The sequence below is a fragment of the Barbus barbus genome, assembly GCF_936440315.1.
Source record: "Barbus barbus genome assembly, chromosome: 21".
In the NCBI taxonomy this organism is placed as follows: Eukaryota; Metazoa; Chordata; class Actinopteri; order Cypriniformes; family Cyprinidae; genus Barbus; species Barbus barbus.
In genome coordinates, this window is record NC_136749.1 from 781,185 (window position 1) to 853,273 (window position 72,089).

Here is a 72,089-nt window from a genome sequence, read left to right on the forward strand (position 1 = left end):
AGACAAGTCCTGTGCTGTGGTTTCGGCTATATTTGCATGTAAAATTAGAGAAGCAACATAATATCTATTTGAACTGAACGCGCTGCTCCTCTCAGCCGCTCACTGAACAGAGAAAGAGGTGCGTGCGCGCTGACCTCGCGTCGTTGCGGCAGTACCAGCGATCACAGAGACTCGCTAAGATTTGTCAAAGAAGTCGCTAGATTTGTCGCTAGTCACTTTTGGGGAAAAAGGTTGCTAGGGTGGTCTGAAAAGTCGGTAAGTTGGCAACACTGGCTCGAATAGCTTCAGCATCAGCGACTTCTTATAGGACACAATCGCTGTCAATCAAAAGGAGATGCAGTCTTTCGACAAACCCTCCAATCATCACGCAGAAGCCCGGAGTTCAGCCCCGCCCACTCCTCCATTCACCCCCAGAGACGCTGAGCGTCCGGGGGCGGGACATAATCGCAGCATTTATCCAATAACCATCTAGTTTTGAAGCACTGAAAAAAACTATTCAAAGCAGCCCCATTGAAGTCAATGGACGCTGGGCTTCAACAGGCAAATACACTGATGCTACGGGAATATATGAGAAGGAAATCGAGTCACCTGCTATATGTAGCTGATTCTGAACGAACTAGTCTTCGAGGTGAACGTGTTCTAACGCATTTTTAATCCATAAAATGTTAACACAATAGTACATGTTTGACCATTAATTTTTTGACATTATAGGGAAAGCCGAGCTTCCCTTGCAGTCTTAAAGAAATCCCCACTGATATATATATATATATATATATATATATATATAGATGCTCCTGATATAAACATGTTCACAAATGTTTTTTCTTTTTTTTTGGTTGTTTGTATTTTATTGAATCAGACACCTGCACCACAGATGATGAATCCTGCTGACTTTCAATCTCTTAAAACTGTTTTCCTCTGAGAGCGCTGCACCAACATCAGATGGTCAACTACACTGATATTCTATGGTAAAACAAGATCCCTGACTACTGATTATGTTTTTTTTCTTCTTGAATCCATGGAAAGTAGCAGAAACACTTAAATAACACGTAAATATCAGGTATGATTTATTTGTTTCACTTGTTGAACAGAATCTGCTGCAGGAACGAGTCAAAGTCTGTTCACATCTCTGTGGTTAGATCAGTGTGTACAATAATGTGTCTTTGACCTTCATTATGTATGTTTTGATTATACTGTGTTGTAAATAAAATACAAATAATTTAAAAACCCCATTTTTTCAGTCTCCTCACACTCTGTCTTACCTGTCACAGTCACACTGATGGGCCATTAGCAGCTTTAGGGGAGGGCCCTTTGTCTCTCAGGTGAGAACCACTTAATATTCAAGTCCATTACCACTCCCTCGCATATTGGCTTTCAATCACAAAACATGTCTTTAAAAATTTAAATCAATGTATTGTTTTCTGTGAGCAAATAAACAAGATGATTTTCACATAATTTTGAAGCAAAAATTCTAGGCTACAAGATCCGGTTCTCAAAAGTCTTGTGAACAAATGTTCTGTATGTGTCTTATTTCAGTGACTTAAAAATTTTAGTTTTTCACTAACCACTCATAAACGTTTCTTTCTCAAAAACACAATCATGTACATAAATGCTGCTAACATATTAGCAGCATTTGTGCTGTTTGTGCTGTTTACAGTGTTATTAGACTTTAGCCATTTATATTTTTATAAGCAACTGAAAAAAACACAAATGTCAGAGCATGTCGAAAGTTCTCCAGGCCCCCAAAACACCCTCCGACCCCAGGGGGTTAATATGGCTTAACGAGCGTCGGTTAGGAGAAATAAAATAACTGGAATTAACATTCCTATTTCCTATAAATGTTAATCAGAAAAATGATAATAATACAACTGCAACTGTTTATGATCATTGCTTGATTATCAACAGTGGCCTATCTATCTAGTCTGCAACAAAGTACAACCCCCCCCCACCCAAAAAAAAACCTCATGACACTTAATAAAAATTATTTTATGTAGGCCTATACAATTTAATATTGGCTTTTTCTTTGTTTCAAATGGATGAAGAACAGCTAGCCTAGCCTATAATTTACGCAATAGGATAAATTATGTATGGAAACAGCTCAAGGGCAACATGTTTTTGCGATACACCAAAACTTATGCAACAATTCGTTTTTTAGGGATGAAGTCATGACGCACACCATTTTATCGGTAAAAGGCCAGTTGGATGGAAACAGGCTCTAGACAACAAATTTCACAAAGTTTTTTTTAACGTATATCTCTTTGTCGATAACAAAACAGCGCAAAAACTGGATGGAAACTTGATTTTTGATGTCCTTTAATGCCAAAGGCATGTGATCGCCATTTTTCCTTTATTTTGTAAGGCACCATGGAGATGAGAAGCCTCATGCTTGATGGAAGATTGAGTTCATCCATATTCCTTAAAGTACGCATAACTTTACAACATCCACAGATAAAAAGAGCATAACTATGTAAAGCTTCACCATTGTCTACTGGTATGTTATTCCAATTTAAGGCCTTTTCCATATAGGCATTGGTGATTTTGATTTAATCTCCAAAATGATGTTCTAAGAGTCTTTTTGCCTCTGCATCCATGCACATACTTGACCTGTACATACATAGTCGCCTATATTATATATTATATATTATATATTGTGTATTTCTTTTTTTTTTTTTTTTTTTTTTGCTGCTTGTACATTGGTCATTGGCTATTTCCTGTTATTTTGTTTCATTACCTGTGTCCTGTCCTGTTACTGTCCTTCTGTTGCACTGTGGAGCTTCTGTCACTACAACAAATTCCTTGTATGTGTAAACATACTTGGCCAATAAAGCTCATTCTGATTCTGATTCTGATATGAAGGCAACTGCTAACCAACTCTTTAGGTTGACCAGAGGTATACTGTTCAAGGTAATATAATCTATCTCGATTACTGTTGGTCTTATTTTCGATACAGTGTTCAAATGCTTGCATGAATGGTTTAAAGTTCAGTGGTTCTCCATTGAATACAGGCACATGTCTAGTTGGAAGAGAAGACATTTTTTGCTGTTGCACAATAAGATCAGTAATAGCACCCAGATTGACTGCTTAAGCCTGAAGGCGTGAGTGGTAATTTGGCGTCTACACTAGATTGACCAATCTGAGTCAATGGTAGCATTTGACAAGGACCTTGAGACCTATGTGTCAAAGCTCTTTGCAGTGGTGTTTTAGGGATAACAAAGATTTTTGCATATTCCACTAGTGAGGGTTCTGGTTGCAGTTTCCTTAATTCCATTCGTTCCTTGATGGCTCTTCAGATACTTATTAATACCATCTCCTTGTGACTCAGACCCTTCTGATGATATGAGTTTAGATTCCATGCATTCAGTATCAAAGTTTTGTAACACTCGCATTTTAGCATCAACTGCAGCCAACTCTGTTTCAAGTTCAACTCTCTCCATTGCATTTTGTACTTCAATCCTTTCTAATTCTAAAGCATGCTTCATTTTAAGCCCTTCAGTACGCTGCAACAGAGCTGCCTTTTCAGCTTCAGCCCTTAGACGTGCAGAAGATATTGATGTGGTTTTGGAGGAACTGCTAGCAATAGAGCGTGAAGACTAGGGGTGTCGAAATTAATCGTTGCATCGATGCATCGCGATGCAGGCTTGGACGATTCTGCATCGATGCAGTAATAGACCATAATCAATTATAGCCTATGAAGTCATTCACATATACGCTTGTCACGTGAGTATTAAAAATGCACTCTCTATTTTAAAATCTGAGCTTGGCTTTCTCCCGCGTATAGCAAGTGTGTGCAATAGAGACGAACGCGGCGGGCTTCATTGCACAGAATATGCGCGGAGACACGTGCGCATTGCTTGACAGTGCTTCTACTCCCTGTTATTTTAGTCTTTTACTTTAGATATGCTTTAATTTCTGCCAATTGGAATGCAGTACATAATAGATGCACGAAACTCACGTACTGACAGACTTTTTTTTTCGTCAGTAGATGATTTTATATTACAATAGTAGGAATGACTGTAGTTTGCTTAATTATCCAAAACAGTATACCACAAAGCAAAAATACTAATAATTATAAAATAGGCTTATTTATAAAAGTTAAAATTGATTTCATGCTCATTTTGGGATGAATGACGTGTTCTTAACAGGTTCCATAAGATTCATGCTTGTATTATTCTATGCTTTTTCAATGTAATTTGCATATTGGATATCAGTGACAACAGTACTGTAGAATCGATTGTTGTTGCATATGTACAAACGAACCTCTCAACTTTTGTGCCTTTTTAAGGGGTATTTTGTAAAACTCACTGTTTGCAATATATATATATATATATATATATATATATATATATATATATACATATATATATAAATGCTTCAAACCATCAAATGTATTATTTCTTCAAATCACAGTTGTGTAAGGTAAAAAGATGATTGTCTCAGTGTATTTTAATTTTCCTGCTTTGTCAGGTGACCGTTCCTTTTATACGACAGAATGAAACCTCTACTGGATCACAGGCTATGATTTGCATGTAGTGCAGTTGTGGATCAGAGTCAAAGACTGAGCTCACATGCCTCTTGGGGTCTGGAGATGAGAACATGCCATGGCAGGAGAAACCGAACTGCAATTCACAATGAAATGAAATTTAGCCCATTTGTCAACAATGGAGATAACGTGTAGAAACTGAGACAGACACAATCAGTTCTTTAATATGTAGAGAGATGATAAAACATAGTATACAGTATAAAATGGAAATATTCTACATGATCTCCGGAAGGTTGGTGGTTTATTTTGTATTCATTGTGAAGGGTTGCCCATACAAAAAGTCAAGGTATTCTAAAGGTCCCATTTAAAGCTGAGTGGTGATCTGTCAGTAACATATTCTCTAAAATATATCCATCCATCCATCCATCCATTGTCTCTAGGGTCACAGGGATGCTGAAGGGTATTGAAGTGTCTGGACCTATGTTCCAGGGGTACTGTAATGAGGTGCTGAAGTGCCTGCTCAATAAACTATATAAGAAAATAATCTAAGTTCAAAAATAAACAAAGAAAACATTACAAAATAAAAGATTAACCCTTTAAGCCCTGAATGCATTTTTGCCTCCCTGAAGGTGTTGTTTTTTTCTGAGTGATATATGCAAAAATAATGACTCATAATGCCTTTTCTGTGGATGTTCCGCAACATGTTGGCTGTATCTTTTTCAAATTTTGTGGTGATAGCATAAAGTATACAAAATTTGCAGCATTTTGAAACAAAAGAGGCATTTCTGTTCAGCCCTTGACTACCTGGCGACATTTTAAAAACTTTTGTTTTCTGAGTGACATACAGAAAAAAGACTCATAATTCCAAAATTGTAGCAAGGAGAGTCAAATGGTAGGTATCAGTTAAGAATAATAAATAATAATAACAATAAATAATAATATTGTCACAGTGCACACAGCAGGGAGGAACAAGGAACACGTAGACGAGGACATAAACTCAAACACAAGACTTTAATGTCGACATCACAGCAAGACAGGGCAGGACAAGGCAAGGCAAGGCAGACATCAAACACCGGGGAGTAACAAGTAGACCAGACCAAATAACATTGAACAGACAGGACTATAAATACACAGGTAAATTAACGAACACGGCTGGACAAGGATAAACTACTAATGACATGAAACAAACCAAATATGGACACAATAGGCAGGAACACATGACAGAGGTCTGACAAATATATAATAATACAACATTCTCATGCTAAGAAATAGGTGACAAAATATCAGAAAAATTGTGTGAAATGTTTTATATCTTTCTTATTTGACATTCAGTATCTCAGGAAAGAAGTAAGGTAGGATTTTTTTTATGTGCTCCAACATGTGAGCTGTATGTGAATCTTTTTTTTTTTTTTTTTTATCAAAAAAGCAGTCAAAAGTTACAGTATTTGAAACTAAGGCAGCCTTTTTCTTAGCTCTTAGTTCCAGAGCCGGAAAGTAACGGAGTACATTTACTTGAGTACAGTACTTTAGTACAATTTTGAGGGATCTGTACTTTACTGGAGTATCATTTTTGGGGAGTACTCATGACTTTACTCAAGTACATTTGAGAGGCAAATATTGTACTCTTTACTCCGCTACATTTCTATCAATAACTGTGAGTACCCGTTATTCTTCTAAAAAAAAAAAAGGAAAAAAGAAAAATCTCGGAAACCCTCAATTTGTTGTTTCCCTCTCAAACGTGATTGGATTGTGCAGGTGACACTGATTGGGACAGCCTATCAGCAATCACCTTCAGCTTTCCGCCAAAGTCAACTCCATGGTCAGATAATGATTTAGATAAGAGACGAAACCATGGACGAAACAATGGATGAAGACGCAGCAGGTCCATCCCGGGAATGTGCCAACCCGTGGCCGCACCTCGCCAGACTATTTAAATTTTCTGAACAAGTTCATTATAGTTTTCGCTTCAAGTGTTTGCTGTGTTTACCAAAACAGAACTTCATCACCGCCTACAAAAATGCATCCTCCAACTTGCGGAAGCATGTCAAGGTACGTACATTGAAATAAACTTCATTATATTTCTAAGCTAGATTCTAGCTACAGAAAAGTGCACTAAATGATTGGCTAGCTGCGATAATGCAGCTTTTTACATTCTCGGTTACGTTTGAGTAGTCGAAGCCACATGCACCCGCCTATTTGCCAGCTGTAGCTAGCCATTCAGATGGCTAACTTTGGCCTGACAATAGTTAGCATAATCCGAGGCAAGATAATCATGTAACATAGATAATCAACTGAAGTCCTTTCAGATTCATGTTTTAACATGCCCCTGACAAATAGAGAGAGCATACAATGTATCTTTTCTAGTCTGAGCTCGAGTACGAAACGTCTTTTTTACCATACAAAAAATGCAAAAGCCTAATTAGTTCAGTCGTAGGCTATGCTAGTTGCAAGCAGGGCATTTCAGCTCACTTATTTCACCAGAGCGAACTAGAGCTAGCCCTACAGGGGCTATTTGGCTTTTTTTTTTTTAATAACAGTTCAGCTGGCCTAGACAGGATTACAATAGTGTTTGTTGAACTGTAAATCTTAAATGCCTATTCAAGTGGGGGAACGCTCTTGAGTGAACTTATACCTGTCTTGTTATACCATAAAAAATTGTTGTAGCCTACAATTGTATTTAAATACATGAGAAATATGCTACCCAAAGCACCTAAATACTTTGCTGGTCCACACAAATTAAAGTTAGTTGCACCAGTAAAACCAATTTAAAAAGTTAGTCTGGAGCCATTGGAAAATTATGAACAACCAGCACTTCATAATTAATAATACTGCTATGTAGACTACAGGATGGGTATCTTTTCTAATATTTATTAGTTTATTATAGTGTAAACTGGAATATTATACTGTGTTTTACAGAGAAGGCATGAGACACATCTGGAGGAATACTGTCAACTGACTTCAACAGCCTGCAAGAGGCCATCAGAAGGTGGAACAGGCTTCAAGGCGAAGCAACTGAAGCTGCTGGAGACCAAGCAGGTGTCTCAGAAGACGGTTGATCGGGCTATCCTCCGCTTCATCGTTCAAGGTCTCCAGTCCTTCTCCCTGGTTGAGAAACCATCCTTCCAAGACCTTATTGTAGAATTACAACCGAGTAATGCTGTCATGTCCCGCACAACTGTGCGGCGCAAGATTGATTCAGCTACATCTAAAATGAAAGAACGTCTCAAGAACAAAATGAAAAAGGTACCATACATTGCCACCACTACTGATTGTTGGACGGCCAGGAGAAGGAGCTTTATAGGTGTAATAGCCCACTGGCTCGATCCTTGCAGTTTTGAACGCCGTTCAGCTGCCCTTGCACTCTCATTAAAGCTCAACACAGCCCTGCCAGCTTCAGCAGCATATGAAAGGCTTTTTAGCATAGCAGGTTTGCTTTTCACCCCAAGAAGGGGATCAATTCATTCACAGAATTTTGAGAAACAACTTCTCCTCAAGTTGAACAAGGACTTCATGACATTTGATTGAATTGAAGTACAGTACACACACACACACACACACACACATATAGTTGTCACACATAGATTGTGTGTGTGAGAATGGTGTTATTCAGCTAAAAGTATTTTCTCCTGCCTTTGCCTGTATGTCAATGTGAGAGGAAGGGGCTTAATACTGTCACTCAAATGAGCTGAATTTTATTTTTCCTTCTTTGTACGCTGACCTAAACACAGCTGATTAGCTGATTTTTTTAAATAATTATTATTTTCTCCTCTTTGCTCTATGCTGCGTGTATAACATGGTCAGGTTCAGAGGTGTGTCAGAACATTGCTATATTGCCGCCTTTGCTGGTTTAGGTTTATTGATTTGATTGATGAAAAAAGAGAAACTCACATGTACACACAATTGTTAGCTGAATTTTCTTTTCTGATATTATACATTAATGTAAGCTGAGCATTTGCTTTGATGTTCTTGAGTATGCGGTGTGTTTAACACAGTCAGGTTCAAATGTGGGTGCAAAAAATCCATTAAAACTCTAGCAGAGGTTTGTCAGAGCGTTGCCATTGTGCTATTGCCTTGTGGGCAAGTGAGAAATGTTAAATAAAGCAACATGGTAAAAAGATGAAAATGACTTGATTTTACTTTCAATTCCTTTTACATTCTCCAAGGTATTAACATTTTTCATAACTCCATGTAGGACGTTTCTGTACATAAATGTAAGCACTGTGGCAGTAGTAATGCAATATTTAGAAAATGTACTCTTGATACTCAAGTACTTTTAAAAACAAGTACTTCAGTACTTTTACTTAAGTAGACACCTGACTGTAGTACTTTTACTTGTACTTGAGTAAAATTTAGCAAGGGGTATCTGTACTTTTACTCAAGTAATGAAGCTGTGTACTCTGTCCGCCTCTGCTTAGTTCTTTTCTTACCTTTTTTGACAGTTTTGCAATTGTAGTTTTGAATTTGAAGTAATGCCTCACTCAAGCTTAGTCAAAGCTTGTTCCCCTTCAGGAACTCAAGCTGTGTCCGAAAATGCTTCAGTGTGACTGCGCTCTGAATCACATGTGCAATCAGTCCAATGGAAGGGCCGAGGCATCACGGGCGGGGTGATGTCACGACCAGGAAGCTTAAAAGCACGTGCGGCGGAGCCAGTGTCAGCTTTCTGTCATTCAGCAAGCTCTCTGTGTGTCTGTCAGTCTGATACTTGTTTTGTGAGTCTCATTTAGTGTTGTTCGTTATTTCATTCCTCTCAGAAACAATCACTATGTCAAAGGCTACACACAAATCAACACATAAGGGCGATCACGGATCACGTTTCAAGCTGTGTGTTCCTCCCTGCCCTCGCTACATCACGAGTGGGGATACACACAGTTTGTGCATGGTCTGCCTGGGTGCGAAGCATGCGGAGTCGGCTCTTGAGGGCCGCTACGCACGCTTCGCTCCCAGAGGGCTCTCTTTGAGAAGGGAGCCTTTGCGAGTGCTCCTCACAGTGCTGGCCGAGGCAGAGAGGAAGCTGCTCTCGTGGGGCTCGCAGGCTGATCTGGCAGAGGGAATGGAGACGGGCGAGTCCCTATCTTCTTCCTCGCCTGCCAGATCTGGGGCCCTCTCCCTGGGTTCGGAAGCCCGTTCTGTGTGTAGCGGAGCTGAGAAGCTCGCCACCTCTTCGGAGGTCTCTACAGCAGTTAGATCGGTCGTCCCCTGCCGGTGCGCCGCTTCAGGGCACCGATCTAGCCGCTCCTATTACACCAGAGGTCAGTCTCGAGAGACTGATTCCCTTAGTAGATTACTTGGCAGTATGGAAACTACATAGTTCCAAAGAAGGATGGAGGGTTGCGTCCCGCAGCTCGAGTTCCTGAAGGGGAATGTCTCAGGTTATGTATGTAACCATGGTTCCCCAAAGGGAACGAGATGCTGCATCTCGAGGCCACACTTCCGGCATCCCTGCCAGCACTTGCTTCATTCCTAGAAGCTGACGCCGGCTCCGCCGCACGTAATAGAAACCCCGCAGACATCAGGCAGGGTGAAGTTTAAAAGCCTTCCTGTTCGTGACATCGCCCCGCCTGTGACGCCTCGCCCTTCCATTGGACTGATTGCACATGTGATTCAGAGTGCGGTCATGCTGAAAGCGTTCCCAAAGCGTTTCCGGATGCAGCGTCTCGTTCCCTTCGGGGAACCATGGTTATATACATAACCTGAGACATTTTATTGTGCTCTGTGTTACCTTTAAAATGACATAAGACACATGACTATCTGAGCTGTATGATGTTTTTTGACATATCAACATGGCACAAAAACATATTTCATAAATTATGATTTTTTCCCCCTTCTATTTATCAGCAAATAACTTAGCACTAATTAGGAGTTAATCAAAGTGGCCACATGCATTTTAAAGTTCAGACTTTAATCTTTCAAATGACACCAGGCTCACTCTCAGACTCTGAATTCATAATTTGTGTGATAAGGAATAAATGTGGTGCTATTTTACTGCCACTGGTGTTCATTTCAGCTGGAAACTGCAGTGAAATGTATAGGTTTGTTTTGTGCACTTTCACATAGACAGAGTCACATATTTCCAATGATCCTGGACTGGATTAAACAGTGCATCAGTCACTCATTCATCTAAAGATCCCTGACCTCAGCATTTAAGAAGGACAAGATATTCCTATTGAAGAAATGATAGAAAAAGACAGTCCAGATTATAGGCTACTTCCAATCTGATGCCTTTTATTTAGTAGTTTAATTAGTGATACACCGATCAGGATTTTTCATGGGCAATTCAGGTTCTATTTGTTTGTTTATTTATTTATTTATTTATTTATAGTTAATTGGCTGATTCTGATACTGGTTGCTTTTTAATTATTATTATTATTATATTTAATAAATAACAATGTACGCATTGCAGTGTAGAGATCATCACTAATACAAATTGGTTTTGTCGGGCAAATAAAGAAAATATGATGAGGTGTCATGAACCGGAAAGACTCCGACCTTGTCTCCTAGTATTTAATGCTACGACACACAGTAAGCGAAAGTGAAAGCAACAACGAGGGACTACTTATGATCACTGAGTTTACGGTAAGTTGTTATCTGTTGAATCATATAGTCTATTACGAAAACTATTATACCGAATAATATTGTGGTGTTAACCTACACATCAATTGAAGAGCACAGACCAGAAAAACGATTCCTGTCGCTAATAGATTGGAAGGCAATAAATAGTACAACAGCTGCCATAAACTTTAGATCTCTCGACTGAGGTTTGTTTAACAAGCTTTTAATAAGTAGGATACACACAGGTTAAATCTGCTGTAAATGACACAATACATAAGGGTCACCTGTGCCCTCCTGCATACATTTTTTTTTTTTCAATAATTTAACCGAATTATTCCGATACGCAGAGGCGGACTAGGCGCCTAGGGCGGAAGCACAGTCAGGGCGGCAAAGAGGACAGATATTTTCGTCTTTTGGGCATTCGTTTGGAATTATTGCACTCAGATCAACAAGTTACCACCTCTTAGTTATTCTAAATCTAAATGAACTTTGCTTCATAGTAATGAAGCAAAGTTCCCCCACCTGAGCGGGCTCAATAGGCTGAGAGCCGATCCTCCCTATACGCAGATTACGCAAGCTAAAACCAGGAGGGGCCTTTGCTCTCAAATATATTTTAGTTTCCTTTTTGAATTTGGCCAGCTGTTATGAAAACATTAATAATTATTTATTTTAATGCGGTGCGCTGTCACCCTCTCTACGTAAAAATCAGTCAAATCATGTAATGTGAATGTCCAACCCGTTCTCATCAAACTGCGTATAAATAACACGGCTTTGGTGACGTCACTGCCGCTGCAAATGAGCGTGGTATTTGTACGCATCTGCTGTCCACTGAAGATAATGGGAAGGATTGGCGTATCATATGCACGCAAAATTGGCTTTTGGCGTATGCATGATATGCTATTGGAAAGTGTAAAGCCGTGTTATTTATACGCATTTTGATGAGAACGGGTTGGAATGTCATACAGTCTCTTGCTGGAGACTAAAAAAAAAAAAGGGTTGAAAGCGTACCAAGCCGCGCGATTCGAGACGGAGAGAAACACGGACAAATGCGTTTCATCCATTCTTTCAGAGGATGGAGAGTAAGGGATCATTCGCGCAATCACTTTGTTGACCCACTTAGTGATTACCAGCTTGCATCAGTTGCTTTCATAGTGTGCACATATAGGCTACTCTAAAAATCACGGTTGTTTTATTGCAACATTTTTTAGTGTTTGTAACCCAGCTCCTATAGGACATTCGCAACAACCCAGCATTTGCGTTTGCAAAGCGTGCAATTTTGCAATCTCTTCGGGTGCAGCTGACTTATTTATTTGGTCAAATATAGGTTTGTTTCATTTAATCCATAAAACAACAAACCATTTTATATTATGCAAAGCAAACCAAGTCACCTAAACGAGCCGCATCGGTCTTTTTGCGACTATATGACATGTTTTCGTTTTACCTCTAAGATGCTTGTTAAACTAGCTTGTTAAATGTAAGAAATGCCCTATAGCCTACATGTGTATACGGTAAAATGTTGTATTAAGAACTGTATTTGACGAAAATAAAGACATTTATGCAAGAGAAAGAAACTAAAAAAAAAAAGAATAAATAAATGAAAAAAAAAAAAAAGAAACCAACAGCAACTAAATATAATAATCAAAAATAAATAATCGTTTTCTAATCAATCTCAGCATGCTTTAATTTTGTGTTGCTAGAGGTTTGCGCCAACAAACTTAAATTAAAATGTCTTTGGTGTTTGGTGATGAGTTTTTGGCTCAAGGTCTGCATATAAAGTCACAGAGGTGTTCAGCTGGGATCAGGACTTGGCTTTCTGCAGACCAGTCCAGTTCTTCCACACTGACTCAATCAATCATGTCTTTTTGAACCGTGTCTTATACACAGAGGCACTGTCATGTTAGAATAGAAAAGGGTTCTGTACAAACTGTTGCTATAAAATTAGAAGCACACAATTCTCTATATATATTATATGCTTAAACATTAAGATTTGTACTCATAGAAATTACTAAAGTAGTCAAACCTGTTCATTAGAAGGGGGTGCCAATACTTTTGGCAATATAGTGTATGTTTGTTTCAAACAGGAGGATTCTGAATTGCGAACACACAAAATAGTCATAGTTCCCATATGCAAAATGGGAACAGAAAATACTTTTTTGGAATTAAACTACATTGGTAAAATCTTGTGTCTTGACAGGAATACATTAGTTGATCATGAGTGCTGGAGAGAATGATGATGGCTCTGCCAATATGAGCGGTTCAAAAGAAGACCTTCATTCTGAACGGTGAGGACAATGACAAAGTCACATACATTTCAAGATTAATTAAGCATTACACTTATTTAGTGACATTTGTTATAGAGATAGCAATTCAGCAGAATTGGGTTTGGCAGTTTGGGAGTAAAGCTGACTTCATTCATCCATGAAAAATCACATACAAATGGTTGATCATGCTACATTTGAGACACACATAGAGATGCCTGCTTTGAGATTTTTTATATGTACAGCAACAGATATAGCACTATTCAATCGTATTTTACTTAAATGCAGACACCAGGTCTATTACATGACCTTTGGCATATACAGGACATGTTATTTTTGAAAGGGCGCAATAACTATATATATATATATATATATATATATATATATATATTCCCCATTTCCCCATTAGAACTGAAAACGAGAGATCAGACTCACCATCATCATCACATCAGTCTCTGAGGAGTGAGAGATCAATTCCTCTTCCACTGGACTTCAGAGATGAAGCACAGAAAAATGCAGAAAGGTTGGATACAATTAAACATTTACAGTTAAGTTAAAGTGAAAAAGGAAAAATATAAACTGTCTTTCATTTGTAAAAGTGAAAATACTCATTTATGTGTGACAAATGTTCTGTGTTTTACTCAGAACTAAACAGGAGACATCAGACGTCCCTTCATCATCATCATCACATCAGTCTCTGAGGAGTGAGAGATCAATTCCTCTTCCACTGGACTTCAGTGGTGAAGCACAGAAAAATGCAGAAAGGTTTGGTATAATTAAACAGTTATCATGAAAGAGAAAATATATATATACATTACCTTTCATGTGCAAACATATACATTTGCATGTGATAAATGTTATGTTTTGCTCATAGAACTAAACAGGAGAGACAAGACTCACCAACATCAACAGATCTGTCTTTGAGAAGTGAGAGATCAATTCCTCTTCCACTGGACTTCAGTTATGAAACACAGAGAAACACAGAAAGGTTTGGTATAATTAAACATTTGCAAAAAAAAAAAATGTAGGGCTAGACATTATGGCAGAAAATTAAATATATATATTTTTTTTCAGAACATTTGAGCAATTCAAGATAATGATTTCAAATTTGAAACATTTACATATTTTGTAGCATCTCATGTATAAAACAGCATTCTAAAAATGTTGTGCACAAGTTTTAAAAAAGTTCAGGTAGCGTCTCATAACCTAGTATAGTCTGTGTGAATAGCTGGTCAGGACTAGTGATATGTCCTACATCACGATCCTTCATAGAGAGCATCACATGTGAGAGCTTCATCAGCTGTGCTGTCATGCACTCACATGACCTCTTATTATTATAATTGTAATGCTTGGTAATATTTTATTTATTCAAAACAGTGATTCCTTGATTAAAAAAAACAAAAAACAAAATACAAACATGGCATTACATTACATCGGAATGAATTTATAAAATCTGAAAAATCACCTAGCCCTACAAAGCAGTTCACATTAATAGTCTCATCATTTATTTAAGTTAAAGTTAACAGATTAATATTGAATATTCTTGCAGTAAATTGTCTGTAGAAGAATCCCTACAGCATGCGGAGTCCACACCAGCTAAAGGAGTCTGTCCGCAGCACCACAGAGATCTGGAAGTGTTCTGTAAGACTGATAACAAGTACATCTGTAACATCTGTGTGGAGCAAGACCACCAAGGACACAGTAAAATCTACACTGCGGTTAGTATACCTCTCAACTGGAGGTATTTATGTTATATAATTCATGGCTGATAAACGTTGTTCAGTTGGATATTCTTTTATTTTACCACAGAAACCTGATGTGCCAGACAGTCAATCCCTGCTCCTTCATAATATGAAGAAAATGGTGACAGAAAACTTCCAAGCTTTTAAAAGAGAACTATCAGAGGATTACCCAGAATGCTTAGGGAGTGAGCCGGATGAGCTCAGTGTCTCTGACGCTGCTAAGAAAATAGTGGAGAGCTTTGGAGAAGAGGGAGCTTGGAGAATCACTTTTCACTTCCTGACAAATGGTAAGGCTATTATTACATGTAATTGTTTATGTATTTAAGAATATTTCATTTAATGTTAACATCCCTTACTTTAACCTAGCTAATCCTCTTCAAAAAAACATGGAAGCCAATAAAGCAAAACTTCAGAACAAATGCCAGCATATAAATGAAGGAAATTCATCTCAAGGTAAACAGAGTTTATTGAAGGAGATCTACACAGATCTGTACATGACAGAGGGTGGAAGTGGACAGATAAATAATGAACATGAGGTGTTGAGGAATGAAATGATTTCACAAAACAGAACCACATCAGAAAGAACATTCACATGTAATGACATCTTCAAGACGCTGCCGGGACAAAGCAAACAAATCAGGACAGTCCTGACGATGGGTATAGTTGGCATTGGAAAGCACGTGTCGGTGCAGAAGTTCATTCTAGACTGGGCGGATGGGAAAGCAAACCAAGATATCAACGTCATCATCCATCTACCATTTTGTGACCTCAACCAGAAAAAGGAGAATTGCAGTCTTCTACAGCTGATTCAACAATGTGCTCCTGAACTAAAAGAAGCTGATCTTCAAAAAATGAAAGTGCTTTTTATTTTAGATGGTTTAGAGGTCTGTCAGTATCCTCTTGATTTCCATAAGAACGACAACTGCTTTGATATTAATGAGGAAGTACCTGTGGATGTGCTGCTCACAAACCTCATCAGGGGGAATCTGCTCCCCTCTGCTCTCCTCTGGATAACCACACGACCATCAACAGCCAGTCGGATCCCTCCTGAGTGGGTCCAACGGGTCACAGAGATTCGAGGGTTCAATGACCATCAAAAAGAAATATACTTCAGGAAGAAAATAACTGATCAGAACCTGGCGAATGAAATCATCACACACATCAAATCATGTCGGAGCCTCTACATCATGTGCCACATGCCCATCTTCTGCTGGATTTCTGCCACTGTGCTAGAAAATATGATGAGTAATGGGAATTCTGATAAAATACCCAGAACTCTGACTGAGATGTTCACTCGTTTCCTGCTCATTCAGATCAGCCTAAAGCATAAGAAGTTCAATGGAGCTGATGTTGATAACCCAGAGAAACTCTCTGACTTTGACAGAACATTGATTCTGAATCTTGGAAAACTGGCTTTCCAGCAACTGGAGAAAGGCAATATAATTTTCCATGAAGAGGATCTGATAAATGGTGGAATTGATGTGAGTAAGGTCTCAGAGTACTCAGTGTGCACAGAGATGTTCAGAGAAGAGTTGGGACTGTACAGGGAGAAGGTCTACAGCTTTGTGCATGTGAGCTACCAGGAGTATCTGGCAGCGGTATATGCTCACTTTGCATGTGTTAATGATGGGCAAAATGTTCTTGTCAAAGATAAATCAAAAAATCTTTCTGATGTACATCAGAGTGCTGTGGATAAAGCTTTGAGGAGTGAAAATGGAAATCTTGACCTCTTCCTTCGTTTCCTTTTGGGTCTTTCTGTTGATCCCAACTGCACTCTCCTGCAAGACCTTCTCACCAAAAGCAGTTCAAGTAAACCCTGTGTAGACAAAAACATGACAGTGCATTTCATCCAAGAGACGATCAAACAGGAACAATCACCAGAGAGAATCATCAATCTGTTCCACTGTTTAAATGAGCTAAATGACAACACTCTGGTTAAAGAAATCCAGACTGCTATGAAATCAGGAACGCTCTTGGGTAGCGAGCTGGAGCCTGAGCAATGGTCAGCACTAGCTTATGTCTTGCTGAAATCTGGGGAGGAATTAGATGAATTTGACATGAAGAAGTTCCACACATCAGCAGCAAACCAGCTAAGACTGCTGCCGGTGCTCAGGATCTGCAAAAGGGCCAGGTCAGTTTTCACTGATTATTCATACCTAGTGTTGTCAAAAATATCGATATTTCGATAAATATCGATACTGAAATATCTGAACGGTACCAATATTAATTTCCCGAAGTATGGATACACCGATACTAGCCGAGCTGTCACTTTCACTTCTCTCCAAAGGCGCGTGGACAAGCACCACACGTGACCGCACTCGTCTCCTTCGCTCTGGTTAAATAGCACAAGTGAAGTGAATAGAAAGATGACTGCTCTGGTTGTTAAAGAACACAGCAGGAGCGCTATCTGTAGGGATCTATGATCTCCGCGATGCATAGAACGCCACGGAATCCAGTCATAAACACGGAATTTACAGTTTAACGCGGAATGTCACGGAATTGGTCAAAGTTTGGATGAATTAATCAAAAGTAGGTCATTACACTTAAATCAAATCGCGATATGGACTAGTATCTGTAAATATTAAGCTGCAAAAGTGGATTTAAATATGAATCCTGCATGTTCTGCGCGTCTCTGTGTGAATGTGCTGCACGTGCAGTTGTGTTTACTAATGTGGCGCTCGCGGTGATTTCAGCGTCTGCCGTCTCAATGAGGACATAAAATACATCAACAATATCTCCAGAACTGATCTGAAAGCACTTTACCAGCAGTTTACCATTTAATTTGAGTAAAACTAGCTTCATATCATACACACAGAACTTTAGAAGTATTCACGGCAACCCGTCAAAATAAAAGTTCGGTTTAACTTTTCTTAAAAGCCTATTAAAGACCTTGTACCAGAAATAGGCTATATTACTATTATTTAGTAGAATGTACATAATACTACTACTTACTACTGTTCATTTTTTTAAAGAAATAATCACAAAATATTTTAATTTTAATAGTAAATCCCCTTCATTTGCCAAAAATGTAAATGTTTAATTTTCATTAATTCAAATATAAATTAATTAAAATTGTTTTATGCCTTCATCTGATATCCAGTAAAATTTAAATACACAACACAGAATTTCTGAGGGGGAAAACACATTTCATAAGGCTACTGTAAGAATAAATAAAAATAGTTTGTATGCATTCAAATAGCCTAATTGTTACGGGGCTGACGAGACGTGAGACGTGCGGATCCATATGCAAGGCTTTATTATAAAACATGGTCAGAAACAGGCAGGGTCAGACATCGGCAAACAGGTATGGTGGAGGCAAGACAGAGCAATCCGTGGAGCAAGCGTGGGTCAACGATCAGCGAACAATATCCAAAGGGGCAAGGCAGAGAGATAATCCAGAGACGAGAGCAATAATCCAAACGGGGAGCAAACAGAGTCCAAACGGCAAGGCGAAGGGTTAATCCAGGAAACACGGGCAGGGTCAGACACGGCAGGAAAACAAGGCAAGACTAGGACTAGGATAATGGCTCTGTAGAGTTGCTATCGCTATGCGAGTGATATACGCTAACAATACTCGGCCGTGAGCAAGAGCAATCCCAGGCTTAAATAGAGTGATGGTGATTGTGAAATGGTGATCAGGTGTGTGTGATGAGTGAATGGTGACAGCTGATCTGTGCAATGCATAGTGGGAAATGGAGTCCAATGTGTTGTGTAGTGTGAAAAGTCCATGTGGTGAATGAGTGGAAGTGCATGGCCAGGATTCGTGACATAGCCCCCCCCCAAGGAGCGGCTTCCAGACGCTCCTAAACAATCCAGGAGGGCGGTGGCGCGGAGGCGGAGCAGGGGGAGGGACGGAGGGCCAGGTCCTTGAGGAAGAACCGGCAGAGCAGGAAACCAGGGCGGAGCCAGAGGCCAGGTCAGGACCGACAGAGCAGAGGCCCACCAGGGCGGAGCAGACGGCACGGGAGCCCACCAGGGCGAAGTAGACGGGACCGGAGCCCACCATGGCGGAGCAGACGGGACCGGAGCCCACCAGGGCGGAGCAGACGGGACCGGAGCCCACCAGGGCGGAGCAGACGGGACCGGAGCCCACCAGGGCGGAGCAGACGACCACCAGCCCCGAGCAGAAGACCACCACGGCGGGGCAGACGACCACCAGACCCGGGCAGAAGACCCCCATGACGGAGCAGACGACCACCAGACCCGAGCAGAAGACCATCACGGCGGAGCAGACGACCACCAGACCCGAGCAGAAGACCACCACGGCGGAGCAGATGACCACCAGACCCGAGCAGAAGACCACCATGGCGGGGCAGACGACCACCAGACCCAGGCAGAAGACCCTAGCCAGGAAGCAGACTGGGCAGGAAACCATGGCAGAGTCTGAGATCTGGGGGAAACAGAGACAGACAACACCGGGAGAGCAGAGACAGACAACACTGGGAGAGTCTTCGTTACAGGGCAGGACGGGACCAGAGCCCACCAGTGTGGCGTAGACAGGGCAGAGTATCTCCACGGCAGAGCGGACTGGTCAGGAAGCCATGACAGGATCAGGGATCTGGGGAGAACAGAGACAGACACCACAGAGAGAGTCCCCATGGTCACAGGAGCCGTGACCGAGCAGGTCGAGAGTTCATGGACGGTCTCTATGGCTGTGGCAGGACAGGGCGAGAGCTCACGGACGGCCTCTTTAGCCGTGACAGGACAGGGCGAGAGCTCACAGACGGCCTCTTTAGCCGTGACAGGACAGGGCGAGAGCTCACAGACGGCCTCTTTAGCCGTGACAGGACAGGGCGAGAGCTCACAGACGGCCTCTTTAGCCGTGACAGGACAGGGCGAGAGCTCACAGACGGCCTCTTTAGCCGTGACAGGACAGGGCGAGAGCTCACAGACGGCCTCTTTAGCCGTGACAGGACAGGGCGAGAGCTCGCAGACGGCCTCTTTAGCCGTGACAGGACAGGGCGAGAGCTCACAGACGGCCTCTTTAGCCGTGACAGGACAGGGCGAGGGCTCACAGACGGCCTCTTTAGCCGTGACAGGACAGGGTGTGAGCTCACAGACGGCCTCTTTAGCCGTGACAGGACAGGGCGAGAGCTCACAGACGGCCTCTTTGGCCGTGACAGGACAGACAGTGAGTTCAGGGGCGGCCTTCATGACCGTGACAGGGCAGACAGTGAGTTCAGAAACGGTCTCCATGGCCGTGACAGGGCAGACAGTGAGTTCAGGAACGGCCTCCATGGCCGTGACAGTGCAGACAGTGAGTTCAGGAACGGCCTCCATGGCCGTGACGGGGCAGACAGTGAGTTCAAGAACGGCCTCCGTGGCCGTGACAGGGCAGACCGTAAGTTCAGGAATGGCCTCCATGGCCATGACAGGGCAGACCATGAGGTCAGGAACGGCCTCCGTGGCCGTGACAGGGTAGACAGTGACGTCAGGAACGGCCTCCATGGCCGTGACAGGGCAGACCATGAGGTCAGGAACGGCCTCCGTGGCCGTGACAGGGCAGACAGCGAGTTCAGGGACGGGTGCCACCACTTCGGGAGGTTCTGCAGCGGAAGCCGCCACCTCTGGAGGCACTGGAGCAGACTCGTGGACAGGAGAGGCCTCAGGAGCACAGTGTGCAGCCCACACACTCAAAATGGCAACCGCCATAACGGGAAGTACTGAGGTCAGGGGAACAGTCTCTGTAACAGACAGGGTTGAGGCCCTGGGAATGCCAGCTACTCGCACTGACATCAGTGGTGGGTCCATCACACTGGATATCAGACAGGGAACTTGAAGGACTGACCTTAAATCCTTGGGTGCGACAGACTCTGGCTGGAGCACTGTGACGTGGTGTGACTCTGGCTTGACAGCGACGACGTGAGCAGACTCTGGCTTGACAGCGACGACGTGAGCAGACTCTGGCTTGGCAGGCAAGACGTGAGCAGACTCTGGCTTGGCAGGCATGACGTGAGCAGACTCTGGCTTGGCAGGCATGACGTGAAGGGGTGCTGTTGCTGCCGCCATTTTGTGAGTGAGTGAGGTGTCGCGTTCCTCCGCGACACCCACAGTAAAAGAGGAGCCCACACACAGTAAAGCATAGTCCATAAATTGACTGAGAGATGAACGGGGACCCTCGCGGATTAACCTTGACCGGAGCGGCTGATTAATGCCTTCACAAAAAAAGTCAATAAGTACGTAGTCCGGCAGATCAGAAAAATAGGCGAGGTCTAAGTACTCCTGAATATAATCCTCGAGCGGTCGCGAGCCCTGCTCGAGGGTTAATAACAGTCGTGCACAGTCCATACCTGGCCAATGTCCTCTTGAAAAGCCGCTGGATCCTTGTGTGGCCGAGTATTCTGTTACGGGGCTGACGAGACGTGAGACGTGCGGATCCATATGCAAGGCTTTATTATAAAACATGGTCAGAAACAGGCAGGGTCAGACATCGGCAAACAGGTATGGTGGAGGCAAGACAGAGCAATCCGTGGAGCAAGCGTGGGTCAACGATCAGCGAACAATATCCAAAGGGGCAAGGCAGAGAGATAATCCAGAGACGAGAGCAATAATCCAAACGGGGAGCAAACAGAGTCCAAACGGCAAGGCGAAGGGTTAATCCAGGAAACACGGGCAGGGTCAGACACGGCAGGAAAACAAGGCAAGACTAGGACTAGGATAATGGCTCTGTAGAGTTGCTATCGCTATGCGAGTGATATACGCTAACAATACTCGGCCGTGAGCAAGAGCAATCCCAGGCTTAAATAGAGTGATGGTGATTGTGAAATGGTGATCAGGTGTGTGTGATGAGTGAATGGTGACAGCTGATCTGTGCAATGCATAGTGGGAAATGGAGTCCAATGTGTTGTGTAGTGTGAAAAGTCCATGTGGTGAATGAGTGGAAGTGCATGGCCAGGATTCGTGACACTAATAGACATGCTAAAACACAGAATTTGGTAACAATAAAACATAAGGTGAGAAAAAAATAAAACAATTCATACGGCCCTAAACGTGTCATTTTTTGTTACACTTTTAATAAATTAAATGTTAAATTGTATAATTTTCATGATTTTAATGAATTTTAATGAAATTTAGATTAATAGCATTTAATTTGACCATTAAAAAAAAAAGAGTCCAGAAAAATTCAAACGGAAAAAAACGGAATCCAGAAAAATGAAAATGGAAAAAATTGAATGTAGAAAAAAATAAAACTGAATTTGGGGAAAAATAAAACGGATTTCATAGGGCCCTATATCTGGAAATATTTTGGTTATGAAGCAAATGAGAATATCAACAAATAGAACTTTGGATTTTAATTAGTACATGTATTAGTAAACCTTAGTTTCAATTAACATTTAACTAGATTAATAAAAGATTAATAAATAAATCAACAAAGGCAGTACCTCAAGACATTTTTTTGTTCATGTAAAATATACCGCATGTTCTCGACTTGTTATATTTATCTTTAAATAAAAAAAAATACCCCCTTAATATTGTGGCAGTTTTTTTCTCCGTGGTATCGAAAATGGTATCGAGTATCGATATTTTTCAAGGTATCGTATCGAAGTTAGAAATTCCAGTATCGTGACAACACTATTCATACCGTACTTGGGGAAGTCGTGCCCTAATGGTTAGAGAGTTGGACTCGTAATCCAAAGGTTGTGGGTTTGAGCCCCCGGCCGGCAGGGATTGTAGGTGGGGGGAGTGAATGTCCAGCGCTCTCTCCACCCTCAATACCACGACTGAGGTGCCCTTGAGCAAGACACCGAACCCCCAACTGCTCCCCGGGCGCCGCAGCATAAATGCTGCCCACTGCTCCGGGTGTGTGTTCACAGTGTGTGTGTGTTCACTGCTGTGTGTGTGCATGTTGGATGGGTTAAATGCAGAGCACAAATTCCGAGTATCATACTTGGCAGTATGTCACTTCACTTCACATTAATTGTTTTTATACTACTGGGGCTGTTGAATGCTTGAATCTGATTGGCTGATGAATGTTCTAAGGTGTGCAATTATTTTCAGGGAAATGCATGGCAAACATAGTTCCAAGCAGCTCTTGACCGCATTACATGTCTGTATCATTTTGCCAAATGATTTGAGTTATTTCAAAGGTCATTACAGCCTAAAACAGCAAAAGAACCAAAACCTATAACTATACTGGCCAAACAAATAAATATAGGATAAATATAGGTTAAAAAAAAGGATAAATACAACAGTTCATATCCATGTTTTTGCCACAAAATTACGCATTATTATATACTGAAAGCACATACTCTATTTCTCCTTCTCTCTCTCCCTCACAGGCGCACGCACATAACGTACAGTTTGCACACACATTAACATACACGCTAATATTGTTAGCGCTACTCTTGACAATTTTATCAGTAACTTAGTTTAACAACTTAAAAACTACATGACTTCTTAAAAGAGAGGTAACAGCAACGATGCTGTTCGTGAAGAAATTGAACTAAGTTGCACTATAACTAGAGACACTGCTGCCAAACACTCTTGAGAGATGCACAGACTCACAGAGGTAATCTCTCTCTCTCTCTCATAACTTAGTTATTAACTGTATTAACTGCATTAGTCTACTATCAACAGCTCAAGCCTCCTTTACTATGTTTAAAATTAGGTTTTGGAATTAGCAACGGAGGCTTCAGATGAGCTGCAGAAAAAAATCATCCTACTCACAATAGCAATTTAAGTAGAACAACTGGACAAATGCCTAGAAATATATCATCTGATCAATGTCTTGAGGTGTGGTAACCATATTATAAGTGGAATAATTGACTTCAGGCTGTTAAATTCTTAGAAAATAAAGCACATCCGAGGTGCACTCCGCTTCGCGTCGTGGCCGCATTAACACCTCGGTGTGCATTATTTTCTAAGAATTCTACAGCCCGTCGTCAACTATTCCTTACATAGTATATAGACTGCTATACCTCTAGATATTTCTGAAGCTTTGTTTTATCTACAGGTCCATTAAATATTATTTAAACAAAATTTAGCTAAGTGAACTGAGACTTTTTTTCCACATTTAAATGCACACAGTAACAATATGAATGAATTTGTCTGAATAACCTTAGTCACTGAGCATTAAATCAAACAGACAAAAATTAATAACACATAAAATGTATTCTTGTTTACAGATTGGATTGTTGTAATCTCTTATCTGAGTCCTGTGGAATAGTGGCCTCGGCTTTTCAGTCAGTCAACTCACCCTTGAGAGAGCTGGATCTGAGTAACAATAAACTAGACAAGTCTGGAGTCAAGGTCCTCTTGACTGGTCTAACAAGTCCATTTTGTCAATTGCAAATACTCAAGTAAGTAGTTATTTCTTGCACAGAATAATTTTTGCCTCATTATGTTTTATAAAGAAGGACTACTTTGATCAAGCATATGCAAAATTATGTACTACAAGGAAAGGGTGTTTCCTCTTAGTAGAAAAAGAAGGCAGTGCAAATATTACAAAACTGCATTTTTGTCACCTGAAAGACCTTCTCACCAGCCATAGATACCGTGAATAACTTGTAAAAATTAAATGTGATAAATTTTTCTTGTGCCTTCACAGTAGTATCATAGAGGTGAACTACATTTGTAAAAAAACAAACAAAAAAACAACATTATTATTAGACCATATAAAACCGTGAGTAGATTGTTACTGTTCATTGATTATTTGCTGTTTCTGCTTTTTGCTTCTGCATCTCAGGCTGGCTGGCTGTAATTACTCACCATTATCCTGTGCAAATTTGGCCTCAGCTCTCAAATCAAGAAACTCACCACTGAGGAAACTGGATCTGAGCTACAATAAGATAAGTGATGATGGAGTGAATACGCTCTGTGATGGACTAATTAGTCCACACTGCAGGATTCAGAAACTCCAGTAAGTATTGTCTTTGTGAGAGTGTTTGGATTTGTCAGTAGCTAAATCGGTATGTGATGTAATTGGCCTCTTTCAACAGGTTAAAGCGGTGTGGTCTCACAGATGCTTGCTGTGTGAATTTAGCATCAGTTCTGAAATCTAATTCACACTTGAGAGAGCTGGAGTTGAAAAGTAATGATCTTCAGAATTCAGGAGTGAAGCAGCTCTCAATAGGACTGCAGGATCCACAGTGTAGTTTAGAGATACTGGGGTAAGCACAAATATGATGACAAAATCACTGTATCATAACATTAGCAGTCAAAAAGGAATTGTGTATGCTCAAAAAGAGCAATGAGTTTTCAAAGAAAGCTTTCTTTAAGCATTGGCTGAAACGTCTGCTCTTTGATCTGTTTTTTAATACACTTTACTCTCCTGTCACTTTTTTACTTTTACATATGAAAAATAAAGATTATATTTTTGATAGACCTTTTTTGGACTGATTTGATTTTTCCAGTGTGTGGACAAATTCAGCTACCTGTTGGACTAAAACTTCCTTCTTTTTTGTTGTAGACTGTCGGGGTGTATGATCACAGAGGAGGGCTGCAGTTCACTGGCCTCAGCTCTCAGCTCAAACACTGGTCAACTGAGAGAACTGGATCTGAGCTACAATCACCCTGGAGACTTAGGGGTGAAACTGCTCTCAAAGTGCAAACTGGAGAAACTAAAGTATGTGCATATTTTGATATTGCCTGATATACAACATATGGATTTTGGCATCATAGATTGACACTATGATCATAGTTGTTCTGCTCATTATCTTTATGGATAAAATTCTACAATACTACAAGCTTTAATTAGTGCTGCTCTTTTAGTAGTTGCTTGTATTTTAAATCTCAGCGTGTTTATTTTTCCTCAGTGTTGAGAAAGGAGGAGAATGTCGGATGCAACCAGATCTGAGAAAATGTAGGTATCATATGCAAAAGCATAAAATATAACTATTTTGAAACATATAATCAACTTTTATATGGGAGAAGAAACTCTTTTGTTTTTTATATCAACGGTTGTTACTCAGGTGATGCCTATGACATGTAAGGCCACACTGCATTTAAGTCTCCATTTCAGTATACAGTGCTCACATGCTTCTTCTTTTTTTTTTTTTGTTGTTGTTGTTATTATATACAAATGTCCTGTTTTCTGCAGATGTCTGTCAGATCTCAGTGGATCTAAACACAGTACATCCACGCCTGAAACTGTCTAAGGGAAACCAGACAATATCGGAAACTACAGAGGGGCAGCCATATCCTGATCATCCGGACAGATTCACACTGTATCCCCAGGTCATGTGCAGAGAGTCTCTGACTGGTCGCTGTTACTTTGAGGTGGAGTGTGTTGGGGGAGTTGGAGTGGCAGTGGCTTATAAGACCTCAGATAGAAGAGAGTGTATATTGGGAGTTAAAAACCCATTCCCTGCTCTGCTGTGTCAAGACGGAAAACTGAAATTGTGGCAGAATAATGAGATAACTCGTGAGTTCTATGTGTCTGCTCACCCTACAAGAGTAGGAGTTTATGTGGACTTGGAACATGGAAGTCTGTCATATTACTGCATTTGTAATGACCGACTCATTCACCTGCACACACACCACTCTACATTCACTGGCCCCTTATATACAGGGTTTTCTCTTCTGCCTTGCTCCTCAGTGACTCTGTGTGAGATGACATAGACCCTTGGAGTGAGCAGATAGTTTCAAAAGGAAGTTAGACAGTTTGTAATATAAACTCAGCAAAAAAAGAAACATCCCTTTTTCAGGACTGTGTATTTCAACAATAATGTTGTAAAAATCCAAATAACTTTACAGATCTTCATTGTAAAGGGTTTAAACAATGTTTTCCATGCATGTTCAATTAACCATAATCAATTAATTAACATGCACCTGTGGAATGGTCGTTAAGACCTTAACAGCTTACAGAGAGTAGGCATTTAAGGTCACAGTTCTAAAAACGCAGGACACTAAAGAGACTTGTCTACCGACTGTGAAAAACACCCAAAGAAAGATGCCCAGGGTCCCTGCTCATCTGCGTGAACGTGCATTAGGCATGCTGCAGGGAGGCATGAGGACTGCTGATGTGGCTAGGGCAATAAATTGCCATGTCCGCACTGTGAGACGCCTAAGACAGCGCTACAGGGAGACAGGAAGGACAGCTGATCATCCTCGCAGTGGAAGACCACGTGTAACAACACCTGCACAGGATCGGTACATCCGAACATCACAGCTGCGTGACAGGTACAGGATGGCCACAACAACTGCCCGAGTCACACCAGGAACACACAATCCCTCCATCAGTGCTCAGACTGTCCGCAATAGGCTGAGAGAGGCTGGACTGAGGGCTTGTAGGCCTGTTGTAAGGCAGGTCCTTACCAGACATCACCAGCAACAATGCCGCCTATGGGCACAAACCCACCTTCGCTGGACCAGACAGGAGTGGCAAAAAGTGCTCTTCACTGATGAGTCACGGTTTTGTCTCACCAGGGGTGATGGACGGATTCGTGTTTATCGTCGAAGGAATGAGCGTTACACCGAGGCCTGTACCCTGGAGCGGGATCGATTTGGAGGTGGGGGGTCCGTCATGGTCTGGGGCGGTATATCACATCACCATCGGACTGAGCTTGTTGTCATTTAAGGGAATCTCAATGCCTTGCGGTACAGGGAAGACATCCTCCTCCCTCATGTGATACCCTTTATGCATGCTCATCCAGACATGATCCTCCAGCAGGACAATGCCACCAGCCATACTGCTCGTTCTGTGCGTGAGTTTCTGCATGACAGCAATGTCAGTGTTCTGCCATGGCCAGCGAAGAGCCCGGATCTCAATCCCATTGAGCACGTCTGGGACCTGTTGGATCGCAGGGTGAGGGCTAGGGCCATTCCCCCAGAAGTTTCCAGGAACTTGCAAGTGCCTTGGTGGATGAGTGGGGTAACATCTCACAGCAAGAACTGACAAATCTGGTCCAGTCCATGAGGAGGAGATGCACTGCAGTACTTCAAGCAGCTGGTGGCCACACCAGATACTGACTGGTACTTTTGATTTTGAGCCTCCCTTCATTCAGGGACACATTATTCTATTTCTGTTAGTCACTTGTCTGTGAAACATTTTTAGTTTATGTTTTATGGTGTTGACTCTTTTAGTGTTCATACAAATATTTACACATTAAGTTTACTGAAAGTAAAAACAGTTGAAAGTCAGAGGACGTTTCTTTTTTTGCTGAGTTTATGTATATATATTCTTTGTTTAGCCTGTTAACCCGCACCAGGACGCCAGTGCACTGAACGCTCTTTGTTTGCATGTGTCATTGTCAGTGGAGCAAAGAAGGGGTATGCAGTGTATGCAGTGCATAGGGGCGCCACACATAGGGGGGCCATATAACTTGCCAAATAACTTTGAAATAACTCGCCATTTTGCCACTTAAGACGTGGAATGGCCATGTCTCTTTGCGACCACAACAAACAGGAGACTTTTCAGACGCGCACTTTAGCTTTCCCTCAGCACCAGGCGCGAGTCAAAGCACGGAAAAGGTAGGCTACAGGTGCCAAATGAGCTTCAGTAGAAAAACAGGGAACTGCGGTCTGATGAGATATTGTTATATGTCGGTAAAACAAACTTTCCTGTCATGTCAGCCATTTACTGTGCTCACGGCGCACGCTGTTCAACTTCGTACGTGAATATTCAGCCGCACGCTCACTTCATAAATACACCGCACTAGAAGCATACATCGTCAGTTTAGTCATGAAATGACCAAAATGGCGATTAAAACGGCAAAACTGTGCATTCATGTATGTGTATTACATTTAAGAACGTCTCTCCAATGCATGAAGCCTACTGAAATATTCTAGAATTCGAGATCACAATAGGGCACAAGATTATATGCTATGCGTTTTTTTTTTTTTTTATAATTTAATGCACAAGTAGGCCAAATGTGAGCACAGTGCAGTTACGTGTACTAGAAAATGTGCATTAATTTAATTAGAATAATTTCATTAATTTGTAAAGTACAAAAATGAAAAGAAAATGAAACCATATTTGAATGCATGAAATAACTCATTTTACATTCTTACATTATTTTCCTTTGTACAGAGCTCGATTTAAGTATAACAAAAAAGCTGCAATTAATTCATTTCGACAACTAATAGAATGTTAAACATTGACTGAAAACTTGTTCAGAGTTCATTGATTATATAAAATTCAGTGAAGGTTGACTATAGTTATCTGCATGTCTCATCCATGAGTGGGCCTATGCAATGATGGAGAACGAGCTTTTGGGGGTGTTAAGACCCAGAACCAAGCTTACCGAGCAATAAAGCTATAGGCTAGTGAGCCCTTTTATTAAAATACCTGGAGCCTAGGTAATACAAAAATAAAACAAAAATTGTCATTCACTCATTATTACTTGATGTAATTCACAATCTCAATTACAATAAAGTACACATTAATTGTATTCAGTTGTGTTACACGTTTGTGAATGGGCATTTGATTTACATTTGAGAGAAACTGAGAAGATTGTAAACAAGGAGACAAACTAGCCACCTTTCACTGAAAATTGGCGTTGTAAATTCAAAATAGGCCATCTGTGTAATTCAAGTAGATTCAATGATTTGAAAACTCTTGCTACTTCATACTTCGCTACAAAACAATGCAGACTTTGACAAAAAATAGATTTTTAAATGTTATAATAGTGATTTTATAATGTTTAAATTAGGGCTGTCAAAATTAATCAAAAAATTATAACGCGTTAATATTTTTTTAACGAAAATAATCGTTTGATAAGGTTTGACCCCAACTTCTTGCAGTCATCGCAGCTCGTAAGGTAATCATTGCCTGCGTCCCAATGTGCACACTATCCATCCTAAATTCTATGTGATATTAGTCATTTTCAATACTATTTAGGGCAGATAGGGTGAATAGTATGCACATTGGGATGCAGGGATTGTGTGATTATGAGGCGCTGGGCTAAACAAAAGTGAAGCGAATGTGGAGAGAGAGAGCGAGTGTGTCCGAGAGAGAGAGAGACAGAGAGACCTTTCAACATCTCTTTAATTACAATCCATCAACACAAAATATGTACATTAAACACAAACCATTCCTTCAAAAAAAAAAAAAAAACACAGCTTCTCTTACATCAATATATCACAACCTCCTTCTTCATTGGGTTGACATAAAAGATTTCCAACTCCCCACAACAAAAAAAGGATTCAGTATCATTCACCAATTCATAATACTTATACTCCATAACCAGTCTACTTTTTACCATCGCTCTAAACATATTCAAAGGATCGGTATCATTGTTGAACAGCATTTTTCTCTTTCTTGTCAATCAAATTGCCATTTTTGCCTTACCAAATTAAAAATTAATTAAAACAATTTTACTCTTATTTAAAACGCTATATTTTGGTTCAAAAATAAAAAAAAAAATATTTGGGTAACACTTTATAATAACGTCCAGTTATAAGTCATTTATAAGTGATTAGTTAATGATTAACTAATCATTTACAAAACATTCATAAGCGATTAATAAGTGATATGCTAACAATTTGTGTATGTTTTGTTAATTCATTTAAAAGTCATTTACAAGTAATTAGCTAATGATGAACTAATCATTTACAAAACAGAACTATACATTCACAAATGATTAAGTAATATGCTAACGATTTATAAATCTGTCATAAGTTATCTTTATAAATAGCATCATGAAATAATCAAACAGATCCTTAATGGTTAATAGTTACTAGTTAATATATTATTAATCACTTATAGATCATTGAAATGTCAACATTGTACTATTATCTCAATAAACATTATAAATCATTTACAAAGCTTTCTGCATCCCCTAATCTAAAGTGTAAACTACTCATCAGTTGTAAATGTTTTACAAACTTTATGGTTTCCAGTCGTGTGTGCGTAAATATATATATAGAAATCATTATAAATCATTTACAAAGCTTTCTGCATCCCCTAATCTAAAGTGTAAACTAATCATCAGTTGTAAATGTTTTACAAACCTTCCAGGTTACAGGTTGTTTGTGAATATATATATATATATATATATATATATATATATATATATATATATATATATTTACGCACACACGACTGGAAACCATAAAGTTTGTAAAACATTTACAACTGATGATTAGTTTACACTTTAGATTAGGGGATGCAGAAAGCTTTGTAAATGATTTATAATGATTATTGAGATAATAGTACAATGTTGACATTTCAATGATCTATAAGTGATTAATAATATATTAACTAGTAACTATTAACCATTAAGGATCTGTTTGATTATTTCATGATGCTATTTATAAAGATAACTTATGACAGATTTATAAATCGTTAGCATATTACTTAATCATTTGTGAATGTATAGTTCTGTTTTGTAAATGATTAGTTCATCATTAGCTAATTACTTGTAAATGACTTTTAAATGAATTAACAAAACATACACAAATTGTTAGCATATCACTTATTAATCGCTTATGAATGTTTTGTAAATGATTAGTTAATCATTAACTAATCACTTATAAATGACTTATAACTGGACGTTATTATAAAGTGTTACCAATATTTGTAAAGATAAAACCAAAATTATTGCTCAAATCTCTTAACACACCAAGAATTCCTAATACCCTTGAACATCCGATGAATATATGAAAAACTGTTTCTGAAAGACCACAAAACAAACACTCTTCTCCTTGCAAAGGATTTAGATTAACTTTGTAATGGTTTTTTGCCAAAATCCAATGTGAGATCCGCCATTGCAAATCCCCACTTCTCTTTTCAATTGGTTTCTTATACAATGACCTCCAACATCCTTTTGGAGAAGTACCTAATTCAACTAAATTAGTCCATTTGGTCTCTGAAAGGTCTTTCAATGTTCTTAAATTTAAATATTTGACAAACAAGACAAAATGCCTTCTTAGATATAGTGGAGAAGAGGCCAAGTTCAGGTGTTTTAAAGGAAAGTAATCTTCCGTCAACCTCCTGCCAATCTCCTACATTTACATCCACAGTGATATTAGGGAAAACATTCTTAACTATCTCCTCCTGCAATGATATAACAGGAAATGACCAAGCTTGTGCAGACACCCTTAGATTTTAAGATCACACTAGATAAGAGAGGATTAAAAATGATAGGTTCTTCAAGAACCCACTCATGGGTTATCCCAGACTGCTCTCTTTTAACAATAAATATTTGCCATGCATTTAATACTGATGTGTAAAAAGAAGGAAGTCCATTAAAATCCACTTCCTTCAAATTTATTAAAAAGAGGTGTCTATCCAAATTCATCCGCCCCACTCTCTTTAATAAAGCACAAGCTATTTCTGCCCAATTCTGAGACTGGTGATAGAGAACTCTTTGTGCTGTCTGTAATTTAAAAGCAGCTACTTTGGACTTAATGTCTATAAGGCCTTGGCCTCCTTCACTTAACTGCAAAAACAATACTGACTCTCTTAACCAGTGTTGTCCATTCCAAAAAAATTCAACAAGCACTTTTTGAATTTCCCTAAGGAATTCATCCGGTGGGTTCAACACAATTAGTTTATGCCATAGGACAGAGGCGGCAAGGTTGTTTATAACCAACACTCTTGCTCTCTAAGACAGTTGAGGTAAAATCCAGTTCCATTTTGAGAATCTATTACACATTTTATCTTTTACACCTTCCCAATTTTTCCTTTGATATACTTCTGAACCAATTCAAATTTCTCATGAAAATCTTTCTCTTTCAACAAAGCAACATTACATTTCCAATAAAAACTTTTAAATTTAGATTGTGTCAAAACAATATTGACCGTAATAAAATGATGATCTGATAGACAACATGGAAAAATATTACACCCCATTATCCTATTATTTTCAGCCTGCTTGACATAAAACCTATCAAGTCTTGCTAAACTTATCATTCCCTGATAAGTTTTTTATTCCTTTTTATTCCTATCTCTCCATACATCTACCAGATTATTCTGAAATATAATACTTTTTAAGAAAGAAGCCGATACAGAATGTGGTTCCTCATTATTTCTGTCTAAAAGAAAATTAAGAGTGCAATTCCAATCCCCACCAACAATTAAAACACCATCCAAAATATAACTTTTTAAAAATTCTCCTAACTTTCTAAACATTAAAATTCTATCTGATCCTATATTTGGAGCATAAATATTTATGAAAACAAAAACATGATTATCAATCTTAGCTTTCACTAATAAAAGAAGTCCTTTCTCTATTTCCATTTCTGATAAAATATTGACATTAAGGTGAGCTGAAAATAAAATCCCTACACCTGCACTGACATTTGTGCCATGGCTTAAAACCATTTTTCCTTCCCACCACAAATTTATCTCAGGTTCATTTTTAATATCGCTATGAGTTTTGTAAAAAAAGTTACTTGAGTATCTTTAAGCCTAAGAAATTGAGATAGTAAAGCTCTTTTCCCCCCATCCCTCAACCCATTTACATTTAAAAGATTCAAAGATTCAGATTGCGCATTTAAAAACATGAAAACTTGTCTTCGAAAAGACAGCACATGTTTTAAAGAAGCATTCTTACACCCGAGCGGAACCATTTTAATGGATCCAGCAAACTTTCCAAAGCGACTCAGTTCTTTTAGAATGTGCTCATTAGGAATGAATGGAGGCGCGTTTGAAATGGTGACCTTAGTAGCAGGTGCACGCAAAGGCATTACTTGCAGCAAGGTGTCGCAAACTACAATTCCTTTTTCAACAAGGCTGTTTACAAGCTTATCATCTTTAAAAAACACCACCACAGCCTTGTTCATTCTGGAGGCAGATACTATATTTTCGTGCCCTACAATCTCGCCCATCGCTAGAAGCACGTTTTCTACCATAAACGCTTGATCCGAAAAAACTTTACATCCATTCTTGATAGAGGCCCGGCGTTCCCTCACCAGAGAGAGACGCCATGGCTTTCTTATCAATGAAGGAAACACACCAGTGTTTTTTCTTGAAAAATAATATACCAAAAACATGATAAAAAAAAAAAAAACAGAAGAAGAAAAAAAGGTTCAACCTTGAAAAAAATCAAGCGTACCGCTCTCACACACCACACTTCCACTCCCAGCATGCAAACCACACAGAGAGAGAGAGAGAGAGAGTGTGCGCCAGAGATATGTGATACTCATATGTGATAAAGGTACAGCAAACCATTGTTGCCAGCGTCGCGGTTTTCCTGCACAATTGGGCTATTTTGAAAATACAGTCACAGGAAAAATGACAGCGCCGTGGGTTGCGGTTTTTTAGGACACTTTTATAATGTACTGTGGCTGCCCAAAGTGTATGTGTACACATGTGATCGCAAAAGGAAGTTAATACTTTGGGTGGTGATGGCGCAGTGGATAAGACACATGCCTTTGGTGTGAGAGACCCGGGTTCGAATCCACTGTGAGACACCAATGTGTCCCTGAGCAAGACACTTAACCCCTAGTTGCTCCAGAGGCGTGCAACCTCTGACATATATAGCAATTGTAAGTCGCTTTGGATAAAAGCGTCAGCTAAATAAAAAAAATAAAATACTTTTTACACTCCTGATGAGTTTGTATCCTTCCGTTCACAAACTAGAAATGAGTTTTTGGTCATTGACTTGCAGAAAGTTTTTTGCATGAGTTAGTGTTAGAGGCTACTAGAATACACGGGGCGCCGACACTGATCTTGCATACCCCTCGGGAAATGTGCAGTTGCGGCCCTGGTCATTGTTTACGAATATATTAAATGAAACGGGACAAAGTTCATCTTGACAAACTATATATCATTCTGAAGGTCTAAGCCTAAGCATCGCTGTTTTTCGATTGAAAGCTTATAAGGAATGTATTTGCTAAATTTGTGTAAGCAGTACACATCAAAACATGCAGAATAAAAAAGCATTACGTACCAGATTCATTGTAATAAGGAGTCACAAACGCGTCCACTGCTGAAATCCTGGTTTATTTAGAAAGGCAAGGGTCCACAGAACAACATCCCATAGAGCACTTTTAGTCCAACAAAACAATAACGTTGTAATTTGGATGATTATTTCTTTGTTTACATTTCATTTCTTCAGGAGAGTTATTGCTTGTGCCCATTATGGAATAAATTACACTCAAAAATAGCGTCTTGGTGGTAAAAAAAAACAAAAAACAAATAAAACAACAACACGGTGTTGTAGCATACAGTGTTACAAACAGAATGAGACCATCCACTGAAAACAAATACTCACAGATCCGCGGAATATTGTTTATTTGAATTTACCGCTCTCTTTTGACAGCTGTCATCTGACGGGGGCAAAACTTAGCGATCGCCTTTTTCCACAAATAATTAGTTTTCTTTTTTTTTTCTTCAACATTTTTCATATATGTGTGTGTGTGTTGTGTGGGGAATGTGGCTGTATCTGTATGATTATCATCTGTATGAACGCACATCAGCGTATGATTACCGACTGTATTACCATGTGTGGCAATATCAGTTTATGTCTGGCAATCACAGTATATACACTTGAGTATGTACTACATACAAAGTTTTTTTTTTTTTTTTCTTTTTTGTTAATCAAATAATTATATTTGTATTTTTTAGTGCTCAAATAAATCACTTATATGATGTCTAAAATTCTGTCTATTATTTTATAGTTGAACAACTATGCAGGAATATGTATAATGACTAAAATAGTTTGTATAATTCTGCAATACATTTGGTTGTTGTTTTTCCTCAAACAGGAGGGGGAGGGGGGGGGGGTGTGGGGGCTAGAAATATTTTCAGAAAAAATATTGCAGGAATCTTATTTTTCATGGTATCTTCTTCAAATTTTAAATATAAACTCATGCGACACGTGGCTTTTAATCCATTACTTTTCTGAATTGCTCCAGGACTTATGTGTATATGAAAAAAAAAAAACATTCAGTGTGGAAAAAACATTTTTAAAGGCACGTCAGTGTCTATAACTTTTTGTCTTTTTGAGCATTACCAACTCTGGATGATGGATAGTAAAGCCTAGAGTGTCTTCTTTGCAAAGATACCTAAATTGTGTGTGTAGCATACTTTGTCAGGAACTGTTACCATTTTACATTTACATTTACAGTTAGTCATTTGGCAGACGCTTTTATCCAAAGCGACTTACAATTGGGGAATACAAGAAGCGATTCATCTTGAAGAGGCAATCAGACAGAGGAAGTGCTCGTAACACCAAGTCTCAGCAGCGACCGAGCACCAATTTTAATTTAGGTAGGTCATTTTCACCTGTGAGGCCCAAAATGGGGGGTGCTAACAGGAAAACAATCAATCACTTCTGTGTTTCCTGGAAATGAACCCTACAATCTTGCCATTCTTAGATCTGCCAGTTGAACTATGGGCATAAAAAAAATAAATAAAAGAAATCATGAATCACACATTTTGTAGTCATTTTCCAATGTTTCTCTCCAGTGTGTGCCAATATGAAATTTTTTTTTAATTAAAATTAAAAAAAAAAAGCAGTTGATTATCAAAAAATGTATTTGCATAGAGGTAACTAAGAAATATGCAATAGAAAACCCATTTAAAAAAACTCTGCCTATATTAAAAAATAAAAATAGAATTTGTTTACAGAAAATGTTATAAGATGCCAAATAATATTCAAGGCTCCATTTGAAAAGTACACATTTTCTTCTTTAACAAAAAAAAGTAAATAAAAAGTAAAAATTTATTCAAAACAATATTCCAATCTTTTACGATTATTACCTTTAAAAATATATCTCCTGTAATCATTGTTTGCTACTATTGTGAATAAATGCAAGACAAGTTAATGGTTAATAATAATTATAATTTGAAAATGATAAAAGTCAACCATTTTGAGTAAGATATATATATATATATATATATATATATATATACACACATACAGTGTAAATACGTATATAGGGAACGATATATATATATATATAAATGCTCTGCAAATGTAACTGCAGTACAGTTCAGTCAAGGTTCTCAGGCCAACACAGATGTACCATTGGAAATGTTTGCCTTTCCAGCTTTTGGTCTTCTCTGTAAACACCCAAGATGGCCAGAATCAAATCCCATGACAGGCCTTCCTTTGGTCTTCCCTTTCAGCTGAAATTAAGAGAGATATGTACATGTTGAAACAGTGTGTTAAAAATGACCAAAGTGACCAAAATATTTGAGAGGAAGAACTGTAAGGAAAGTTATTATTAACAAGTAAAATAAGGATGCGTTCGTTAAAGCAAATCAGCTATAGCTAAATGTGTTCAACAAAACCTGTGAAGGGTTGAACTTGTTCAGACTCCTTGGCAGCTACTTCAAGATCAGCATTGTGAACTTCAAGTTCAAGTTCCCAGTTAATTCCAGCAGCTTTCTGTCAGAATTGGTCAGAATTTGATTCTGAGATTTAAAATAAATATGCCATGATGAACCACAGAAAGAGAGAGCAAAATATGTGTAAATGAATTATGGATTACAGTTAGGAAAAATAGGAACAGAAAAGCTGAGAGAGAGAGAGAGAGAGAGAGAGAGAGAGAGAGATGGCTTCTTAAAAGAGCTGCTGGAGTATGTGATCTGGCTTAAATGCAAGACAGAAAAAAATATTGAATTACTTCACAAAAACATATTAAAGGCGTGGCAAGCATTTTGGTTACTGCTTTACAAATAGTATACAGTACAGTTACTGTGGTAAAAGCATGGTGTTGTGGTTATTGAGCTTTAACTACAAATACCCCAGTAAAACTATGGTTCCCTTCCAGGAACTCGAGCTGCGTCGAAAGCGCTAGGGGAACGCCTCCAGCGTGACCGCGCTCTGACCAGAGTGTAATCTGTCCAATGGATGGGCGAGACGTCATAGGCGGGTGACGTCACCGACCGGGAAGCATAAAAGCAGTCCTGCGTGCTGTAGGGAAAGGCCGTGGCGCTCCGCCACCGCCTTTCAACGGGGTGATTCCCACGTGCGTGGGCCCCCAGCAGGCTCTGATCATGGAACAGGAAGTAGACACTCTCTTGAGGAAGGAGGCCATCGAGGTGGTCCCTCCTCACGGAAGAGAGTTCAAGTTCAAGTTAATTTTATTTGTATAGCACATATACAACAGCCAAACAGGCTGACCAAAGTGCTTTACAGAAGAAACCACATACACAGAAAAACAGACCAGACAAAATTTTATATAACCCGAGTTAAAAAAAATAAAATAAAATAAGCCATATCACAACTGTCCGCAACTGAGTCACGGATGTCCAAGAGTGCTCGGCGGTCGTAGATTAAAAGCGAGCAGCAGTTTAGAGACAGAGCAGACAACCAGACAAACAAACAGGAGAGCAGTAGACGGCACACCAAATACACAGGCGCCATCTTGAATGTTCTACAGCCAGTACTTCATTGTTCCAAAGAAGGATGGTAGATCTGCGTCAGTTGAATCGCTCAGTCATGTGACTGAAGTTCAGGGTGCTTACACTCTTCAGTCGTGTCTCAGGCCAAGTCCTAGGACTGGTTTGTCACGATAGATCTTAGGACGCATATTTCACATCACCATCCTCCCCTCTCACGGGAAGTCCCTGAGGTTTGCTTTTGGGGGCAAAGCTTACCAATATCGGGTTCTTCCCGTTGGCCTTGCACTCTCACCCCGCACTTTTACATCAACGATTGGTTGATTCTAGCTCGATCAGAGCAGGTGGCGATTCGGCATCGAGATGTTGTTCTCGCGCACATGAAGGTGTTGAGACTGAACGCCAAGAAAGTGTGCTTTCTCCAGTATAGAGAACCACTTATCTTTGCGTGGTGTGGGATTCGACCACGATGCAGGCACGTATGTCTCCTGCTCGGATCGAGTCGATCCTCACCTCAGTCAAGAGAGTGAAAGAGGGCCAGTCACTCACTGTCAAGCAGTTTCAGAAACTGCTGGGGCTCATGGCAGCTGTGTCCAACGTGATGGCCTGCTGTACATGAGACCCCCACAGTGGTGACTCAAGACCAAGGGGTTCTCCCCGAGGGGAAACCCGCTTCACATGATCAAGGTCACGCGGCGATGCCTACGTGCCTTAGACATGTGGAGCCAAGCTTGGTTCTTGTCTCAGGCCCGCTGCTGGGAGCTTCTTGTCGCCACGTAATGCTAGCGACGGACGCATCCCTCACCGGTTGGGGAGCGGTCATGAGTGGCCACCCTGCCCGCGGTCTGTGGAGCGGTCGCTATCTAACGTGGCATATCAATTGTTTGGAAATATTGGCCGTGTTTCGTGCACTCAAGCACTTTCTCCCAGACCTAAGAGATCACCATGTGTTGGTGCGCACTGACAACACAGCGGTGGTCTCTTACATCAACCACCAGGGAGGTCTGCGCACCAGATCCTCGTGTGGTCCCAGGCTAATTTCGCTCGCTGAGAGCCGTACGATATCCCTGGGTATTTCAGCGAGACGGGGGCTGAGGCCCGGGGAATGGATGCTTCACCCGTGGTGGTGAAGCAGATGTGGAAAGTTTTTGGCTTTGCGACTCAAGAGTCAGCGCTTGCCCCTCTAGTTCCTCCAGCTCCTTTGGACTGGACACTATGGTACAACCTGGCCGAGGCTTCGTCTGTACGTTTTCCCCGATCGCTCTGCTCCCGGGAGTTCTGGTGAGAGTGCACCAGGACGAGGTCAGCCTACGTTTGGTAGCACCGTCCTGGCCGGGCCGAGTATGGTTCTCGGACCCGATTTCTCTCCTCGATGGCTCTCCGTGGGAGATTCCCGTCAGAAGAGATCTCCTCTCACAGGCGGGGGCACCATCCTATCACCCCCGCCCGGAGTTGTGGAAGCTGTGGCCTCTGAGGGGGCGCAGCTCATAGCTTCCAGTCTCTCAACCGAGGTTGCTGAGACCATCCTCCAATCCAGAGCTCCCTCTACGAGGAAACTGTATGCCCTGAAGTGAAAATATTTCACTTCTTGGTGCGGAGACCGCCACCTTGACCCAGTTAACTGCCCGTTTGGTACAGTGCTGGAGGTCCTGCAGGCCCGTTTCTCCGCAGGGGTAACTCACTCCACCCTGAAGGTTTATATGGTGGCTTTATCGGCCTACAATGCCATTCTCGGTGGCCTTACAGTGGGTCGACACCCCCTGGTTACATGTTTCGTCCACAGTGCGCTGAGGCCTCCTGTTACGACGTGTCCCTACGGGGACCTGGCTGTGGTTTTAGAAGCTCTCTGTAACCTCCATTCGAGCCTATTGAAGAGATTTTTGATTGCATTCTCACTTTGAGACTTCCTTCCTTTTGGCGATATCTTCTCTTAAGAGAGTGGGGGTTTGCAGGCCCTTCTTGGCCCCTTCTTATCTCGTCTTTGCCCCTGGTCTGGCCAAAGCGTTTATCTACCCTCGAGCGGGTTATTTCCTAGGTCCCCTCTTCTATACCACGGCCTGTTGTGCTGCAGGCCTTCAGTCCTCCTCCCTTTGGGGAGCCCGACCAGAAGCTTAATTGTATGTGCCAAGCGGGGTCTGCCTGCTTCTAAGCAGACCCTTAGTCGGTGGATTGTGGATACTATTTCTCTGCTTATGAATCCTCAGGGGTATGGCAGCCTCCAAGGCCCTTCTGGCAGGGGTTTCGATGCAGGATATCTGCAATGCTACGGGTTGGTCCACGCCCCTCACCTTTGTTCGGTTCTATGACCTTGATCTTAGGGCCACTCCGGGCTCTTCTGTTCTTTCGCCCTCGCTGTGCTCCTAGTGATACACACAGGGCAGGTACTTGGAAGTCTGGTGGCATGGGCATCTCGTTCCCCTAGCGCTTTCGACGCAGCTCGAGTTCCTGGAAGGGAACGTCTCGGGTTACATATGTAACCCTGGTTCCCTGAAGGGAACGATACGCTGTGTCTCGAGGCCATACTTCCTGTATCCCTGCGAGCGGCCCGCCTATCACGTCTCACCCATCCATTGGACAGATTACACTCTGGTCAGAGCGCGGTCACGCTGGACTGTATGTTGTCACTTTCTATCGCCCCTATCGCTTTCGACGCAGCGTCTCGTTCCCTTCAGGGAACCAGGGTTACATACGTAACCCGAGACGTTACTGTGGTAAACCCATACAAAGAGTAGACAGTAAACACAGTTACTTTACTATGGTAAAATCATGAAAAGGTGTTGTGGTTACCATACCTACAATAAACACCACAGTAAAACTACGGTTACTGTGGTAAACTCATAGTACGTGTTGACATTATTGTGCTTTATCTACAAATACCACAGTAAAACAACGGTTACTGTGGTAAACCCATACAAAGAGTAGACAGTAAACACAGTTACTTTACTATGGTAAAATCATAGTGGTCAAGGTGTTGTGGTTACCATACCTACAAAAATACCACAGTAAAACTACAGTTACGGTGATGAGAGGCATGTGTATTGACTACACATGACATGGTTGAGCAACAGTTTCTATTGTAAAAATATGGTAAATGTATGGACTTTTTACATGATCACAATTATCACGCAATACTGGGTTGGTTGATTTGTTGTGCTGTCATCAGTCATGTCTAAAAGCTGAAGACCCATGCCACAACATGATTAAAAACGGTTTTATTTATTTCAAACAGCAGCAGGTCAACATACAGTAGAAGTTAGCCTTAGGTTAATGTCAATCGCAGGCTACAAGCTGTGTTAACTAAGCAGCCCACTGTTCCACTCACAACTCATTTGAACGCATATGTTGCCATTTGATGCTCTAATGATCTAATGTGATGCAGCACTGAAATAATTAAAATAATACCGTTAAAGCCGTGATCTCGTAACATAAACAGATTGTTGCCCTTACTTACCTGTTTGAAGGTGTACGCGCATCAGGTGAACCGGGCGAACTGAGCCTCGCTGGTGACGTCACTGCTGCTGAAGATGTCGCGTGGTATTCTTTAGAATATATACCTAGAAACACTGGGTCTCATTCACTAATAAGTGCGTACGTTTTTCGTATTTATACGCACATTTGAACTTCTCACGAAAACTTTCCGCCTAATTCACAACACATGCGTACGCACATGAGCTTGTTCTTAAACTCGTTCTTCTGTTAGTGAATCTGGAGTCTTCTAAAAGAGCGCCCGCGTGCACGAGGTTAGTGATTAGCATAATACACGCCCAAACCAGCTCCATATAAGGGCTTTCCGCAAAGCGGCACTCGCCTAGAGAAAGACAATTATGGCACCGAAACAAAAGACAAAGAAAAATAACTTTAACGATAATGAACGTGAGGTTTTGCTGTCGGAGGTGGAAGCCAGAAAAAATGTGTTATTTGAAAGCAACTGAACAGCCATTCGTCACTCTCAGCAAACATATCTGTGCGCCAGAGCTGGCACCAGGGCACCTCCATCGGGGGGCATTTAAATTTCTGGGGGGGGGGGGGCACAAATCACGTTGTGTGTGGGGGGGGGGGGTGTATTCGTGAAGAGCGTGCAATCTGTGATCGCGTGCAGTTGCTGACGCTCCCTAAAGCGTTCAATTGCTTTCTTATGTGCGCTGTTTTATCGGTACTTTCGCTTTCAAAATCGATCGCGTTCAGCAAGGAGGAGAGAGGATGGAAAGTGGAGAGGCACAGTAACTCGTTGTGGGGGGGGGGCACGGCCCACGAGTGCCCCCCTTGGCGCCTGCCCTGCTGTGCGCTCTCTAAAGACGCGCTCTCTGCTTAGAGAACGCGCCGCAATGTCAAGCAGTACCAAGTGTGCCATGCCTCCAAACACAAGGTGAGAAACAATAATCACCGTTTATATAAGCATAGATCAGGTGATTTGTTGTTTGGACCTCTAATTTTATATATATATATATATATATATATATATATATATATATATTTATATAATTGGACCTCTAATTATACTTTATTATCAATTTTAACGTCTAGTTTCTTTTCACCCACCCTGTACATAACATATCTAATTATATGTGGGGTTCTTTATACATGCTTATAAGGCCCCGGGCGTACATGATTATTGCGTACGTGTGGTATAAGTTGTTCTTGAATTTTTTCGTACATTTAGAATAAATTTTAGTAGGAAAGTTTTTGATGAATCATGATTTATTCGTGAAAATGTCTGTACGCACATTTCACGCAAAAATCTGTGTGTACGCATGTTTAGTGAATGAGACCCATTGTTCTTTCTTATATTACCTGCAGGCTGTCGGGGTGTATGATCACAGAGGAGGGCTGCCGTTCACTGGCCTCAGCTCTCAGCTCAAACAATGGTCATCTGAAAGCACTGGATCTGAGATACAACAACCCTGGAGGACTGGGAGTGAAACTGCTCTCCGCTAAAGCAGAGGATCCAAACTGTGAACTGGAGAAACTACAGTATGTGCTTAGTTTGAAATTAACTCATATACAACATGTAGGAATTTTGACATCATAGATTGACACCATGATCATATATCTTCTGGTCATTATCTTTCTGGATAAGATTCTACTATACTACAAGCTTTATTTTAAGTGATTCCTTTTAGCAGTTGCTTGTATATTTTAAATCTCAGTGTCTTTATTTTCCCTCAGTGTTGAGAAAGGAGGAGGATGTCGGATGAAACCAGGTCTGAGAAAATGTAGGTATCGTATGCAAAAGAACAAAATAGAACTTTATATTCTATTATGAAACGTATAACCAACCTTGGGACAAGAAACTCATGAAATGATGAAAACTGATGAAATGTTGATTCCAACTGCCTATGAAATGTAAGGCCACACTGCAGTTAAGCCAAACACATTCAGATCTGCCTCCATTTCAGAATTCAGTATTCAGTGTCTACATTCACTATACAGTAAATACAAAGTTGATAAAATCAAGTCCCTACCTATGTTTTTTTTTTTTCTTGTTTGACAATTATTTAAATTATTATCATATCACAATATGTTAGCAAATTAAAATAACCAAATGTCCTGTTTTCTACAGATACCTGTCAGCTCTCAGTGGATCAGAGCACTGTACATCGACGCCTGAAACTGTCTGAAGGGAACCGGAAAATATCGGAAACTAGAGTGGAGCAGAAATATCCTGATCATCTGGACAGATTCAGGCTGTATCCCCAGGCCATGTGCAGAGAGCCTCTGACTGACCGCTGTTATTTTGAGGTGGAGTATGATGTGGAGTTGGAGTGGCAGTGGCCTACAAGACCCCAGACAGGACACAGAATATAATGGGAGTTAAAAACCCATTCCCTGCTCTTCTCTGTCTGAATGGAAGACTGACACTGTGGCACAATAATGAGGCGACTCGTCAGTTCCCTGTGTTTTCTCAGTCTAAAAGAGTAGGAGTTTATGTGGACTTGGAACATGGAAGTCTGTCATATTACAGCATTTGTAATGGCAAACTCATTCACCTGCACACACACCACACAACATTCACTGGCCCCTTATATACAGGGTTCATGTTTCTGCCCTACTCCTCGGTGACTCTGTGTGAGATAACATAGACCCTGAGAGGAAGCAGAAATTTCAAAAGGAAGTTAGACATTTTGTAAAATTTTTTTTTTTTTACTCACAATCACTCAGAAAATAATATGCTGAATGATGCATCACTCTAAAAATGGCTTACTTATAGTTAGCTGAAACATGATCTTCACCAAAGACAAAAGGAAAGAGAAAAATGACCTTCGTTCATCTTTGGAACATAAAATAAGACTTTTTTTGTTGTTGCAATCTGAGAGCTTTCTGTCCCTCTACAGTCAGTCATGCAACTTACACATTCAATGAATGGTAGGAAATACATCAAGTAATCCATGTCATTAAGTATACTATAAAGTAATTCAATTTTATGAAGTGACATGAGTGCTTTGTTTGCACACAAAAAAACCCAAAAACATATTTACCACTTTATTTACGAAAATATTATCCAAACACATGCGTTGTGGTACTCTCGTGAATACTCACTCATGTGTTGAGTTGACGTCTCAAATGTGTTGTGATGCTCTCGTGAACGCACAATGCAGATCAATATTTGTAGAGTTGTCAATTATGTGTTTTGTGCAACAAAGCACAACAAATTTGATTAAGTACTTAAGGAGTTTCATAATTTTGAGGTTAAGTTACATGGAGTACTTTAACAATGTATTTGCTATCGTTCTTGGCTTTGACTGTGTAAGTTGCGTTGCTGCATGCAGGGTCAGAAAGCCCTTAGATTTCATCAAAAAGATCCTCATTTGCATTCAGAAAACGAGTGAAGGTCTTGAGGATATGAAACCATACGAGTAAGTAATTGTTGACCAAATTTCCACTCTGGGTGAACTATCTCTCTAATTCGTCCATGGTTCCAAAAAAACCAACAACTATTAAATAAGCTCTTTTCCTGTTTTAGTGCTCAGTGCAAACTGGCTAAGTATGTAAATATATACTATCAGATAGTGCTCACTGAATTTTATTACAGGACAGAAGAAAAAGCTGTTCTAGAACTCTGCTTGCTAGCTGACAAGTGATATTAGCCTACTAGCTAAAGCTAGCTAATTATTTCTATAGACAAAATTACATTTTTAAAGGGGCTTTGCTAAATAATTTTCAAGTATTAATTTGTATTATTGCCACTGTGTGAACAGCAAGTAACGGAATTAAAAAATAAAAAATAAAAAATGAAATGAAATGAAACCTGTAGACTAATTATAATGTGAAGGCCTCAGGGCGGATTTGCTGGGAAACTCCAAGGGAAACTATCTTAACAGTGTTATTTTAATAAACCTCATCTGTCGATATGATGTCGGTGAATCACTCGCTCTCATTACTATGAGCATGAGCAATAAGTTGCTAGCCACAGCTCACTCAACGGCCAAAGGTGTTGCTAATAACAAGGTTTCTGAAGTCTACGTAGAGTCTTTTAACAGCTAAATATCAACATTTCTAGGAGTTAATTTTTACTGTTGACAGTGAAATAGCTTGAACCATCCTCTCGAGTAGGAGATATGACAATACAGTTTTGCAGGACTGCTTAATTTCTGACACGCTGATAAATAAATGATAAAGGAGCAATAAAGAAATATGAAAAAATAAAGTGTAGACATGCTTAATGGCATTCAAGTAAACACAGTCAGTTGTGTCTTAAGTGAACATAAGAAATTAGGAGAAATATGGATCAATATATTGAATATATTGTGTATTGTTAGGGTTAAAGAATATGTTGTTTATAAGTTGTTCAAGTAGAGGAAAGCACTTTTTTCTCTTACATGTGTAACTAACTCCATTATTACTAAATGTAGCTATGCTGTATCTTGCACTTCAAATTATTGCTTGAAAATATTGTATTTTTGCATTTTCAAATTACAAATTACTCTCTCACACCAGTATGTTTGTATTTTAATTAAATGCATTTGAAACAAAATACTTTTCTGATGTATTTGTGTCCATCTCTGTACACATGCACATACTCTGTGTGCACATTTAGTCATATCCTCTAATAACAACATGGCAGATAAATGCAATGTTTGTAGGAGTCCAAAGTTCACTAAATATGCTGTCAACAAATGTATTATTAACGTTCTGATGACAGAGTATAATTATTAAGAGGTATGAAAGTCCCTAATTCTTTAAATGTTCCTCTAGTTTGACTTTATTAATTCATCTTAATTCATCTTTAAGTATTATATATATTTTGGTTACACTTTATTTCCATAGTCCACTTTAGACATTCTGCTAACTATAAGTAACTTTGTAACTATATGGCATATACTTTGTTTTTTTTTAAACGGATGTAACATTTTTAGAATTTGTGTAATTTTATATGTATTTTGAAGTATGTATTGTTTTGTTTTGTTTAATTGTTTTATATATTTTTAGGGTGACAATTTTACCATCAGTCCAGGGACTGCAGATGCAAAGTAGCCTTCGGGCTAATTCTGGCACATTGTACATTTATGTATTATTGATGTGCATTGTTCTTGTCAAATAAACCTGAATAAAAAATATTTAATAAAAACAAATTCTCATTAATTTGCAACAACATGTCTACTAACTCTCAGAGTACACTGTTAGGTTTAGGGTTAGTAGAATAAGTTGACATATACTTACAAAGTTTCTAATAGTCAGTATGTTGTATGTTGTGGACCCATCAAAATAAAGTGTTAGCAGATATGAAGCAGACAGTCTACTAATACTCTAATGACTGCTAGATGACATGGAGTTGCAAAGTTACTTACTGTTAGTAGAATGTCTAAAGTGGACTATCAAAATAAAGTGATACCTGTATTTATTTTAATTAATCCTGGATCAAATACACTGGCTAGGAACTGTTTTGTTTTTCTCTGTAAGCTTTGTGTTTTTTTTTTTGTTGTGTTATAAGCAGGATAAATGTACCTTTGTTATCACAAAATAAACCCCTTCAGGGTGATACAAGACTAATTGTTCTGTACATTACCCCTTACTTACACATGTTTGGAGAGCTCCATTCCATCTAACATCTCCTCACCTATGTGAAGATAATCTGTGTTCTCCACTTCAAAAATATCATGGATAGATCCAATCATGACATACAGTAATGCTTTATCAGGTTGGGCTACCAACACTGAGCTTATGGTTATGGTTAATGCTTAGTGGTTAGTATTTGTTTCAGATGTGTAGGCAGTAAGCATTGTGACTGACATGACCAATAAAATCCTGGCTGTGGGACGGTGCTTGTGTTTAACTGGTTCAGAAACCACTACTTTGTATTTCATTGATATTTTGACTAAATGTGGACGTTTGTTTACCTCATCTGTTGTTAAGCAGGCTTAATGATGCACCAAAGTGATACATTAGATGATTAGAGTCAAAGGTTTTTTCTCCTAATGATTGGTTATATATGCAGAAAGCAGCACATTTTATGCTGCCTCCTTCATGCTTCATTCTTTGTCATGTTCATTTTGAATACATTTTTGAAGAGACACTCAGATAAAAGTACAGTTTCTTTATTCAAGCCAAATTTGCACATTGTCTCCATTCGCTTGAACACTGAAAATCAGCACACATTATAAATACCATCTTGAAGTGTTGCATCAGCTAGTTTGATGTGAAATGCCATTGGCACTGTGTGTCTCATGACCGATTGCTTTATTGCTACATGGTCAGAAAGCTCTCAGATTTAATCAAATATCTGAATTTGTGCCAAAGATGAATGGTCTCACAGGTTTGGAATGACGTGAGGTGAGTCATTAATGACAGAATTTTCATTTTCGGGTGAACTAACCCTTTATGTATCTGTGAACTATGATCATAAAATATGTTTCCCTTCACTTAGTAGCCGGTCACATTACTTGTGGCATCTGTATAGGGACGTGTTTCCCATGGACATGCGGCAGTGTTAAACACTTTGGAAGTGAGAGTTGGTTTGGGTGGGGATGGTATATCCTTTTATAAATGCAACCAAGTCACATTAAAAAACGAGCAAATAAAAAAATAATAATAATAAAACACTGCAATTCACCATACATAGCTGGATGGTAGATGTACTTATTTATGAAACCTACCACCTGCAAAATAATGGCCCGCAGCGAGCAACACCTGAAGCGAGACACAGCTAGAGCGTGACACCTGCTGAGCTGCATAATGCATAATCCATACAAATACATCATAAATTTGAAATAACCTGATTTCTCCCAATGAATGGCTGTTGTACACCTCAAACACAGGGCTGGAAGAGCTTCCTCAGTATGGGGCAGAGCAGATGTATTAAACCAACCCAGCATTCAGCCTGCAGAAAAACAGAGTATTTCCCCTGTGAATTAAGTACGTTTGGTTTCATTACGACACACCTACCTTCACGCTGTCAGCACAGGGTGAGACACAGACCCACAATACAGAGCCGAGCAGGCTGCAGTCTTGTAAGGGTTCAGCTTGGGCAGCAGCCTGGTGTGTGTGAAATGTCAACAGAAACACAATTACTTACACCAGGAAACCCCATTTCCTCATGGATGCTGGACTTTGGACAGGGGCATTCAGGCTGGACTTTACCTTTATCTGTAGGGATGAGGCTTTGGCATGCCACTTACTGGCTCTACAGATATCCTCTGGAGTAAGACTACAGACCAGAGCTTGCTTTGTTGCAGTGTTATTGGCTGCTAAATGCTCCAGTTATCATTGGTCACTTCTGTGTACTCCTGCCTTACTGGCATTGATGGTTCCATGAAGAAACTTTAACATCCATGAAAGTTTCCCATTGCCAAAACGGTGCATTATAGTGGAGAAGGGTTCTTTAGATTATTAAAATGTTCTATAAGGAAAAAAAAAAAAAAAAAAGGCTCAAAGTTTCAGAAATTACATCCATGTAATAGTCTAGGAATCACTCTCAAAATTGCAATGATTAATATAGTGATAAACATAGTAATGGACGGGACAAAGATCTGTACCTTGAAATGTTCTTTGGGGAATGAAAAATGGTTCTTCTGTGGCGTCCCTGCTAAAACTCCCTTTTGGAAGATTGTACAATGTCTCAATTCATAATAGATTTGTATTTTGTGAAGTCCTCGTAAGGCAGCAGAATAATAGTTTTTAATACGGAGTAAACAAAATGCCACATCAGTTCTGCCTCTCTGTGCATGGGAACATTAACACAGATGTAAGAAAGAAAAGACAGACATTGACAATATAGGAATGTATGCATGGGAAAAGATTAGTGATAATGATAATACTGACAAGTTAACGTCAACAGCATTACTAGATTCTGTGGTTAGATTTTGAATAGTGAACACACAGTTTGAGTCAATCAATGCAATTTGTTTTTTACTTTACCCCTTTTCTAATCCGAACCCACTCCATTGTAGAGTGTTTATTAAAGACAAAAAATGGATGACATACCTAAAAAAATCAAGTTTTGAATAAAGTCAATCTATCTGTCCATCCATCCATCTCTCTCTCTCTCTCTCTCTCTCTCTCTCTCTCTCTCACTCAATATATATATATATACTGTATATATATAGTGTAACGGATCCGACGAGACGCGAGGCAAGCGGATCCAAGTGCAAGCTTTTATTAATAAACAGTCAAATCACAGGCAGGGTCAAACAACAGCAAACAGGTATGGCACAGGCAAGACAAAGAGTAATCCTAGGGCAAGCATAGGTCGGCGATCGGCGAACAATATCCAACAGGGCAAGACAGAGAGATAACCCAGGTACACGAGCAATAATCCAAACGAGGAGCAAACAGAGTCCGAACGGCAAGGCAAAGGGTTAATCCAGGAAACACGGGCAGATATCAAAACATGAGAAAACAGGCAAGGCAAGACTATAACAACTGATTGGGCTCTGTAGAGTAAATATCGCTAGGATATACGCTATACGATACTCGGCAGCGAGGAAGAGGAAGTCCATGGTTTATGTAGGGTGTGTGATCAGTGCAATCAGCTGTGTGTGTGTGTCGTCAGTGCAATGGATGATGGGAATTGTAGTCTAAGGTGACGTGCAACAGTTAGTGTGGTGCAAGAGTCCATGTGATGAGCGAGTGACCTCTGGTGGTGAGTTAACGGAAGTTCATAGACCAGATTCATGACATATATATATATATATATATATATATATATATATATATATATATATATATATATATATATATATATATATAAAATGTTTTATGCATTTTTAATATATTAAATTGAATTAAATAATAGCATCAGAGGTTTGGAGAAAACTCATCAGACATGCTGTTATTCTTCACTAGGTTACAGTCTCCCCTCATAGAAAGTCCAAGGTCATCCCAAAACCTTTTCTCCACAGTCCCTCATATGTTTCGTCATGCACCCCAGTGGTTTATGGCTGATGTAAACTAGTCAAACTGACAACACGATTAATAAATAACAGCTCTGACACTAAATGACTGATTCTGAAGGAGGCTGTATCTCACACGCTTCAGACACCGTCAGGAGGTCAGCGATGGCAGCCCTCGGTGGGAGTCACAGGAGAACCTTCATTGCTGTACTTTAATCTGCATCCAGAGGTGGAAGATCTTGTACTTTAAGCAATGAGAATCATTAATCTGGCCTCTTTCGGCTCCTCCTGGAGATATTCCTCATGACAGTGAGTTATGGCCTGCTCCAGAGTCGAGGAGGGAAGCCTGCTGTCTTACCAGTGGAGACGTCCCCTTCAGACTATTGATCAGCACAGAGGATACCGAGAGTGCAGGGCTCATGGGAACCGACGATCAAAACAAAGCACCACATAAATTATTGCATTCTTTAACAATCTCTCTCCACGAAAGCCTGTCTTAATATTAAAGATACAGTCACACACAGATTATAACCTGATATAATGCTTAACAAGTGCATTGATTGGTTGCATGAAACCTGATATGTTTATACAGGTATTTATATTTTATTCCACATTAATTACTTTTAAGCACTGGTGTGTCAGGGAGACTGGGGCTAGCTGTCACACAGGGCTGTAACTCAGTGTTTGTGTGTGTGTGTGTGCGTGTGTGTGTGTGTGTGTGTGTGTTGATTTCAAGTTTCTAGATATTAACATTTGTGAATTTATCTCTCCAAATTAAGATTCCAATATTATCACGTTTCTGTAATAGCTGTTGGGAAACAATTGAACACAAGAAAACACTGGCTTGCATTCTCACGAGTCACTTTAATCAAATACTTTTTATATATCGATACATTTCACTATAAATGGGAGAAACTGCAAAGTGCAATACCATGTTTCTCGTAAATAAAGTCCCGCCTACTAAATAAAAGAACCAACCACAATTGTTAAAGTCAGCAGGTCACAGACGCTCTGTTTCCCATGAAACCAATCAGTCTCTTGAATGCAATTTCATCATGATGACGCTAACTGCAATTCCCATACATCTCCAGCCTCCATACTGTATACCTGGGATTGCCTGCATTCAAAACAGTTCTGGAGCATTGTGAAAATGCACTTTAACAGCCAGCTGTGGGTGAAGAACTTTCCTCTGAAGCCAAGTGGTTTGAATAAGTCAGTGTACTGGCAGCCAAATGGTAAAAACGTCATATATTATGCGAATAAACCGATTTCATGTGCATACAATATTAACTAATGCAAAACTCCACATCTGCCTTGCACATTAAAGGTTTATGTGAGTTTATTCACGTTTAAAGTATTTCTATTCAATATTTATTATTCACACTGTTAAAATGTGCATCAAAATAGTTGGATGGAAATCGACTTTATATTGCTTTGTAAAAAGTTGACACAAAACATCAATGTATAACCAAAAGAAGAAGAACATGGTCCCTATATTAAAGTGTTACAATTCTGACTATTAACTAGTTGCTTATTAGCATGCCTACTATTAACAAATTGGCTGTTTATTGGTACTTATAAAGCACATATTCTGCAAGACCATATTCTACATCCCTAATCCAACACAAAACATAAACTTAACAACTACCTTACTAACTATTAATAAGCAGACAATTAGGAGTTTATTGAGACAAAAGTTGTAGTTAATGATTTGTAAATGCCAACAATTTATTTATTTTATTTATTTTGATTGACCTGCTCCTGCATATGAGGAATGATTTTTTTCGTGCCAGAGCTGAGTTTGAGCTGAAAAAGCAAAGTGTTCGTAGATTAAGATTCAAACAAAAACACATCAGTAGTGAATTGTGACGCTCAAGTGAAGCATTATACATCATGCTAAAACTACATCTAGATTTCCATAGCCTCCATGCTCACATTCAACCAGGAAGAGAGAAAAATAGAGCAGGAACATGATTCTTATGTTGTATCCTCGATTATTCCAGCTCTGGGCGATATGTTTTAATAATGAGCCGCTTCTCTCGCAGAAGTCTGCAGCTTGCCAGTAATGCCTGTTTCACATGTCAGCTTGGGCTGCTTTAATCTCAAGCTCATTACAGAGGAGCGGGGCGAGCAGAACTCAACACAAGCCCGTGGCGTTGAATTACTTTTCCACAGACCCACACACTCGTCAGGACCCCTGAGATGCAGCAGCCACACACACGGCCCGCTTCAAGCTTACTGGGCTTCTTTATTGAGTTTGTTTCCCATGCCGAGGGAGAAAATTTACCGGCAGGTCAAAACAGGGTTGAAGAGAAGAACTGCATCTTTTTCCCTTCCTTCATCCGTGCAATTTATAGCATGAACTATGGGGTTTTAGTGCTTGTAAATTGCGAGGGTCTCCTGTAGCGTAAACCTGAGTGCGAGACCTACAGTTCACAGTAGAGCTTCACAATGGTTATCTGAGAGCGGATGCATGAGCAGCTGAACAGATTATTGCAGAAATCCCATGATTTTACTGACGTTTTATCTCCTGCCATCTTCACTGCTTAATAAATAAGGACTGAGAGACCGCTGTCATCATGTATCGTACACAGTCAGCGCTCTTGGAGGCCTTTGGCTGCTCATTTGCATGAATCGCTCAGGCAGATAATGACACGGGACGTTTCCTCTGGCCCGAGCAATAACTGTGGCAGATGATTCCATTACATTTGCCCAACCTGGATTCATTCCATCACAACACGAGAATCCCCCATCTACAGATTTACTTAAACCGGGATTAAATTAGGCACAGTTTCTCTGGTTGACGGTGGATATATTGGATTAGGCTTGAAATGCATCTCATGCAGACTCACGCATGAACTAGATATTCTTTAGCATTGACTGCTACAGGAGATGATGCACAAGAGGTTTCAAAATCAGCATGACATCTGAGTTGATCATTTTTATTTTCTTCATGAAGATTCCTGTCTTAAAACCTGTTAATGTTCACCAGAGCGACCTCGCACTGAACGCTCTTTGTTTGCATGTGTCATTGTTTTCTAATAGAATAAATGAAACGGGACAAAGTTAATCTTGACAAACTATATATCATTCTGAGGGTCTAAGCCTCAAGCATCGACGACAGATCGCTGTTTTTCGATGGAAAGCTTATAAGGAATTAGTGGCACAAATTTGCTACATTTGTGTAAGCAGTACACATCCAAACACGCAGAGTAAAAAAGCCGTACGTACCTTTATCATTGTAATAACGAGCCACAAACGCGTCCACTGCTGAAATCCCAGTTTAGTTAGAGAGGTAAGGGTCCACAGAACAACATCCCAGCGAGCACTTTTAGTCCAGCGAAACAATAACGTTGTAATAAGGATGAATATTCCTTTGTTTACGTTTCATTTCTTCAGAGAGTTATTGTTCGCGTCCGTTATGGAATAAATTACGCTCAAAAACAGCGTCTTGGTGGTAAAAAAACAAAACGATGTTGCAGCATACGGTTTTACAAACATAATGAGACCGTCTACGGAAAAAAAAGTCTCAGAAAAGCGGAATATAGATTATTTGAATTTGGCGCTCCCTCCTGCCGGCAGTGACGCACACTGTGACACGCACGCTGTCATCTGAGCGGGGCGTAACTTAGCGATCTGCTTTATCCATAAAAAACTGTTTTTTTTTTTCTTCTACATTTTTTATATGTGTGTGTGTGTATTGTGTGGGGAATGTGGCCGTGTCTGCATGATTATAATATGTATGGACGCACATCAGCGTGTTTATTAGCGACTCTATGACGGCTATCATTGTGATTCATTGATCAGCTATTATTGATTATATGGCCCATCTGTTTGATTATAATCTGAATGGAAGCACATGATTCATAGGTGCATTCATAAAATTATTATAATAATGTTTGGGTCCTATGAAATCAAAGTGTATGTATGTTTGTTCCTGTTTTTTTTTTTTTCATTTTGATTTTATTATTATTATTATTTTAATTGTTTAATTAAATTTTTATAATAGAAAGGAATTCCAATGAAATGTATCCACATTTATCATCAAAAACAGTGGTAATCATATAAATGTGTAAAACTTTACCAATTTAATTTTAAATTTAATGAAAAGAAAATTTGAACAGTTCCTTTCCTTTTTTGGCAAACAAAGTGCTGCCCAACAGATTTGAAAATTAAACACATGTTGGAAAACGTGTGATATTAAAATATTGTATTATATTGTTTCAGGAATTCAAATGTTTCATTTATCCTTATTAAACTTTATCATGTGTTCAGACGAGTGTCAGGTGTGTTTCAGTGTGTGAAGTAGAGCAAACTGAGACAAGCACAACATGCAGATTTACATTCACACGTTGTCACCATTTTGCACAGCCCCACGTTTGATTCATTCATATAACATTTTCCAAATTCCATGACATTCAGGTTAAAGTTAATTCCATGTAATGACTGGATTCTGAAATTCTGGCCCACATTTTCTGCATCATGGAAATCAAAGGACCTTAGTTTGCCTTCATAATCTTTCATTAAAATAAAACAAATTATTACTTGCTGCAGCTCTGAAATAACTTGAAACTAACATCACAAATCTCTCTGGTTGCTCCATCTGTCCCGTCCAGACACCTGCTTCTTTTCACAGTGCAATCGATTTCCAGTGGATAAAATCAAGTCTTGCCTGTTTCTCTCAGAAATGTATTTTTAAAAATCCTGTTCATCTTGAAATCTGACTGATCTATAATAAATCCTCAATAGCTAATCAGTATGGTAGCTCATAGATGACACCTCATCACGACATCCGTCTCATGCTTACAGATGTTTTCGCTGCTCTGGATGAGAGTAACTGTGGATGGGTGAAGCTCTTAAGTGCTGACCACATCCCTTCCTTCTCTGCGAGTCAAACAGCTCCTCACACGACACAGCCAGCGCTCACGGCCCTCTTCCAGCTGTTACACAGCCACTGAATGGAAACTCTGTTGAGAACATCATCATTTCCCTGATGAGGCTCCACCACATCCTACAATCTCACAATCTGCCAGCCGGCTCCAAGCTGAGTTCAAAAGACTCAAGGATCCTTGAAGAGGTCTTATGGTCTTATGGTCTATAGGGTTTCAATGATACTGCTCATTTTCCAGTGTGCTAACCATACACATACTAGCTATATTTAAAGATTTCTTGCTTTGAATAGGCCATCTGTTTGCCGTTTTATACTAGTAATCTGTACATTTTATATTTATATTTACATATTTGGGAGACACTTTTATGCAAAGCAAAGTACACTGATTTTTTAAGGTATATATTTGATCAGTTCATGCATTCAATGGAAATCCCATGACCTTGGTGCGGCTAATGCCATGCTCTACAGGAACGACAAGCATTCTGTAAAATATATTGTTCTGTCACTAATAGCATAAGACATATATATATATATAATATAAAATAATTGTTATTTATAAAAACAGAAGTAATGTAGCTGGAACCCTGATAATGCATGACATCATGTCTTCATGTGTGCTCAGTTCTGAAAATGTTTATTTTTTAAGCCAATCACCTGCACTGTAAAGACCATGTGACTGATGATTCTATACACAATCATTTTCTCCATAGAGGAACAGATTAACTCATAAACCTTTAAAGACAGACCTACTGTGAGCTACAAGGCTGTTCATAGATGGAGTATGCTTGTGTTAAAGCCGTCCGTTTGCATCATTTCAGCTTGGATTATAAATAATCATGTTGTGCAGCATAGTCATGTTATAATTAGCAAACTGTGCCAAAACAACACTTTAGCTCCGCCCACTCTCATTTTATATTAAGAGCTGCATCGCAATTTGCAATTTGCTATTTTGCTGGACATTTCATGCAGCTGTCACAGCTGGAGGGGAGGGGCTCAGACTCCAATTATGAATGACCAAATAACCTTATATAATTCATACACTTCACGGTTGAGTACAGAGTTGTCACGAATCTGGAACACGACCTTCCGTCCGACTGCCACAAGAGATCGCCTCTCCATCATATTGACTCACACCACACATCACACTGGACTGCAATTCCCATCATTCATTGCACTGATTGCACATACACAGCTGAATGCACTGATCACACAGCTGTCACTAATTACACACACTACATATATGCTGTTCTAGTTGCAGGGTATTGTCTAGTGCAGGGGTGTCCAAACTTCGGCCCGCGGGCCATCTGCGGCCCGCTATCACTCCTGTGGGGCCCGCGAGGAATTAAAAAACAAATGATAAGAATCTGCAGAGGTGGGCAAACTACGGGCATTTTCATCCAGTCCGTGATGCAGTTGTTCCAATATGCAGTATCAGTACAATCCAATAGATGGCGCTGTAGCGTAGTTCTGTGTCTTTTGTCTTCTTGTCTGATTTTCAAATACTTTTCTGCTTCAAATCAAAATGAATAATGTTTAGAATAGTTCTCCTCGTAAGATTTAAAAAAAAAAAAAAATCATGATGGGAAAAATCTGGAACCAACAGAGGGGGAAAAAAAACAGTCTATTCCACCCCGTCAGCAGACACTAGTTCAACACTGACTATAATATTTGAATTTTTTATGATTTATACTTGCAGTTATTCATGCTTTGCTTAACTTTAATTTAGCTTGATTTAATTTTATTTTCCATCAAATCATTCGGTCACGTGTTTGTGTTGATGGTGAGCTCCAGTAGTGCACTAAGGCCGTGGAAAGGTCTCGGCTGTATCTTGTTAAAGTGAGAGCTCTCCGTGTCTGTCCCTGTGGGCTCAGAATCTCATTGCTCCAGCCCAGAATCCCCTTCTCCACGTCAGGCCAGTGATGGGCAGGGGCTCGCGGGTCAACAGCGAGGAGCTTTAGTGGAGATATGAAGGCAGGATCCCCTGGTACTGCCATAACAGACTTCTGCTCCATCAGCGTCCTTCACCGCCAAACACTCTCAGAGCCGTGAGAGTGTGTGTGAACGTGGAAAAGCAGCTCACGCTCCCTATAAGGATTAAACAATCAGAAGTGAACAGCAAACCTGTCTTACACATTAGCCGCCCGCCTTCAAGTTTCATGGGATTTGAGCAGAGCAAACAGAACGCGTGGTCTTTGTTTTCGGTCTAGGTAATAAGGAGGAAGCAAGGAAGAAGTGTTTGGAAAGACTCGGTGAAGAACAAACAAGCCAGGGTGTTTGCAGAGGCTAGCTAATGGGATGTTTCCCAGAGGACATCACTCACAGCAGCGCTGAGACACATCCGGCTCGTCCTGCCATAAATCTGCCTTAAACAGCATCACTCCTGCGACCTTGAGGAGAGTTCATGGCACACAGTGGTCAGTCTTTGTCACAACCTCTTCGTTCTCTCTGAATGCCAAATATTCTTTATATTCCGGTCCTGGATGTTCAACACTGGCTCCTTCCTGTGGAGATATTCAGCTCTTTTTATGCAGTTTAGAGGCTGAAAGAACAACTTTGCTTGTGTGCATTTCACCACTAAAATTATTTTATTCACAGACAGACACTTATTAGTGGCATTTCATAAGGCATTAATATCGCTTAAATGTGACTAAAGTTATTGATCAGTTGATTATTATAATGTTGATGGTATTAACTTTGTCTTGAAAATGTAAATATTGAGGTAACACTTTATTTTAATGGTCCTCTTTAGACATTCTGTTCAACTCCATGACAACTAGTAATCATTACAGTATCAGTGACTGTCTGTTTAATATGTGCTAACAGTTTATTTTGATGGATATTCTACTGACTATAAGTCATTGTGTAACTACAAGTCATCTACTAATTAACAGTATATTAATACTCTAATGAGAGTTAGCTGACATGTAGCTGCAAAGTTGATTATAGTCAGAAGAATTATCATATAAATTGTAACCAATATGAACTTTGGACTCCGTTGGACTATTGTCTTCTTCTGAATATTGGTTTAGTGAAATAGGTGCAACCATATTTGTTTTGTTGTAGTGTTCTTTTAATCACAAATCACACCAAGATGTAATTATTATTATACAGTTGCATGCAAAGTTTTATTGCGTTTCTCACAGTATATCACCCAATCCCTGCAGCAATGGGCTGAAACACATAATAACGTCTGAAAGTTAAAGGAATAATCCTATTTCATTCTTATAGATGTTATTATTGTGTGGCTGTAATTATGCAGTAGTCCAATCACAGCTCATCTCCCAAGGCTTCTGCGTCCTGACCACACCAAGGACAGAATGAATAAAGGATTCAGTGTTCATCCTCTCCCGACTGTCGAATATTTCTGTGCTGAAGGCTAATTGTGTCTCATTTTGTTGAACTTATTCTCATTGCACAAGTAATTATGTAATCACTGCCAATCTGACATTTACTGTGAGGGCTTTACAGATTGACCATCATAAAAGACAGAATTGTATGATTAACTTCAGTCTTCTGTAATCAATAAGTTAAAGCTGATGTGCATTTTCTAATTTTTCTTAGTGACATCAAAATAAGTTTGTTTCCTGATGAATTTAACCCTCTGGGGTCTGCGTGGGGTTTTGGGGCCCTGGAAAAGTTTTGACATGCTCTGACATTGTGTTATTTCAGTATCTTATAAACATATTAATGGCTAAAGATTGCACTGTATTCAGCACAAACTGTGCAACAGTAATGTGTAAGCAACATGAATGTACATGTTTGTGTTTTTGAGCAAATAACATTAATGCATGGTTTGTGAAAAAAATACAATACAAATTCTGAAATTATCCTTCACACCATGAACGATAATGATAACTATATGAGAGTCCACACCAGCAGAAAATGTAATTCTGTTTATTATAAGTGAATTATATAATATATATATTATATTATATAAATATAAGCAGTTTTGTCGTCTGCTACTTTAAATGCTCAAGCTCCTTAAAGTCGAGTGGATTCTGATCCAATGTTTTATCAATCCAATCCAATGTCAATCCAAAGTTTTTAAATCCAGTGATATTGTTCCTGGGGGTTGTTATCGTTATAGTTGTAATGTGAATTGTTTCTACAGTTAGAGTGATTATTAAAACTTTATAGTTGTAACTTTGGCTGTGAATGAGCCTTAATATCATGGCTCTGTGTCCTTATCACTTTCAATTTTCACCAGAAATGAATAGAATAGCATTGCCTATCATGCTATTTGATGAGCATACATTCTAATAATCACATGGTCACTGCAGAGGCTGTGTCTATTTCAAGTCTGTAAATAATCGCAGTGCCTTCCTGAGAAAACAGTCATTAATTTACACATGCAGTAAGCCAATAATGGGCCGTCCTTCTGTGGGCAGATTCCACAGTGCTTCCAGAGATGGATGGAGATGAATGGACATGAGGGTGTCTGCTGGGATTGCTGTGAGATACTGGCTGTGTCTGGGCCAGGACCAGACGGGTGAGAGCCTGCCCATGAACATCACATTTTATCGATTGCATGGCTCCCAATGAAACATTCATTCTTCATTTTGCCACAGACATTTCATTTAGGGTCCCACCTACTGTCTTCAAGCCCACTTCAAGACGTATCATTGTATCATTTTGATTTCTAGTAATAAATGAATAAAAATAAAGTATAATAAAGCATGAGCTATCATTGCCTTTTGCCAAACAATTACATTAGACAAGGCAAAAACTAGGGCTGTCAATTAATTCAAATATTAAATTGCAATTAATCTCATAATTATTTGTATAGTGAACATGATAGTGCATTCAGTTTGTGAACGAACTAAATAAAAGGTTCATGTGTAATTATAAGGTTCAGCAGTGTGTGAATGGCACTTATAACACACACACAAATAAAACCCTTTAGCGTGAAATTTCGGCGTTGATATGCTAACGTGATATTGGGAATTGTATCGTCATAATAAGGTTGCCATTATTGCATATATGTAGGGGTGTGATTTTTCAATGTAAACAGTCAAAATAGTTTTATTTATATGACTTACCCAACCCCTGCCCCTAAACCTACCATCTGTGAATAAAACGCAAGATATAGGAAGGCAGATGCAAAGGAGGCAGATGCAGATATAGGAGGCAGATGCAAAGGAGGCAGATGCAGATATAGGAGGCAGATGCAACTATTGTCATAATTTATTTAAAAATTATTAATATACGCTAAGTGTTTCCTATTTAAAAAATGGAGGACCCTTCACGTCGAAAAGTGACGCTAAAGGGGTACCTTGAGCGTCAAAAAGCAACGCCAAAACCAAGCGTCAGTATGTGACGAGTTGGGATGAGACTATGTTAACACAAAAAAGCTACTCAATTACAGTAACATGAGTAAATTAAATTCGTTACTTTCCACCTCTGGAAATCACACAGAACAGAATGAATTAATTTCAATATCAAACAGAATTAATGTGTTAAAATTAAATACAATATTAGAATATTTAAAGGAGTGGACACGAAAATCGCAGGAGCGAAACACATGTTGTGGGAGCAGGCTCCAATGGTCAGAAATTCAGCGTGAGCGGCATTAAGAAAACAGTCCAATCCCAGACATTTTGGGCAATTAAGAAATCCTGACTGGACGTATTTTTGTAGGTCCACAAAGCGGACATGTATATGGTATGGTCACCCTACTGTTGACTACAACACGTCTTCCTTAAGCTCACTGGTCACATGACATGGCTCATGTGACCAGCTCAAAGTCTTGGTATAATTAATGAATGAAGACAGCAGATGTCAAAACTGAACAACTGGCCTTGAGCTGAATGAGACACACAAACTACAGACCTGCTGATGAAATAAATCAACCTACTGTACAGATAAATTACTTACAATTGTCTTTGCATATTAAGCTGGAATGCATGAATGAATACACTATATAAAAAGAATCATGGACTCTTGAACCCAGAGCATCCCTTGAAGAAAGTCAGCAGGAGCTGTTTGTAGTTCCTCACTTCAGACTCACGTTGTCATGTGTTTCATAACAAACAGCGTCGCTCCCAGCAGCCCTCAGCTCCTACACGGTGATTTACTTTGCCTTGTACCAGCACTCGCTGCACCGAGATCCATACATGCATGAGGAAGAGATAAGAGAAGAAATGAAGAGCGAACGGTGAAGGAGACAGACAGAGAAGAAAGAGTGCAGGGAGTAAGAATGAGTGAGAGAAGGCCTGGTCTGATGAATAAAACAGCAGCCGCAGCTCATTGAGGCCCAGCGTGAGTTTATTTCTCCAGCAGACTCCAGTGTTTCCGTCTGAACAGCAGCTCTCCATCCTGCAGTGTCCCAATGACTGGATCTCCAGATACAGGAGCGTCCAGGACCGGATGACCGCAGGTCCACCACAGCATGGTCAGACTCCTCAAGACGAGAAACACCGCCAGTATAACACATGTGCCTCGCTGCAATACTGACTCTGCCTTTAATGATAAGGATTCAAATGAACAGAAACACAGTGTAATTAGTGTCCTACACACATGTGTAGTTTGTGTTCACACGTCAGGATTCACCACAGCAAGAGATCTTCACTTTCAACTCAAATAATACGGATATAAGAGTGTAATAACAGCTTAGGACATAAGTGAAACATCACAAGGTCTGTGTCTCAGATTTACAGCTCCAGTTAAACAAAGGCACACACGTGTGTATATTCATGTAGGCCCATAGCTGGATATATTGCAAATCGTATCCTCTAAATTAAAATCCCAGTGTCATCATATTCTTCTTTTATACAATCTGCTAGCTATCACTTGAATACAATAAAATAAATGTGAAAAATCTAATTTTAAAATGTATTAAAACTGATCAATATGTTTAGGTTTCATAATTGTTTCACTTTAAAACTTGATGAAAATGGTACAATAAGGTTCCATTAGTTAACATTACTTAATGCATTAACTAACAAAAAGTAATACTGTACATTTGTTGCAATATTTATAATGTTAGTAAAAATACTGTTCAGTGTTAATGTAATCTCAGATCCATTAAATATTAACAGATACACATTTGATTTTGCAGTAATAATGTATTTGTAAATGCTGAAATTTATAGGCTTATTAATATGAATAAATGTTTTAGAAGTATTGTTCATTGTTTATGGTAAATAAGGCTGTTACTGTAGCTAATGTTAAAAAAATGGAACCGTTTGTTAAGTGTGTTACTGTGACAACTTGCCCCATATGGGGGAGCAGACACTAAACGTTGTATCTAAGGCTGAATGCAGACATTTTAACAGACTGTTCATTCTCTAATATAAAGGTAAATAATAATAGTGTAGATTTATTTTCATAGGCGAGCAAGATACACAGCAATATGTTATGAGTATTTTATGCGTGCGTGTGTGTGTGTGTGTGTGTGTGTGTGTGTGTGCGTTAGCAGTTTGTTGCATCTTCATTAAATCTGAACTAATGTATTTGGTTTCATTTGAAGGAAAATGAGGATTTCTGTATACTCAATATATAAATTTCTATCTCTGAAAAAAGCAATTTCCAAGTGAATAAACAACTAAAGATAATGCATTGTGGCTATGAGATAAACTAACACACAGCCTGATGATGCATGCGCTGATATCTGCAGACTGAGTTACTCCAGCTCAAGTCCATTGCTTTCAGGAAACATTGCATTGCTTTGAATCAGATTCCAGTGCTCAGCATAAAAACCTGCTGATATGAGCCTTTCTGGGCTCTGTTAGAAAGCACATGAGCGCCTCCTACAGGAGCACAGAGGAATCTGTCTGATTCCTTCAGTGTTTCCATCACCAGTCCACTGACTCACAGAAGAAAGAGATGAAGGATGTTTTTGGAGCATTCACGTTTATGTGCATGAATTAGACAAGAAGTGTGGTCCTCAGACCTTGCGATGGACATTTCATGTAGGATTTCTTGAAAACATTTTAAAATCTACTAAACATCCCAAATTCCACTGTATATGATCAAGACAGCTGTGAAGCTCTCAGTATAAAAACCGACCCAAACCCAGCAGATTCAGTGACGAGCGGCTGGAAACATACACTGCATTAGTCTGAGTTACATCTGATCACATTACAGCCGTCATGACTGCAGCTCTGATCTCTGCGCTCTCCATGAGGTGCTGGCTGTGTTGTCTGAGATGAATCCAGTGCGTTTGAACAGTGGACTGAGTCTTTTATACTCATACACAGATGAGTCTGACCGGGACGGATGGAGGAGACCACTCTGTGCCTGCGCAAACCCAAAAACAGGAAATAAGCCATTGTTCCTGTTTCAGTGTTGATGCTCTATAATCAAGCCACCTTTATTTCTATAGCACTTTATTACAATACAGATTGTGTCAAAGAAGATTCACAGAGATAATCAGAAAAATAACAGAATCAGTGATGGAAGCTCATAGGGTTGCACAATTAACCATATATTTTAATCTCTCAACTATCCTTGCTTCTCAAGTGGACTCACATTTTATTTTGTAGTTATTGGCCTAACAATATGCAGAATATTTATGACATTAGCTATATAGGAATACTTGCATGAAAAAAAAGCGTCTTAGTATTTGACATATATGTGAAATCTGCATAAAATAAAATAGTTTAATTAGAGTTTAACCTGACAACAACAACAAACCAAAAGATATCGAGAGCATTTGTTCTTAACATTTCAAAGTTTATAAGTCAACATATTTTGTGTTTTGTGATGATATTAGTTGCATTCATTTCTTGTATTGATCATTCAGCAATTTTGGTTGAGACCCACTGGACTGTCAGGGGTTTCATGCTGAAAAGTATGCTGATATTAGGCTTATTTGATCATTGAATTTGTTCCAACAAAACTGATGCAAACAATAAAGCAACAACTCCAAGGTTAGCTCAAATAGTAGAGCATGGCGCTTGCAACGCCAAGGTCATGGGTTCGATTCCCAGGGAAAGCAAGAGCTGATAAAATGTAGAAACTGTAACTTGAATGCACTGTAAGTTGCTTTGGATAAAAGCGTCTGCTAAATGCATGAATGTAAGAAGCAAACCTGGAATGCATAAAAGGCATTTGCAAAAATGTACAAATGTACGGGATACAACAGTTTCAGGCAATGGCATCTGCTTCGCTATCTTTTAAGCAGAGCTCTTTTGTAACTGAAAGCTAAAATATTTTTCTTGTAATGCTTTGATGTACTATGCTATTTCACAAAACCAATCAGCAGTGGACTTGCAAAGTGACAGGAAAGAAAGCACTTGTCCAAATCTTTGTGGTTGCGTCTCAATGGCACGTCTCCCACTGGAGCTTCAGCTGAATAGCTATTGTAGGAGCTGTATGCCGTAGCCTTGACTCGCACAATAAGCCATGAATCTGCTGGAGCTCGTCTGGATCTGGAGAGGCTCAGCTCAAAAGAGAGGCAGCGCCATCACTAAGGCCTGTTTGTAAGCTCTCAGATACCTTCCTCAAACACATTCATCCTGAAGGATGAATACAGGTCAATATCAGCAAGTCCTTTTGAGCGAGACTCTGCATCGGAGCAAACTAAATTAAATAAGTGATGAAAAACTGAAAGAATAGGCTTTTCATTGATGGAGAGAGAATAACAACTTTGTCTTACTTTCTGTTGAGTTTCAAAGTGCAGATGAACTAAAACTGTCATATATTAGAGCTAGAACTGAGCAAACTTCAAGAAGCTTGACTGCCTGCATTTAATTACAGTCTATTTAAAAGAGAAATATGTTTTATTTCCACTTCTTTGAAAATATTGTGTCTAAACTCATCAGCCGTTACTATCTCAGGTGACACTCTGCATTTGTTTTTCTTCGGAAACAGCAGGAAAACATTTTTTCCCCATTGTACGGATAGATCCAGTCATTGCATGTGATTTAGGATAATGAAGGATGCTCATTGTTTGAGAGCCGGTAAATTGCTGTTTTTTGCTGCAGATTTATTACCTCATCTTTGGCCAAAACCCAAGAGCTTGAAGGCACTGGATAAAAATAATGCCCGCTAATGGCATCTGGATATTAAATTATGTTAATGCGTCTCAGAACCATTAACAATGTGGCAATTTTTAATAAATTGGGTATCTATTTCTCTTCTAATCCCACCATTTGGCTCTGGAAAGCATGAGAGAGGTGTGTTTAATTTAAAGTTAATTACTTTGCTAATGTTATTTCTTGGCGTTCGGTCTAATGGGGGATATTACAAACTTTTGAAATGTTCTGGTTTTAATAGGGGACAATTATGTGCGCTTGAAACCAGTACCTGACAGAATCATTAGAGTTGCACAAAGACTGTGATCTATGACGCCTCTACTTATAACCCGAGCTGCTTTAATACACACAATACTGTGCATTCAAATGATTGCAGAGAAAGAAGAGGAAAAAACAAATCCTGCAACATTTAAGTAAATTAAAATCATCTATAAATTTGATATCTTCTTTTCTTGTGTCACATATTGCTATGCAAATATCAATGCATACAAAAATATTTATATTCATAATTACAGCATCTGTGTTTATGGGGGAAAACATGTATATTTATGGTGCCGGATATTACTCTGTAATCAGTGTCTCCTTACATTTCCAATCTGTTCAGCTTTTCATTGCGTATTAAGTGCAGTCATTATGAAGGGCAGCGCGCCGCATGTTAACATTAGTTCACAGTTTGCCAATATCACTGAAGAACTGCAAACAGGCAGATGAATCAGACCTCAGCATCCTCCGTAAGCTGCTTAGTGCTTCACAGCTGCTGGAGAACGTTCCTCCGCTGGCCTTTATGCTCCTCGAGCCCCATTCAAACAGCACATCCTCTTACAGTGAAGATACACACTTACAGACTATTGCATATGGACTCACTGCACTAATCTGACAACCTGAGAACAAACAGCATGAGACTAAGACAGGACACAGCGTAATCCACAGCCACGCGCCGGCGGACGACACTGTGTGTAGGTGACTCTGTTTATCAGCGGGAGCTTCTGTGTTAATCCTGCTGATGAAGATTGAATGTTGCTGCGCTGCTATTGAGATTTGGAGAAGCCTGATAAACGTTCTGTCAGACGCAGAGAGAGTCTGCCCTCATCCTGAGACACAGAGAGAGGCGACAGAAGGCCTTTAGTGGGATCGTAAAGGGTCATTGATTATTTTATTCCTCCTCTGTGAGTTTCACTTAAACAGTCGTTTGTCCTTTCTTTGAATTTCATAATTTTGTTACTGAATATTTTTGGGTTTACAGGTTTGGCAAACTGACATACCTCTATTGAAACAAACATGTATGTATGTATGTATGTATACATGTGCTTGTTTGTTTAAACATATAAATACACAAATACTGCTAGAAATATGTTTTGGGCCTTAATGTTTGATTTTTGACTGATTGACTGATTGATTGATTGATTGATTGATTGATTGTAATATCTGTGGATGCTTGTTTCCACCACAAGATAGATGGATAGATAGATGGATAGATAGATGGATTGATAGAGAATAGTAAGATGTGAAAATTAAAATAATGAGAAAGAAAATATTCTGAGTTTATATTTTACAACTCTTCTCAACTTGTTTTCAGAGTTGTGAGATAAAAAGTCACAATTACCTTTTCCATTTATTTATTTATTTATTTATTTTCATGGTGGAAACTAGCTTCTCTACATATCAGTACCAAAGGCTATTCATGGCAAGAACAAAAAAACAACAATAACAAAAGCAATTTACAAAAATAGATGTAATTCAACTCAACAATACAAAGTGATAGTTTAATGATTTATAGAAATTATAAAATCATCCAAAGCAAAACCTGTACAACTTTTAGCCTATTATATATCAGTCTTATTTACCTATTAATGGAATATCTGAATAAAACCACTAAAAACACATTACTAGGAAACACGTCATTTGAATTTGCACACATTTGGGTGAATGTACATATATATGTTATGTTTGTTTACTTGTTTAAAAGTTTTAAACCGATGCATTGTCCACATGTTTATTGAAGCTTAAGCATGATGTGCTGTGATAAGATAAACTCCAGCCGCTCGACGCTGGAAAACCCATAAACCTTCACGGAAACTGAACCGCTCACTTTGTAATGCAAAACAACTCCACGCAGTTTCAGAGCGGCCCGTAATGGAATTCACAGAGGCTTTTCACGGGACACAGATAGCAGCTGTGATTCCATTGTGATCCTCCAGACTTTATGTATATCAGGGTGTATATCACAGCTGTCTGAGCCTCAAATCCAGCCAATATATTACAGCTGCACTGCTTTCTTCACTCGTCCACAGTTTTCTGTCTCACCTCTGTATTGAAAGGGAGTCAGATAGCATTATACGCCAACACCGGATGATGGACAGATTGCATTCTGATTTCGTTTTATTTACTTCTCTTGGAGTAAGATGGGATTGTTGGGTTCTCCTGTGTGAGACGGTTGAGTTCCTCAGTCATGAGGTCTCGATGACTATTACTGTTCTGAAATCAGCTCTACTCCTTCAGATGAGTTTACTTGTGTTTGTAAACCTTAACTGCATCAGTGGAAGTGGAAAGCAGTCCAAATGTCAGGGAAACACACCTCAAACTCCACTCCAGAATGATATTTCAGACTGCAGACGCACTTAAACAAATATTGTTTGGAGAGATGCTGGCGGAGGCCTTTAGAATGATTGCCCTGCCAAAATTTGTATTTTACAGCGAAAGCATTCGCCGAACCATCAGGTATTTTTCATTTCGCTCGAGCCCCGAGGTGACGCTGGCTTATTACCGGCTGGTGATGCTCTGCCCTGGAAAATGAATGACTTGATAAAGCACAAAATGCAAAGTAGCTGGGGAATATTCAAGCCTATTCATTGCACTGGTTTCATTTGGTTTGAACAAGCCTGTCCTGCTGCTTTCCTCAGGGGTCTCAGTCTCTCTGATAACCGATAACTGAACATGCGGCTCCATCAGACGCACACAGTGTCATATGGAAGTCAGATGAGTTTAAGCACACGTCAGTGCACAGGACCGTGCACTAAAATAACATTGAAGAGTCATATTGGCTTTGTACTGTATAATAACAACTAATTATAATAATCATTTTTTAATAACAAATATATTTTATGGTGCTTTTGGAGCTTGACAGACACTAGTCTCCATTCACTTCTACTGTATGGTGAAGAGCAGCTTGAACATTCTGCTAAACTCCTCAGTTCAAATTCCTAGAAGTCAAACACTTATATGTCCTAAAGAATCAGGTTCAGAGCATATGAATCATTTAATTAGTCGACTCTGGTCAAGCCTTCGATTAAAGGCCATCGTGAAACAGCCTTTGCCTCCGCTGAAACCCGGAAGGTCTGCCGGCGGTCAGAGCAGCAGCATGCATTACATGTGTGCCTTTATTATCTGCAGTGAGGTTATAGCATCTGGGAAATCAGTTCCACAGACACATTTACACTTCAAAAAGCCCCAAACTCACTAATATAATGTTGACTGCTTTGATCTGAAACACTGACAAACCCATCAAGGGCAATTCTCCTGTACCGAGTGAATCACTCTGATGTTCAGACTCACACGGGACAGACAGGAGTCACACCACGGGACAAGAAAACACACACATGAACACACAAATATATTTATGTTCAATGCACATCATGAGGAAACTTCAGCTTAAGGTGAAGAGTGTATTTTCAGTGGTAAAATACTTTTTCCTGCATGGTAAAAAATGCATGGGTCAATCACACAACATCCAGGACATAAATCAGGAATATCATTTTTTTTAATAATGACAAAGAAAAATAAAAAATTCTACTACAAATAATATTTCTGTCATGACAACTTTGGATTGGGATGGTAATGTAAATGACAATGTTAATGTATTTAGTCTTGGCAGAATAGATCTGCTAAGCTGCTGCGGCAGAGCAAGTACCGAGACTTGCTGCTGCTAATACATCCACAACATGCAGCTGTGAGCATGTAAGAAATACTGCTGCTGCACATATAACACATAAGAATAACCCCATACATAGCATACTTGAATCACCCTGTGGCAGATCTACACAGGTGGAGATGGATGGTTTCTGAAGCACGCTACAACAAGCACTGGCCGTGTATTTGAATATTGAGCAGCGAGCTCACGGCTGCTGACACAAGAAGAACCAATCACCTCTGCCATGTGATCATTATGTCAGATTGAGTTTGACCTATTGGACTGCGCCATCTAGAGTTTCATACCAGAACTTTGTATACGTCATAGTGGGGCATTTATAGAGGAAGTACAACCCGAATTCTGGAAATGTTGGGACGTTTTTTAAAATTTGAATAAAATGAAAACTAAAAGGCAAATCACATGAGTCAATATTGTATTCACAATAGAACATACGTAACATAACAAATGTTTAAATGGATAAATTTTACACTTATCCACTAAATGAGCTCATTTCAAATTTGATGCCTGCTACAGATCTCAAAAAAGTTGGCACAGGGGCAATAAATGGCTGAAAAAGCAAGACAGTTTGAGAAGATTCGGCTGGGAGAACATCTAGAAACTAATTAAGTTAATTGACATCGGGTCTATAACATAAAAGGGATGTCTTAGAGAGGCAGAGTCTCTCAGAAGTAAAGATGGGCAGAGGCTCTCCAATCTGTGAAAGAGTGCGTAAAAAGATTGTGGAATACTTTAAAAACAACGTTCCTCAACATCAAATTGCAAAGGCTTTGCAAATCCCATCATCTACAGTGCATAACATCATCAAAAGTTTCAGGGAAACTGGAGAAATCTCTGTGTGTAAGGAACAAGGCAGAAGACCTTTGTTGGATGCCCGTGGTCTTCGGGCCCTCAGACGGCACTGCATCACTCATCAGCATGATTCTGTCATTGACATTACTAAATGGGCCCAGGAATACTTCCAGAAACCACTGTCGGTAAACACATTCCGCCGTGCTATCTGCAGATGCCAACTAAAGCTCTATCATACAAAAAGGAAGCCATATGTGAACATGGTCTAGAAGCGCCGTCGTGTCCTGTGGGCCAAGGCTCATTTAAAATGGACTGTTTCAAAGTGGAAAATTGTTCTATGGTCAGCCGAGTCCAAATTTGACATTCTTGTTGGAAATCACAGATGCTGTGTCCTCCGGGCTAAAGAGGAGGGAGACCTTCCAGCATGTTATCAGCGTTCAGTTCAAAAGCCAGCATCTCTGATGGTATGGGGGTGCATAAGTGCATACGGTAAATGTTTTGGAAGGCACTATGAATGCTGAAAGATATATCAAGTTTTTAGAGGAACATACACACCCCTCCAGACGACATGTGATTTGAAAGTCTTTTAATTTTAATTTTAAAAATAATGTCCCAACATTTCGGGTTGTAAATGGGAAATTGGGTTATAAATGAGGCCTGTTTTTACGAGAAATAAAAAAGCAGTAATGTGAATAGTATTACTGTTATATCTGGGATTCTCAATCCTGCAAACTGCACTGTAGCTGTTTGTACTGTAAGTGCCTTACTGTGATCCAGAGTGTTTGATTTTTTTAATAAAAGGAGAAAAAAATGTAAATTAATTTTTGTGAAGTATTACAACATAAGCACTGTTAAATTAGATGTATTTGTACTAAACATGTAATATTTTATAAACAAATGTTTGAATTAAGATATTTTTTATCATTCATATATTAGTTTAATGACAATTCAACATTTACCTCAGTTCTCATTACTGTAATGTGAAAACAATCTACTGTAACACAACATGATTGCAAGAGTTTTTGGGAAATATGTTGGAAAACCAACTGAAAGGAATTCTGATCTGACACTATATAATAAAAACATGGCCATACTATTAAAGACGCGTTTTAGGAACTTCATTCTCCTCCTGTGCTATTAGCATCAATGGTCTTGTTTGTAATCATTTTGGATGCCAATTACGGGTTAATTTTTAAAGCGATCTGAAGGAGTTTTGAGTTTCAGTTAATCCATTTGTTCTTCACATGTGACGCGTTTTCACTGGTTACTCCAGCGTGTGTGTAACTGTTACAATAGAGAATATGTAATTGAAAACCAATTATAACCTCCTCTGCAGTGCCTCTAATTAGACCGTGTAGTTATTAATTAGAAATTACTTGACCAGTATGTTCAGAGTTCAGAGTGTGAAGCTCAGTAATTAAACGGCTAACGGTACGGATGGAGCGATTACATGCTACTGCTAGATCGGTGGATTCTGATTTCCTCTTTAGTCATCCCAATAACTCAAGCCTGACATGGTCTCAGATAATTAACTGATTAAATAATTGAATTAGCGATGTGGAAACTAAGCAACCAAGCAGATATTTCACAGTAAATGACTGTACATCTTTAACGTCAATAAGAGACTCGTGACCTTCTTCATGTTAATGAGGTTCAAAATAGTTTGGATTCATGTTCTCGATGAACCTTGATTCAGGAAATTAACAAAACATCAACAGATACATTAATGAGTGAAGAAAGAGCTGCACTGTTCATCCACAAACCTCAGCATCAGAATCAAAGTGTGATTTCCTCAGCAGGACAGAGTCAGATGCTCGGTGTGTGAGAAACATGGCTGTGACCGGGAAGAGACGGGGTCACGCTCATGTTTCTCCTGGACAGAGGTCAGCTGACGCTCATGTCAGACAGAACAGTAGACAAGAAGCAAAGACATACTAATCAGAATCACCTCCACACCAGCCTGACGCTGACCT

At 39.6% G+C, this 72,089-nt stretch overlaps 1 pseudogene across 1 annotated transcript; it reads left to right on the plus strand.

Annotated features, from left to right (window-relative positions):
* The first annotated feature begins 10,989 nt into the window (after positions 1–10,989).
* LOC306887909 (NACHT, LRR and PYD domains-containing protein 3-like) lies at positions 10,990–46,743 on the plus strand (annotated as a pseudogene). The gene is made up of 14 exons (XR_013785952.1): positions 10,990–11,053; positions 13,224–13,311; positions 13,697–13,810; positions 13,933–14,052; positions 14,162–14,275; positions 14,837–15,005; positions 15,097–15,316; positions 15,396–17,160; positions 24,155–24,328; positions 24,715–24,888; positions 24,968–25,138; positions 43,003–43,176; positions 43,372–43,418; positions 43,766–46,743. The product of XR_013785952.1 is annotated as an NACHT, LRR and PYD domains-containing protein 3-like (transcript).
* The last annotated feature ends 25,346 nt before the right edge of the window (positions 46,744–72,089 follow it).